This window comes from Phascolarctos cinereus, unplaced genomic scaffold (assembly GCF_003287225.1).
Source record: "Phascolarctos cinereus isolate Bilbo 61053 unplaced genomic scaffold, phaCin_HiC Scaffold_3;HRSCAF=262, whole genome shotgun sequence".
Taxonomy (NCBI): Eukaryota; Metazoa; Chordata; class Mammalia; order Diprotodontia; family Phascolarctidae; genus Phascolarctos; species Phascolarctos cinereus.
Window position 1 is genome coordinate 120,383,131 of NW_027555736.1, and position 70,223 is coordinate 120,453,353.

Genomic DNA, 70,223 nt, shown 5'->3' on the forward strand with positions numbered 1-70,223 from the left:
GAGATTTGAGGGGAGGAGATGTTTGAGGCAACAACAGTGGTTTGGCTTGATGGCAAGTGCCATCTCCTGTCTCTTCCTCAGGGCACTTTCCTGGCTTGATAAATCTATGATTCTATGACAATTGTGGGCTGGGGTGGTTAGAGAAATGGGCAGCTAGGTGGTATGATGGATAGAGTACCAGGCCTATAATCAGGAAGATTCATCTTCTTGAATTCAAATCTGCCCTAAGATTTGACTTACTAGCTGTGTGACCCTGGACAAGTCACTTAACCCTCTTTCCCTCACTTCCCTGATCTGTAAAATGATTTTGAAAAGGAAAATGGCAGACCACTCCAGTGTCTCTGCCAAGACAACCCACAAAGAGTCAGTCACAACTGAAACAACTGAACAACAATAACAACATGGTCAAATAAAGCTATGATGGAGGAAATAGGTTGGAATTGTGCTTCAATGAAGTGGTAGAAGGCAGGGGCTGTTTCATATTCGTCTTTGTATCCATAGCACAAAATAAAGTGATCAGCATATAGTAAGCACTCACTATACCTTTACTAACTGAAAGCAAGCTTGGAATTTGTTTCATGGTGAATGTTTAAAAGCCAGTGAATAGACCATCCAGGCTAAATCTGAAGGTTCTTTCACCTATGAGATCAGTAGACTAAAAGACTGAAGAGCCTGGGGACTAGGAAGGATTCAGCAGATTGGATTTTATTCTAGTAGGCAATGGGTAGCTATTAAATGATGGGTACCTTCAAGTGGTATCTAAAAAGATCCCTCTGGCCAAGAGGAAACTCTTGATCAAATGGATCTGTGATGTCATTGATTTGGAAGTTTCCTTCCACTGTTGAGATTGCAACCCGTTTTGTATGACTGTTGTTCATCACCACAGAGGATCTACCTACAATGCTGGAGGCCTTTCTTTCTAACATTGGGAGGGCAATAATGGACCACTCCAGATACCTAGCCATAATTCCACATGAAACATGGACTAGACCATCTGATTTCCCTGGCATTTTTTTTTTGTGTGAGGCAATGGGGGTTAAGTGAGTTGCCCAGAGTCACACAGCTAGTGAGTGTTATGTGTCTGAGGTTGGACTTGAACTCAGGTCCTCCTAACTTCGGGGCATGCTCTATCCACTGCGTCACCTACTGCCCCCTCTTGGTATCTTTACTCTTGGTCTTTGATATTCTTCTCCATTTCCCTTTGTGTGATTTTAATATTTAACTCTTCAGAGAAAAATATTACAAGAAATATGTTATTACTATGTTTCAAGTCAAACAGACATATCTCAATACCCAGAGGATATTTACAATACTACCTATGAGGTCTGTTCATAAATATGCATACCTGGGACAGATAATACTGACTGACAAGTTGGGCAGAATTGAACAGGAGGACCTTGGGCTGATTTCCTTCAGGAAACTGCAAAGTTACCTTAATGATCCCAAGCTTCCCATGAAAGCCGAAGGCTATTCTTTATTTCTAAAATGTAACATATATTTTAAAATTCATATTTATTTTATTATATATACTTTATTTTGCTTATTATGCATTATTATTTTATTTTATTTTCAGTTCTGAATTCTCTCCCTCTCACCTTCCTTTGCTCCCTACAATTCACCCATCTTTTAAAAATCAGCATGCTCTGGGCGTTGCTATATTGTAGCAAGACATGGAATTCAACAGTCTGAAAAATCAACAATGAGTAACATACAGAGGGTAATGGCTTGTGAGCAGAATGTATTGTGGGAACAGGGGATTAGGGTTGGAATCCTGGCTCTATTAGAAATGTGACTTCACTTCTCTGTGCCTCAGTTTCCTCATCAGTAAAATGATAAGGCTGTAAAATGTTTCAGCTTTGTCCCGTGATCCTCTGTACCCAGGAGCCGCAAACAAGAAAGGAGAAAGACTGCTAGCTATTGAGTCAATTTCAGCAGGCGTGGTCGCTTAGGGCTTAGGCGGCCTCACTTCACCTCCGGACGCCAGGGGGCGCGCTCTCCCTTTCAGGACAGGCGATGGAGCGCTGAACCTTGGACACCTCGCTCTCTCCGCACGCTTCCACCTCCGTGGCCCTCACTTCCGTCGGCTGGCTGAGGGAGGGGGGTTGGGGGGGGAACGGGGCAATCCCGGCCGTTGTCGCCGGGTGCCGGCGTCAGTGGCAACATGGCGGTGGCAGCGGTGGCTGTGGCGGCCGTCGGAGCGCGGCCAACGCAGCCTGGGGATCCCCTCGCCCCGGCCTCATGAGCCCGGCGCGACGGGAGGCGCGGGACGGACGGGTGAGGACGCTCCCCTTCCCCCGCTTCGTCGCCTCTCAGGTCCTTGGGCCTTCCTCCCGGCCGCGGGCTCCTCTCCTGCCGGCCGGGCCACCCGGACCTTGGGCCGCGTTCCTCCCCTGCCCCCCGCCCTCGTGCCCTCGTGCCCCCGTGCCCCGAGGTTTAACAGAGCCCCGGCCCCGATAGTCGTGCTCCCCGCGGGCTCGACGCCCCCTCCTTGTCGAAGGTTCAGGGCTTAGAGCTGGAAGGGGCCTCAGAGGTCACCCAGGTAGTAAGTGGCAGGGCCCGTGGCCCACCCCAGCCTTGCTTCGCTTTCCGCACCCACCACGGTAGTCCTCGACCCCATCCACACCCCGCTCCACCACTTCTTTTCCTCCAGCTCTGCTCCTTTCCTGCTCTTTTCTTGGAGGAAATGGGGAGAAACTGCCCACCCCCTTAGAGAGTTCTTTTCCACCTTAGAATCAAACTCCTACGTGTTTAGATTTGGAAAAGGCCTTAGAAATCATTTACTTCAACCGTCTTTGATGGATGAGAGGGGCAGTGAGGTGTCCTAGAAAGAGAAACAGATTTGGAGGCAGAAGAACCATCCAAGTTCATATCCATGCAAAGTTTCTCAACCGTGGGACCTTAAGTTTTTTGTTGGTTTTTTTTTTCATCTATAAAAGGAAAGGGGACCAGACCATGATTCTCCAGTCTGGGGTGGAGGTACCCCCAAGATATGAGGATCTTGTTGAATGGTTTGAGGAAATAATTGGTAAATAGTTGCGTTTTCTTAATGAAATATTCCAAAAGTAGTAGTGTTAGTGCTTATGATACTAAAAATGTTACCTGCTAAATAAAGTGTTCTTTATGAAAAACGAGTCTCTTTTATTTCTTATATGCTTTTGCATGGTAAACTATAGAATGTTTCCTTTCATGTTGAAACTGAAAGGTTTACTTAGAGCCAAAGATTGAAAAAGGTTGAGAAACTCTGTTCTAGATGATCTGAGGGTTTTGTTTTTTTCTTTTCTTAAACTATCTCTGAATCCTGTGATCCAGTGAAATTGAGTTCCAGAGAGTCTTAGTAATTTAGAAAACCAGCATGGGTGGGAGAGTTTTAATCAGAAGCCAGGGGCTTCTTCCCACCAGTCCAATATCCTTTTTGAGAGTTTGAATGTTGTTGGGAGGAGGGGGAGAGTAGAACATTGCAGAAAAAATGGAAGAGGCATACTCTGAAATCAAGTAAGATGCTTATGAAACTGTTTCTGAACTTTCCTCTTACCTTAATTTTTAGTGATTCTCTTAGAGCAGAAGAACAGCATAAAATGAGGTAAAGTGGGAGTGAAACCAAACTTGTCATTGTCCTTAACTAATATAGTGCTTTGCATGTAATAATTCCTGGTATAGCTCTTCATAAGTAGTAAGTGCTTAATCACCAGCATTTATTAAGCATTTACTGTATTCCAGGTACTGTGCTTAAATTTCTTCAAGTGAAGTTAAATTTGAATTAATGCTTCATAAATCATTTTTTAAAAGAGTCCATGCTCTACACTGGGGCTACTGATAATGTTAAAGCGATAGCAGTATTTTAAAATGACTTCATGTGTTTTAGGTAAGTAATTCATAACTCAATTCTTACTCTGCATTCACTTATTCTAGTGATTCAGATTTTTTTATATAAACACCTTTATAGCTAAGCACACTTGACATTTCTGTGTTAAACTCTTCCCATTGTTCACATGTTGAAGACACAGACTTGAATTTTACTGTTTCCTTGTGACTTAAGGTAAAGGATGTTAGGTAAACCCTGGGATGATGTGTCTGTGGAAGGGGAACTTGGGTTTTTTGTTTGTTGGGTTTTTTTCTTTTAATTTGTGACCCTCTGCTCTTAATCATCCAGAAATAAGATGGTGTGATGATGGATCATGATGTTCCAACAATCAAACCTCGAAGAATCCAGAACCAAAATGTTATCCACCGCTTGGAGCGTCGGCGCATCAGTTCAGGCAAGGCTGGTACCCACTGGCACCAGGTTCGAGTATTCCACCAGAACGTCTTCCCCAACTTTACTGTGGTTAATGTGGAAAAGCCACCTTGCTTCCTTCGAAAATTTTCACCTGATGGGCGCTACTTTATTGCCTTTTCTTCAGACCAGACATCACTGGAGATTTATGAGTACCAGGGCTGCCAAGCAGCAGAGGACCTACTGCAGGGTTATGAGGGTGAAATTTTGGCCAATGGCAATGACCAGAGGTCAGTCAACATCCGAGGCCGACTCTTTGAACGCTTCTTTGTCTTACTGCATATCACCAATGTAGCTGCTAATGGTGAACATCTAAATCGTGAGTGTAGCCTCTTCACAGATGACTGCCGTTGTGTCATTGTGGGTTCAGCTGCCTACCTCCCGGAAGAGCCTCATCCTCCTTTTTATGAAGTATATCGCAACAGTGAGTCAGTGACACCAAATCCCCGCTCCCCTTTGGAGGACTATTCCCTTCATATCATTGATCTTCACACTGGCAGGTTGTGTGACACCCGCACGTTCAAATGTGATAAAGTGATCTTGTCCCACAATCAAGGGCTATACTTATATAAGAACATACTAGCCATTCTTTCAGTACAGCAGCAGACCATTCATGTCTTCCAGGTCACTCCTGAGGGCACCTTTATTGATGTGCGTACCATTGGTCGATTCTGCTATGAGGATGACCTGCTCACCCTTTCAGCTGTCTACCCTGAGGTACAGCGAGACAGCCAAACAGGCATGGCCAACCCCTACAAGGAACCCTTTATTAATTCCCTAAAACACCGACTGTTGGTATACTTGTGGCGCCGGGCAGAGCAGGATGGGAGTGCCATGGCCAAGAGGCGCTTCTTCCAATATTTTGACCAGCTACGACAGTTGCGTATGTGGAAGATGCAGCTTCTAGATGAAAATCACCTCTTTATCAAGTACACTAGTGAAGATGTAGTGACACTACGGGTCACGGACCCATCACAGGTATTTGATGATGTTCAGCCTTATTGAGACACTTAGAGTGAGGGAGCATGCATGTTTGCTGTAAGATCATAGGATCCTAGCTCTAGCACTGGAAAGAACTTGAGAGATGATCTAGTCCAGCCCCTTTTACTTTACAGGTAAAGAAATTAAAGCCTAGGGAAATTAAATGATTTGCCGTAGGTCACATAGGTGATGAGTATCAGAGGTGGGATTTGAATCCAGGTCCTGTGACTGCTGAATGGCCAAAAATTCGATAACATTTAAGCTTCTGCTACCCATGGATAATTTGTCCACCTTGAGTGATTTTGCTCTGCTAATGGGGGGACAGACTATCGAGGCAAAATGAAATGTTCCAATAATTGGAAGTCTCATTTTCACAATTCAGTAATTAAAATGTCAGCTCTCTCACTAGATCTTTCTATAAAGAGATTAATAAACAATTTGATTGATTTGTGTTTCACCTCTTTTTACTGACTTTGTCCCTACACTAAAAGAGGGACTACTGAACACTGAAAAAATCAAAACAAAACAGAAATAATGAACAACTTCCTGATCTACAAGCTCTTTTATTTAGCTTCTGAATAATCTGGACTATATGGCTGTAAAAGAGCTACTATACAGCTAACCTTTTCTCATATTAAATAAAATGTCTGTCCAGCTTCTGTCTATTCAGTTTTTTAAACTATTAATTAACTATTTTAAATGAGCTTATAGGAAGAAGAGAGTTTTCAGAGATCGGTAGGATCAATTAAGTTTTAAGAGCACCCAGGTTTCTTTGAAATTTGATCTTGAAATAGAGTAGACTGCCTGTTTTTTCGGAATTTTTCCTTTTTGAATTTGACAGATGGAGAAATTAATTTGTGTGATGTCTGTGCTGTTCACCTTCCTAGTGCCTTATCTATTGTTTCATAAATAGTTCTGACCCATCTGTCCATAGCAAGCAAAAAACCATATATTTAAACCAATCATCTGGAGTATAAGTTCTTAAGTTTTTTGTGTCATGAACCCCTTTGGCAGGCAGGTGAAGGCTGTGGATCCGTTCTCAGAGTAATGTTTTTAAATGCATGAAATAAAATATACAGAATTATAAAAGAAACCAATTATATTAAAATAGAGCTATCAAAAGTGTATTTAAAATTCATAGACACTAGGTGAAGAACCCCTAGCTCTAGATCCTCTTTCTTGGCCATGTTTCACTACTAGAGGCCTTTGTGTATCTCAAAAAAGCTTATTAGCTAGCTTATGGAAAAATAATTTCAACCTGCTTCCTCTGAGAAGTGGATTATTTGTTCTATAAAAAGATTCAGTTGTTAGTGGAAACTATCATGATCAGCCCAGAAACCTATTTTCTTCCCCATAGTTATCCGATGGTGAGCCCATTAAATCATCATTAGTGAACACCTATCTTTTAGAATACATTGCTTAAGATTTGCCCCACAGTCCTTTGCTTCTCCCCCTGTCCTTTTACTTTCCTGAAAACCTTAGCTGAAGAGAAACCAGTTGCATGTTCATGTAATTCATGTAATAATCATATAACATGCATAGCTAAACTCCCTTTTTTCCTGTAATATCTTTGTAAAACAACAAAATCAAAGAGCTGACCTAGATTTGTAGAAAAGATAAATATAAGACAAAACTTGAAGCAGGAAAATCCATTATTTAGGTTTGGGTGATAATTTTCATTTTGGCAAATAAATTGTCAAATCATTTTCATCACAATTAAGATTATCCTTTGATTGTTAGCTAAAACAACCCATTTTTTTTTTCCTCTGGGCTGATACAGGGTAATTGTGGCTTGAGAAATTAGGCTGCTAGGGTACAATTCTTGTCTTACATAATTTGTGACCTCAGACTGAAACTTTCTTTGCCCACTTCCTGTAAAACCATCACTTTCTATGGGTATTATGAAAGATGAATGAGTAAAAGATACATTTAAATATGAAGCCTTGGGATAGTATTTAGGAAATTGGTCTCAGATTGCCACCCAGTTTCTTTATTATAGGCTGATTAAATATCTCAGCTATACTAAATGCCATACTGTGGCATGAACTGTTTGCATCAGGAATGAGTAATGGAGATTTAGATCCAAACCAGGTCAAAAATACTTAATGTTTGATAACTTCGTTTTCCTCTATGAAACCAACAGATGATTTCAGATTGGCATTTCATTGACCCTGGAAAAATCCTGGGACTTATATTGCTGATGAGAGCAAACTAAAGGCAGTTTGAGAGAATTGGATATCTAGGTGCCCACTCTAAAAAACTCTGAACTCCGAAGTAGCTCTGGGTACTTCCGCCTGTGGCATTTGAATAAACTTCATGTCCTTCTGCTTCTTCCCCCCGTCACTGCCCTGACCTCCCATGGTTCTAATTGCTCAAAATCCCACGTGGATAATACAGATGCTTTTGGCCAATAGAGCATCTGTCAAGAAATAAATAGTAAATGTCTCTCTGGATTTTCATTTGTCCAGCAGCAGGATACTGCTGGGACACAACTTTCTGAGACAGCTTTAAAACACAATGCACTTAAGGCTCCTCTCTGCATGTTGGAAATGTTAAGAGGAAAAATAGATGCCAAAAAATGAACTTTCAACTGTACATACACAGGAGAAAATAATCTGTCAGCAGCCAATACAGGGCTGCAAATCACTTCCCCAGCAGGAAATAAAATTAAATCTGGCACTTTAAAAAAATATATATTTTTATCTTGAGGTGGGGTGGGGAGCAAAGAAAGAAGAAGCAGTTGGAGAGGGAAATTGAAGCACACAGTTTGAAATGAAAGATTGAAAACCTTTTTTTTTTTTAAACTAGCCAACTTGGTAATTTCAGCAACACAATTATATTGGGGAATGTAGCGACGTAGAGGCATTTGACTGATAAAGCCTGTCGAGGCTCCCTGAGGCACCTAAAGCCGTGGGACCTGTTTCCCCATTGACCCATACAGTAGGAACGCTTTCTTGTTTTTCTTGAGTAGCTTGAATTTTTAGCCCAATATGAAGAGTCACCCTAGCCATGGGTTATACTCAGCTGGCTAACAGTTATATTTGTTCCTCCTTTCCAGCCTTCCTTCTTTGTTGTGTACAATATGGTGACGACAGAGGTGATAGCAGTGTTTGAGAATACCTCGGATGAATTGCTGGAGCTCTTTGAGAATTTCTGTGACCTCTTCCGCAATGCCACCCTGCACAGTGAGGCCGTCCAGTTTCCCTGTTCAGCTTCTAGCAACAACTTTGCAAGGCAGATCCAGCGCCGGTGAGCTATCAACATAGGCTTCCAACAAGAATGTCTTACCTGACCTAGATTTGGCCATAGGCCAACAACAGTTACTTAGTGGGTACCTACAAATGAGGCTTTACGGTGTAATAGAAAAAGTGGTAGACCCAAGGGTCAGGAGACTTAGGCACTACTGCTGGCCCTGCCAAGAACTGTTTGACTGTGGGCAAGGCACTTATCCTATCTAGACCCTGGTTCTTCATCCATTATGGTAGGGAAGGAAAGGGAGAAGGGAACAAGGAGGGAAATGTGGTTGACTTTAAAGTCTCCTCTATTTTTGAAATTCTGTGGTTGTTTGATACTCTGTAGGGCACTGTGCTAGGGATACAAAGAGGTAGGAAACATTATTCCTGTTCCTGAGAAGGAGTGCAGTCTAGTCTGGAAAGAAAGCATGTTCAGTCTGACAGACATTTATGTAGTACCTGCTGCATAAAAGATTAATAATATGGGACAGTAAGTGTCAAATGATAAGTGCTTTAGGAAACTGGAAGAGGGAATGATTACTGAGGGCCAGACCAGTTTAAGAAGGCATCATGGAAGATGAAACTTGAGTTAGGCCTTGAAAGAAAGGTAGGACATAGTCAAGTGTTGAGGGAAGGCATTCTACATTGGGAAAACAGTATAAGCAAAGTGGCAGAGATAAGAATGCATTCCATCTCTGAGGAATAATGAATAATGTATGTTAGATGGAATAGAGGATTCTTGTAGAGGAGTAAAAGTACTTAAGGAAGGTAAAGGCCAAGTGGCAGAAGTCGCCTGAAAATTTTGAGCAGAGTGTGAATAGTGTCTAGATGGCCCACTTTTTCTATTATATCAGTGTCTTGGTTTGAGGATGTGCAGAAAGCTATCAGCAAGCATGTGTAATTTTTTTCTTGAAGTCATTTGATGGCATGAGAGAGATGTTAGGAAAGTTGTATTGGGTCTTATTGAATAAAGAGCTGATTCCAAAATCTGGATTGGTTACTCCATTCCAGTAACCCTGGTAATATGGTATGTTGTCCAATGTTTCATAGAAGACAGTAGGGTAATATGTGCAGTCTCAAAGTTTAGTTTGCAGCATATACCAAGACTATGTCAAGCAGAAATAAAAGAAAGTGTTTGGCATTTGTATTCTTCTCCCATCGCAAATTTTATGTAATGGCTATAAGCAGGAATATAGTAAGAATCAGAAATCAAAACGAAGCTGATGAATCTAGGGAAACAGGATGATAATGAGGTTTTCTCCTTGATTTTTAGACCAATAATGTGCTTTGAATTATAGATACTAATGACATACTGATATGTTAAATATTTTTTGAACCTTTGAGAAACTGCCACTCCATTGTTCTTAGCAAAGAGAAGACAAGTATCGAAGCTATTTATTAATTCAACAATACCGTGTTGATCAGAACATAAGGTGTACCATTTCCCAAAACTGCCTTAGACAAAACCCGAGTGTGAGTTATGATTGCATTTGTATTCTCTTCTAGTAATCCTGGGAATGTTGTCTTTAATTCAGAGGTTAATTTTATATTTTACACTTAAGACTGGGAAATTATGTAAGAAGGCAACAAAATAGGACAGAAAAATGAATAAACATCTTTATTTGAATTGAAAGAAATATTAAGTTACTTTCATAGTAAATACATACATGCCTGTTTCTAAGATGGGAGTTTTGTGTAATGATTTGTGAGTGTATACATATATTTTATATATGTATGCATGTATTTATGCATACATACATATTTATATATGTATTTACATGTGTGTACACACAATATCTTCCTCCCCCCTTTCTGTTGTGCTTAGTGCTATCTGTCTCCTGTCCTAGGTACTGGTAACTATAGAAATGCAGACCCTGAAGTAGCAACTTAAGTATTGAACTTTATAAATTGCTGACTTTTTGCTTTTTAAAAATAAATTAGCAATGTCATGTTACAGTGTATGCTGCTGGAAGAGCCCAAGAGAGGCTTTCTCTTTTTCTACTATCTAGGGTTGTTTTTTTAATGAGTTTGAAAGCTATTGATTCAGGAATGAGTTTCCTAAGTTGTCTTTTGTCCTTGGGCTTCACCCATAGCCACAAACACTCACCTTATTTAACAGTAGTTAAAATTTATCTAGCATTTTGAGGTTTGCTTTGCATAACCTTTTCTCATTTGACTGTCCCAACAGCTTTGTGAGATACTTATTCATGACAGGTATTTCCATTTTACGGCTGAGGGAACTGGAGTTGAGAGAGGGAAATGACTTGCCCATGCTCACATAGCTTGTCAGGATGAGCTTTGGTGTTCCTGTCCTTGTGTCAACCTTTGTCTGTAGTCCTTCTGTGGAACCTGTGTTGATTTCCTTAGTCATTTCACATCTCCCCATTTCTAAGCCTTTAATTTGAAGTGAAATATATTTTTAGAAACAGGATCCCCTCTTTTTCTACCATTTTGGCTGGAGAAATGGGTTCCTATAATACTGGAAACAAACAAGCTGAGTTGTATTATTTGCAGTAATATTTTATCTACAAACCCATAAATTTATAGACTTAAACTCTGAACTTTAATGTGCTCTCTGACAATGTCTCCTACATTGCTTTTCTGCTATACTGATTGATTTTCAGATTTAAAGACACTATTGTAAATGCAAAATATGGAGGGCACACGGAGGCAGTACGGAGGCTGCTTGGTCAGCTCCCCATCAGCGCCCAATCATACAGTGGCAGTCCCTACCTCGATCTGTCTCTCTTCAGCTATGACGATAAGTGGGTATCAGTCATGGAGCGGCCCAAGACTTGTGGAGATCACCCGATCAGGTACGAAGGGGCACACTACACCCATCACCATTAAAAAAAAAATAAGGAAGTGAGGAAGCTGACTCTCCATTCAGTTCTCTTGTGCCAGAAGTCACTTTGGTTTGCATGATTTTGCAGTCCTTTCTACTTTTCATGTCTCCCACAGCTTCATATGCTCATTAGAAAGGATAGAAAGTTTATAAAATAATAGAATACATGATCACTCTACTACTTTAATCTAACATAGTGCTAGAATGGATTTCACAAGTGTTCTTCTAATCCTGTCTCTTGTTATCAGGTGAATTATTTAAGACATATAGGTGTGTCTTCTCTTTTTAAAGATATCCAGAAAAGGGTATTCTGTAATTATTCCAATAATCCATTACATAATTATAATTTGTAAAGTCAAGACATGTAGTCTTATATATACTTCCAAATCATCAGATCAGCCCTGGTGACCTGGTAGTTTGCATATGCAGAGGCAGTTTGGGAATTGGGGCAGTTTGTTGAATAGGTAAGATTAGGAGGTCTTTCCTATTTTGGGAAATTTTAGGCTAGGAATTACAATGTACAGAAGTACACTTTGGTACTGATACTGTTCTGTTTAAGGTTCTTCCATACTTAAAGAATCATAGAATATTAGAACTGAAAGGGAGCTAAGAGATAAACTCATTCAACACTTAGTTTTAAGATCCAGAGAGATTGAGCCACGTGCTTATGGTCATACAACTTGTTTGGGCTTAGAGTTAGAACTAAAATCCAGATTTCCTGATCAACTCAGTGCTTTTTCTACTAGACTATGCTGACTTAAGAAAACCTATCACTACATGAGAACGTCCACTCACTGCTTCTTGAAACCAATGAGATTCTTGTGTCCTTATCACTGAGGACACTAGAGGTCCTTGTTCTCTTCAGGTTAATTGCTTGGATATGCTGGGATGGCTACGAAAGTCTTTGGTTTCATTGTGTTTTATTAAAAGGAGAACAAGCTTATAACATTTTACCTTTTTTATGGGATGGAATGTACCAGATTAAATATTTTCAAAGTAACAATTTACCTTTTGTAATGGGCCTAGCTGTTTTAAGATGAATGACTTCTGAAGGTGACTGAGTTGTAACTGGGATCATCATTTGGAGGGAAATAACCCTCAAGGAATGATAGAATTTAAAAGTATTTGTGATTTCATAGTTTGCTTTAGACCTCTTTGTTTTGAAAATCTGGAATAATAATAATAGTTAACTATATAATACTTATACTGTGCTGAGTGCCTTATAAATATTATCTCATTTAATCCTCATAACAACCTTGGGAGAGAGGCGCTATTATTGTTCCCATTTTACACATGAGGAAAGTAAGGTAGAGGTTAAGTGACTTGCTCAGGGTCACACAGCTAGAATGTGTTTAAGGCCAAGTTTGAACTCGGGTCATGTTGACTCCCAAGCATGGCACTCTCTATCCGCTGACACCTCGCTGCCCTTAGAACAGATAAGAGTAGGGAGCATAATGAAGCATATTGGTCATTTGTTAGCCTCCCCACAGTAGAAGGGACCTAAAATGGTCGAGAACATAAATACTATTGTTTTTCCTTCTTTTCGTCTTCCATTCAGGTTCTATGCCCGGGATTCTGGTCTGCTCAAGTTTGAGATCCAGGCAGGCCTGCTGGGCCGCCCCATCAACCACACAGTCCGACGCCTGGTCGCCTTTACCTTCCACCCTTTTGAGCCCTTTGCCATTTCGGTGCAAAGGACTAATGCTGAGTATGTTGTCAACTTCCACATGCGACACAGCTGCACATAGGGTGTTGCCCAAAGGCTGGGGATCCACCAAAGCCAAGTTGTCTTGCCTTTTAAGACTTGTACCCCCTTCCCATCTCTGCAGATTAGAAAGCAGAGTCTTTCAGGTGCCAGCATCATTCCTTTGGAACCAGGGTCTGTGTAGGTCAACCTTGGTTGGTCTATAGTCACTCAAACATGAGCCAGAAGAGAGGAGTTGGACCCAGGATAACTTACTTTAAAAAAAAAAATCTAGCTATGAAATAATTTAAATGTCTCCCACTTTTTCCACAAGAGATTGCCCAGCATTAAGTCCTTTAATTATTTTGAGTGGGGGGAGTTCTGTGTGTATGTATTTTATTGAGGTGTAGATGAGAATTTTCCACTGTTTTTCCTTCTTTCCTCTTTTCTTGACATTGGTATGCAGCCTGAAGCAGAGCAGTTGGTTGCCATTGTGGCCAGACCTAATAACTAATTGAGACCCTGCTCATTCCTTTTCATTTAGCCAAAAATTGAGGCTGTCTTTTTAAGTAAAAATAAAAGGCATATTTTCTTACTTATTTATATCTGCAGTTTGAAGATTATCGTTTGTTCTGATTATTTCAGATTCCTTGCTGTGCTTTTCAAATTCTTGATTTTTAAAAGGTAGTCAGTCACTTCCTGAAAAATAGCCAAGGTAGAGTATTTTAAGCTTTGCGAAACACTTTATGTACATTATCTCATTTGATCTTCACAAAAACCATGTGAGGTAGGCACTTCTGGTTTTGTTATCCCCATTTTACAGATGAGGAAGATAAGGCTCAGACAAATTAAGTATATGTCATCTAGTAAATGGTGGGGGCAGGATTCAAACCCAGGTCTTTCCTGAATCCAGGTCCAGGAATCTTTTTCCATTATACCATGCTGCCTCTCATTGTTAGTTGTTTGTGGTAGTAAGAGCCTAATTCATAGCACCTTAGCCACAAGCAAGCATTGTCAGCCAACTCTGCTAAGTCCAGTGGGAGTGATGAGTGCCTGCCACCTTCAAGAGTTCCTCATTAACAAAACACAGCATTCACCTTGGCTCAGAAATAACACTGTGCAATTCAGTTCAACAAACACTTAGCTCTTACCTTGTGCCAGGTACTGTTCTAGGTACTGAGGACATAAAGAGAAAGCAAAACAGCCTTTTCCTTCAAGGAACTTATATATTCAAGAGAGGGATACAACATTCCTGCAGACAATTACACAGTAGATAGTCATCTCAGTAAGAGGCATGGCCTAAAAATCAGGGTGATCAGGAAAGACCTCATGGTGGAGTAAGTGCCTGAGCTGAGCCTTGCAGGAAACTAGAGATTCTGAGGGGCCAAAGTGAGGAGAGAGAGCCTTCCAGAAAGGGGAGATGTGATGATCCATAGGTGGGAGATGAAAGGCTGTGTATGAGAAGTGACAAGTATCATGCCAAGTTGTGAAGGATTATAAATGCTTAACAGAATAGTTTATGTTTTATTCTAGAGGCAATAGGGAGCCCCTTAAACTTCTTGAACAAAGGAGACATGTCGTATCGATGCTTTAAGACAGTTTGCTGTATGCAGAAGAAGGATTGGAGAATAGACTAGTCAGGAAGACTAGTTAGAAACTACTAGTTAGCCCATTAGTCAAGGCAGAAGGTAATAAGGACCTGAACTAGGGCATTGTCCATGTGAGTGGAGAGGAGCGAAAATGAGAGACAAAGGTTGAAATGACAACTTCAAACAACTGAATAATGAAGTGTGAGAGTGAATAGTGTAGCATGACTGTGAATAGTGTAGCATGACTGAAGTTGTGAACCTGGGTGACTGAAAGCATAGTGGTATCCTTGAACAGCATAGGGATGTTAAGAAAAGGGATGGGCTTAAGGATTATAAGTCCCATTGTGGACGTACTGTGTTTAAGATACGGGTGGTGATGTTCAGTAGGCAACTTGTAATCTAGGACATTGTATTTGAGTGTAAGGTCCTTGCAAGTATGAATCATTTCATCTTTGTATTTGTAGCCTCAGCACCTGGCACAGTGCCTGGCCCATAGTAGAAAATAAATACTTGATTGATTGGACTGGCTTGGCTTGGCTTGGGGGTCAGGAGAGGAGAGAGTCTGGTAATGTTGATTTTATAGTTATCCACCTAAAGCTGATTAAGCCTATAAGAATTTATGGGGTCAGTAAGAGATGAGGTAGAAGAAAAGAGGGCTCGAGACAAAACAGCCTTAGCTTATACCTCAATGCTTAAGGGGTGGGATATGGATTATTATGGCCCAAAGGAGACGAATGGAGAGGGTCGACAGGTAGGAGAACCTGAGACAGCAGTGTCATCAGAGCAAATGAAGTAGCATATATTAAATATACTATATACCAAACACTGAGAATACAAAGGCAAAGGAAGCCCCTGCCCTCAAGGAGCTTGTAATAGTGGAAAATGCCTACGGGGAATGGTGGCCAAGATGGGTATTTTGGTTTAGAAAGTTACGAGGTTGATACGTGGAGCAACAATGGAGTAGATTGACACACCTTTTCTAGTAGCAGTAGTGATTTGATTTTGGTTCTACAACGAGAAAGTTAGAGCACTTTCTAGAGTGTGGGTGGAGTGGAAAAAGGGGCAACACAAAGGACAATACATGTGGCAATAAGGCAAATATGTGGTGAAGAGCTGGTCGGGGAGTAAGGTGAAGCATGACTAGAGCCAATTTGGTTTAATATCATGGGCCAGGTGAGACACTCATCAATCAGGACAATGAGGCTCCAGAGTGGGTGTTCCAGAGATGAAAGGGTTAAGTCCTTCAGGCTATGGTCTCTAGTCTGGCAAGAACATAGCTGAGGGCTAATGTAGGAGTATCAAAGATGAGGCTGTGGTCAACCGTATCAAACTACAGAGAGGTCAGAAAGAATGAGGTCTTAGAAAAGGCCACTGGATTTAGCAATTGTAATATTAGAGAAAACACTTTCAGGAGGGTAGTAGAGTTGTACGGCATATTGTAACATGTTAGGAAGTCGAGGATCTGAAGTAGAAGATTTTCTAGGACTTTGGTTGTGAAAGGAATGGTAACCTATGAGGAGTCAAGTATCCTCTAGATTTAAGAGGTGTACCACTGCTATTTGAGTCAACACACCCTCCTGACCAGATAGGGCTTTGTGTGGAAATGATGGATGCTGTGTCTCCCTGAACCAGCACTGTACCCTTGTTGAATATCCTTTCTGTGCTTTGGCTAAGTAAACTTTTTTTTTTTGTCAATTGTCAAATGATCTCATTTTGTTCCAATCCCAAACCTGAAATACTAGACCAGCCTGAGCCACGACAGTTGGGAATGCAGTCAACAAGATTGGTTCTTGTGGCTGAAGCTGGGGATAGTCCAGTATAGCATGGTACCCTAGGACTGCTGTGGGCAGGCCTTGTCAATAGGACCAAGAGGGGTCCCCCATTGATTGAATGGGATAAGCCTGGTGGGTGCTAAAGAAGGTTGACAGAAGATAAAGATATCCTGAGAGGGAGTATTTCCTAGTGTTTCACAGGTTTTGTTGGGCAGGAGAACACAAGAGGGCTCCTGACACTAACAGGTGTTATAGCACAGGTTCACTTTTGATCCAGTGAGACAGGAAGGCAGCTTCAAAGGGGTTATGTAAGCTTATTTTATTCTAGTCTAGTCTTCTCAAAAGTGTTGCTGATAATGGGAGCACCAACTCCTACAGCATCCCCTAATCACACTTCTTGCAGGGGTGGGAGAGGAGTATAACTCCTCATCCCTTAAACCTCAATGGGGGCCAGTTAATGCAAACACAAATTCCCCCCAAGCCTTGATGGGGGCTGATCAAGGCAGATACATGCATTCCTCTATGCATTACCCAAATCCCAAAATGGGTTCCCCCCCCTTACTGACCAGTCAGTGGCCCACTTGCTTTATAGGGCAACAGACCACGAAGGCATATTGCCAACAATAGCTTCTCAGGTTAACTTTAGCAATATCATCATGATCTAGCACAGCACAGGTGTACCTTATATCACCCCTATATCTCACTGCACAAGTGTGATGGAGATGTTTTCAACAGTAATTCATGGGAATTATCTATTTTGGCCATGGATCCTGCAACTATTATCTAAAAAGGAATAACAAAATCCTCTTTACACACACTAAAATTCACCTTACGCCTGGTTATTGATGGCTCTAGAAAAGCTAGATCATTAGCATAAGGTAAATGAAGGCAAACTCTCCTTGTACGTTCAGCACAAAGGCTCTTATTAATTTTTAAGAATGGTGCTGAAAAGGCAATGGGGTAGCTGATGGACCTATTAACAGCATAAGTAAAAGGAAAAAATGTTGATGGGGGTGGGACTAATAGGTCATGGGCTAGAACCAGCCCAGAAATTCCATTGGAAAATGTGTTAAATCCCACTGAGATCAGGACTACAAAGGCAGAGAATGGAAGTGGGACTGAGGAGAACTGGAAACCGTCACTGATGGTGGGGAAACCCCAGGTTTATTCTATTACTGCTACCCCCTTACACTCCCAGAATGATTTCCTTCACCCAGGTGGTAGAGGGTGGTTAAGGCTTTTACCAGGAAGGAACTAAGGAGGTTTCAGAAGGTTAAATAACCTGGTGAGTTAAGTATAACAGCAAGGAGTGAAAGGGAGGGGATGACTGCAAGCCAAGTGTTAAATAAACTCTTTGAGAAAGGAGGAAAACAGACAAGGAGGCCATCAAGTGATTGCCACAAACATCTGAATAAGGTGATATTTCTGGGTAGAGTTAATTACAAAGGAGAAGTTGCTGCATGATGATGGCAGAAGCATTTCTCCTCCCAAGGCCTCAGTTTTCTGATCTGTAAAATGAGAAGACTGGTTGAGGTGAACTCTAAGGTCCCTTCTGACTCTAAAGTCCCTTCTGACCCTAAGTCCTATGATTCTCAAGTGTGCTGTTTTAATTTTACATATTAAAGCAAGCAACTTGGATCAAAGTACAGGCCCCAGGAAGAAGCAACTCTATAGATCTGTAAGTTAAAAGCAATCCAGACCCACACACACATGAGAAGATTGCTCCTGACAATGATAATCATAGTATGTTATTAGAACAAAAGTTACTTCGGTCATGGGATGCACTTAGTACAATCATTTATGTATGGGACAACTGATTAAGGCCTAAAAGCTTAGAATGGCCCAAGTCATGGAAGGTTTGGGTAGATCATTTGTAACTACACGTGAGCACCTGTTTAAAAAGCACCTCCCTTTAGGTTTCATAGAAACTTGGTTTTATGAACAATCAATTTTACTCTACAATTTAAGAAAATTTTGCTAAGTCTGATGCAACCACAGAAACAAAGCTTCCATTTGAGAGGTTCCTCTTTCCTGGTCAAAGAAATGTGTGTGTGTGTGTGTGTGTGTGTGTGTGTGTGTGTGTGTGTGTGTACACATTTCTGTAAAGCTTTAACTTACTTGTCAATATTCCTAAAAGAGTTCTAGCACATATTTTTGGCAAGGCCATATCAGCTTGGGGAAAATACTATTGCATATCAACAAGGCTTTGGTTTTCTGAATTCATAAGGTAATACGTTTATAGCTAGAAATAACCTTAGAGGCCAACTAGTCTGACTCCCTAATTTAATAGAAGAAGAAACTGAGGCTTAGGAGGAATCAAGTGACTTGCCCCACATGGCTAATAAGCAGCAGAGCTGGAGTTCAAACCTAGGTCTTTGGATTCCAAATCTAACACACTTTCCACTGTACCATTCCACTGTGCCATCTGAATTGTTGAGGTGTTCCTGAATCACTAGACACTTTAATATGGGTTTCTAATAGTTCTGCCTAAAAAATAAGAGTTTGTACATAGAACTGAACTTCTACTCAGGGGACCCAGTTTCCATAGCCCTCTCTGTCACTGCCTCTCTGTGACTTACCTTTACCTCCCAAGTCACTCAACCTCTGAGCTTGTGTCCTCATCTATAAATTAGAGGGTCAGACTAAGTGATCTGCATGACCTCTCTCAGCTCTGAAGACCTATAGGTTTATCTCCTTTTATTATGTGAATGCCCTTTCTGGGGCATAACATTCCAGCATACTCTTTTCACTTTTGTCCTCTTATATACAGAACTTTTTTTCCAGATAGCTATCTTTTCTTTCAAAATGAGAAGGAAAACTTTCCATCCTGTCTCTGTTCACCCATCTGAACCCAACCCCTTCTCACTGTTGACAAGGTTGTGAGTTATCCAATCTTTGCAGTGTGGGTTTAGAAAATAAAAAACATTTCAGTACTCTACCACTTTTTTGGAAGCTCACAGCTCATCTATATATTTCATTAACTCTTTGATGCTTAAGTCTTTTTCCTCTCCTGCAAAGAGAAGTTGAAGCCCACTGCAGACATTGCTTGTTGGTGGTACATGTTAGCTCTTCTGGGTTGCTATCAGGTTCTGAGCTCCAAAGGCTGCATGTGGGAGGGTTGTTCCAGGATGTCATTTCCCTTCTGTTTCTTAGGACTGGAAGTTTCCTGATGTCAAGCTAATTATGCTCCCTTTGGGGCTCATAAATGAAGAAGCTAGGGTTCTCAAAAGGAGAGATTTTTCTGTCAGCTTTGCTGGCATATTTGAACTTCTGAGCCCTTATTTAAAGAATGAAGAATGGGCTATTTTTATTTTTAATGGGGTTATTAAAAGAACAAGAGAAAAAAGTCAACTAAAACTTCATTCCTGATGGAACTATTCTCAGCTTAATCAAATTATTTTATTATTATGAGGGTTATTTGGGGGGTCATACAGTAAAAGACAGGAAATGGAATGCTGAGATGATATGCTGCATTGCTATTCCATGTCTCAAACATTTTGAGATTAAAAAGTGAAAGGTCATCAGAAACTGGTCTTATTTTTGTTGAGGCACCAGCTTCCTTTAGGTCTAGTTACCTGCTAACATGGACTGTGGTAGTTTTGTAAGCTCATTTCAGGGGCTGGTTGGCTCAGGCTGCCTGTAGTCATCCTTCTTCCCATCCACCCTACCATCCAATATCCCAGAGAGCTTACAGAGTTACTACTAAGTACCTTAAGCAAGTTCAATTGTATTCCTCCTCCAAGGGCTTTTTTGCTTGTTTAGTGAGCCTGGAAAAGGTTTGGAGGGTTTTTATTTACCACTTTTACTTTGAACTAGGTTTCTTTCTCCGTCCCACCTGTCTCATTATAGCATATTTCTGTATCTCCTTGATGGAAGGGATGCTGCAGTAACATTTAATTACTGACTGGGAACAAGCTCTTCCAAGGACACAGATTCATTTCTCAACCAGCTGTTGCTTGCTGCTCCTTAGCAACATGCTGAATTTCTCCCTTGAAAGGCCCCATCTTTCCATGAGAAGGCTTCCCAGCCTGTTTGCAAACGTGACATGGAAGGCAGCTATCACTCAGGTTTTATTTTCGGGTTGGGGCAGACAGACAGACAGAGTTGAAAAACTCCATCAACAGCACTAATGCTCTGAACCTAATGCAGTCCTTGAAGGCCTAACCTTACATAATCTCTTGATACTTAAATCAACAGCAAGTTGGGTATTGGTCAGGTCACCCTGAAGGTCTTAGAGTAAAAGATAAGGAGAATGTCACTATTTAATGTACACAAATACAGTTAGAGCAATAAGTTTCAGATGGCCTCTTTAATAGAGGTTTCTTAACCTGGGGTCTGTAAACTTATTTTTTCAAATCAATAGCTATTTCAATATAAGTATTTTCTTTGTAATCTCATGTTATTTTATTTCATGCATTTAAAAGGATTATTCTGATGAGGAGTCCATAGGTTTGTTTCACATTATTTCCTAAGGGGTCCAAGACACAAAAAGGGTTAAGAACCCCTATTGTAGAGTCTAAAGATTCCTGATCTTCAAAGCCACTAAGTGACTGATTAAGAGTATGTAATCTTGCCCTTATGCCTGGTGATGTCTTCTGAATCAAGTCCACTAATATGGATGCAAGGATAATTAGTTTTTAAAAATAATAATCTAATAATAATAATCTAATAATTTTAAAACAATATTTTGAAAATAATAATAATCAATCTCTAATATCTGGGGATATGGGCATCTCTGGGAAATTAGCCCAGTGACTCCATGGATGCACAAGAACCTTCATACCTTGTATCTCAATATCTTCTATGAGCATCAGCCTGAGCTAACAAGAAGGCCCTGGTGCCATACCTAGGTGAGGCAGTTAGAACAAGGCAAGCCAATTTCAGGTGTATTGGAATAAAGTTAAGGCAACTACTTACTTGGCCGTTTCTCCATTCCTAATGGCCTTAGAAATTACAAGGGTGGGTATGGATCAATTTAGGCATGAATCCTACTTGTTGGTTACTCCTTAATGAGGCTTAACATTGGACAAGTCACCTATCTTTTCTGAACCTCAGTTTCCTTCTCAGCAAAATGGTAGGGTGGGATGACCTCTAAGGTTCCTTCCAGCTTGTAGCACCAGCAGTCCAACACCCAAAGCTGCCTCTAGTTGCCCTATGTGTCTGTAACATAGATAGTAAGAGGATTTGATTTTCTATTCTAGTGACTATACCTGAGCAGGCCTATTATACACCTGAAGAGAGAACAACTTGGTTTTCTGGGCTATCTGGCTCACCTTTCCTCGATGCCTGATTGGAGCTGGTGCAGACAAGTGTTTGAGGGGTTAAACTAAGGGTTGGGTTTTTTTTAAAACAAATTTATCCTTCAGTGAGAAAGAATAGATTTTCTTTTCTAGAGAGGCACTAGAGGAGATGGCCAGGCTCTGTTTGGGTTTCACTCCCAGCTGCTTCCTATCGATGGGGTGAAAATAGGGAAACAAAAAGATTCTGCACCTTTCAGAGCTCCAGCTGTTTTAGCTGCTGTTGGCTTGTCTCAGCCTGAAGACACTTTCTGGGCCTGACAGTGTATTTATTTCAGGTCATCTAAACTTAAAACAAGCAGAAAAAAAAAAGGGTCTGAGAGGAGGAAGGGATTGGAAGGTACTCCCTCTCAACTCCTTGTTTTAGGAGTAGAGAGAGAACATCTGAATGGAATGAAGGACGTAGGTCTCCCTTGCTTGGCTCCCCCTAAGAAGCCTGGTGCTTAAATCTTGGCCAAATGTATTCATCTGTACAGCCTTTTTTTAGTTTAGTACCAAACCCTTTGGGGACAATTTGATCATTTCCTCCTTTGTGAAATAAAGGTGTTGGACTAGATCATAGCATTTAGAGTTGGAAAGACCTTAGGGATCATCTAGTCCAACAGGAAACTGAGGCCCAAACAAATAATGTTCCCAAGGATGATGAATAGAATCAGAATTTAAACCCAGGTTTTCTGATTCATATATGCCATGCAACTTCTGTTGACTCATAACCACTCTCTTCCTTCCAAAGACGTTTTCCAAAGCCATTAGGAATGAAGGAACAACCAAGGAAAGGGATGTCTGAAATTCGCTCCAGCCACCTGAAATTCTGAAATTGGCTTCCCATGTAATTGCCTAAATTGGCTTTAGCCAGTCCCTCCTTGCTAATACTGGTTGGTTTTTTGTTTTGTTTTTGCTTACAGAAAGATACTAGTATGTGAAACATTGGATTTTCTGCACATCTGTGGAGACACCAGGTTATTTTCCCAGAAATGTCCACATCTAGACCTGAGAGATCATTTGTAATACTTGGAGTTCTTACCCACTAGTTATCTGTGTCCATGTTAATAGGCTTGATTCAGAAGTCATCCCCAGACTGCATCCACAGTGTTATCTTCAAAGCCAGTTGGTGGTTCTAAAGATCTGATATCTTCATTTTAGATTCTAAAAGGACCAATCTTAAGTTGCTGTTCTATTTGTTTATTTTAGTTCTGAGTTCTATCATCCTTAAAATTATTACCCTCCCCTTTTTCACTACTTCTTTTTGGAGTTTGAAAATTCAAAGTGCTATCCCTTCTACATTATTTTTGATTTGCCCCTTAAATAGGTCTCTCCCAAGAAAGCAGAGGGAGGTGCTCAAGAGATTATCCATCTAAATCTTTGCTAGAGAGAACTTAAGAAATAGGAAAGGGGAAGATATCACTTTTAAGCTGCTAGGATCACATAAGCAGAGGAAACTGAGTGCAGAAAAAAAGTCCTAGAAAAAGTCCATGCTTCATAATTGTTGAGCTGTTTGGAGAATACTCACTTCCCCACTGTACCAGCTGTCTTAGGAGGGTAGGCTAAGGAATGGAGGGTGTGCTGGTATGTTGTACTACATTTTTCCTGTGTGAAATGAGACCATTTCCTGGTACCAGATGAGCTAGTTGGCGCCTTATGATAGATGGGGGAGGTCACTGACAGCTGGCCCTTGCTTCTTCCTCAATCTCCTAATCTCATACCCCAGTGATATAGCGGAAGTCAAACTCAATTTCTGGAAGCTCTAGCTTGAAGAATCTGTATAATGGCTTTTCCTAAAAGAAAAATTCCCAGTTAACTTAAGGGAACCAATCCAGACTAACACAAGAACTATCCTAAAATTACCCTGATTTCAGTTGAGTCACCAGCAGAAGTGTCTGGTATAGGTATATATGCATAGTCAACTGTAAATATGGTGTTTGTCTGGGCAGCTAGGTGGCATAGTAGATAGAGCACTGGCCCTGAAGTCAGGAGGACCTGAGTTCAAATCCAGCATCAGACCAAACACTTGACACTTACTAGCTGTGTGACCCTAGGCAAGTCACTTAACCCTAATTGCCTAAAAAAGAAAAACTAAAAAAAAATAGTTTAAATATGGTCTTTGTCATATTGCAACACATTATGGTGGTAGATGTTGATTACTTGAGATGTACGCGACTTAGTGGTCTTATGAGCAGGTGTATCAAGTGAGGCAAGAAGTGATAAGTGAGTCTAGATACTTCATCTAGGACCCAGCAAGTGGTAGTTAAAAAATCTTGCTGTCCGGATGGAAAATTTTCATTTAAGCTACAGATCCACGTTCCCTAGGAGACAGGGTAAGATGAACTAAAAGATAAGGACCATCTCAAAGACACCTGCCTCATCCCTAGGGAGGATGGGCCAGTAATAACAGATGGAGCACTCTGGCCTGGCCTGAGCCCAGCTGTTGTTTTCAGAGGATGGGTGCAGGCAGTGCGCCCAGGCAGAGGGCACAGTGACAGCAGGATTAGGTGTACCCAGCAACCTTGCCTACCATTTGGTCAAGTAGCACGCTGGGCCTCTCTGCCTCTGCCTTCCTACTGCTTCGACTCAGGGGTCCTTAGTTCTTGCTAATCTCCGTTGCCATGACAACCAGAGATGACAGGGCCATCTCTAAGGCAATGGAATCTCCCTCCTGCTAGTAGCCAGACTGTAATCATTGTAAATGTCACTCTTACTAAAAGAAATTGAGAAACTAAAAAACAACTCAGAAATTTCCTAAACTATCAAGTGGTTCATGTGCACTCATGCTTCTGGAAAGAAAGGCATAAAAGCTAGCCGAATGGAAACAACATGGCTTTGGGGGCTGATGTGACCTCAGAGTACACAGTGTACTCAGACCTTGTTCTTTCCATGCCTATTTATTCTCTATTTTCTAAACTCCTTGATCCAAGTACACTTGCTTTTTGTTTTGTTTTTTTAATAGCCTTGGCATGTGGTGAATGTACTAATGTCAGGAGTTCTTAACCTGGTATCCATGTATGCCCAAAGGTTCTATGAATTTTTCCAATGAATATTTCAGGGGATCCATGAATTTAAAAAAATATATATATTTGTATATATGTGTATATATACATATTTATCGATAATTGTATTTCAATGTGGTTGGTTTCCTTCTATGTATTTTGAGCATTTAAAAACATCATTTTTTATGGGGTCTGTAGGCTTCATCAGACTGCCAAAGGGGTCTGTGACTGAAAAAGGTGAAAAATCCCTGCTTAGATGAATTCCCTGGCCAAAATTGCTTTACCTACCCATATCAAAAGTCTGGTTGGTTAAGCCCTGGAGCTTCTGATTATTTAATTCCTCTGGAACCAAATTTCTTCATCTTTAAAGTAAGTCAGTTGGACTAGAGGACCAACCTCTAAAATCTCTTCTAGTTCCAAATCCACACTCCTATAATCTGCTGTAGGATGAGCAAATCACAAGATATACAAGAAGTCAGTCATCAAGCATTAATTAAGGGCTTATGATGCGCCAAGCACTGCGCTAAGTATTGGGGTTGCAAAGAAAGGCAAAAGCATAGTCCTTTCCCTCAATGGTCTCACATTCTGTTGAGGAAAGCAAAATACAAATAACTATGTACATACAAGATATATACAGAATAGATGGAGTATTTATTTATTTACATGTAGCTTTTCTCTCAAGTAAAATGTTAGCTTTTTGAGAGCAGGAATGGCTTTTCATTTTGTCTTTATATCCCCACAGTGCTTTGCATGTTGTTATTCTTCAGCCATGTCCAACTGTCCATGACCCCATTTTGCAGTTTTGTTGGCAAAGATACTGGAGTGGTTTGCCATTTCCTTCTCCAGCTCATTTTACAGATGAGGAAACTGAGGCAGACTGGGTTAAGTGACTTGTCCAGGGCTACACAGTAAGTGTCTGAGGCCAGATTTGAACTCAGGAAGATGAGTCTTCCCAATTCCAGGCCCAGTGCTGTATCCACTGTGCCAGCTAGTTGCGTGTAGCAGGTATATGTAATAAATGCTTGTTGTACTGGTTCCAGTTTAATCCAAGATCTTTAGGTTCAAAATGGATCCATGCCAATTTCTATGTCATCTTTGAAACTGTTCTGACTTCCTGAGGATGTTCTTTCTATATTAGGGATGATCTAACTTAGAGCTAAATCATGGTAGACCATTTGCCCCTTATTAAGTAGAATTATGGAATTAAAAAACCATGAAAGCTAGAAGATACCTTAGAGATTATCTAGTCCAATCCTCTCATTTTACAAATGAGGAAACTGAGGCTCAGAGAATTGAAGTGACTTGTCTAAGGTCACACAGCTGGTTAATGGCAAGGCCAGTGCTAGATCCTAGGTCTCCTGATCCTCAGTCCATTGGTTTTCCTCATACCACCTTGTATGCCATACAGAAATTTTTTCCTTTGAAATCAACAGTTTGTACATTAGTTGGACTACTGGATGCCTGAAATTACAATTTTGGTGGGGAATTTGTAGAAGCCATGATTCATCAACTCAAAACATCTTTGAAATTAAACAACTATGATGAGATTGTGATTTTGGGCTCCATTCCTCATTCTCCAGACTTTCTCTATCTACTATGCCACAGAAGCCTCCTCACCCTGGAAGTTCAGGCCCTGGGCCCCTTCTCTAATTAATTGGTTCCTCCATTTTAAGGATAATGCCCAGGCCAGCTATGCCTTCATTCCTCTCCAAACTCCATAACTTACTCTTTAGACTTTATCTATATTATATCACAGAAGGGCAGCAAGACAATACAGTGGCTAGAGTGCCAAGCCTGGAGTCAGGAAGACTTAACTTCCTGAGTTCAAATCTGGCCTCAGACACTTACTAGCTTTGTGACCTTGGGTAAGTCACTTAACCCTGATTGCCTCAGTTTCCTCATTTGTAAAATGAGCTGGAGAAGGAAATGGCAAACCACTCCAGTAGCTTTGCCAAGAAAACCCCAAATAGAGTCATGAAGAGTCAGCCATGGCTAAACAACAACAAACAAACATAAAAGCCACCTCAACCTGAAAGTTCATTATAGAGTCCCTGTACTTCTTACATTGAAAATATTCTCCACCTCTGGGTCCCTGCCTCTAACCAGGGATAGAGAATCTGCGGTTTTGAGGCCACATGTGAAGTCAAAGGGCTGTACTTGAGGACCTAGAGGGCTACATGTAGCCTGGAGGCTGCAGTTTCCTTACCCCAACATAAATTCTCCCTGAATCTCCATTTTGAGGATAATGCTTAGGTCAGTCATGTCTTCATTCCTTTCCACTCCTGTGTCTTCAGACTTATTCCATCATACCACAGAAACTTCCTCACCTTGGAAATTGAGTTCATCCTTAGATTTCTCATACTGGAACATTCTATATCCCTGGGGACCCTTCCTTTGACTGATTTCCCCTATAGTACCTCTGTTTGAAGGACAACACCCATGACAGCTAGGAGTTCAACCTCTCCAGGCTCTATAGATTTTCATCTACCATGCCCCTTGCAGGGTACCTGCTCCAGGTATCAACCCCTCATTGGTGGAGGTTTTCAGTTGCCTATTATGTGTTGTCTATCCCCATTAAAATGTAAGCTCTTTGAGGGCAGAGACTGTCTGCTTGTGTTTGTGTTAGCACATGCCTGGCACATAGGAAGTGCTTAATAAATGCTTGCTGACTTGATTTGAAGAAAAACTACGTAGAGGATACTGAAATATATATTGTGTGTGTGTATTTGTAGAAAGAATTTTCTAATGTTTCCCCATGGAACACATCACAGTGGGTTCCAGAATATTGTACGCGGAAGAGTTGAAGAGTAAAAGTATTCAGGTTAAAAAAGCCACTCAGTGCCCAGTTGCCAAAGGAGCAATGGAACCCAGGTTCCTAGATAGCAAGGACTGTGTCATGTGTGTGTAATATACCATAGCCATCAGGTTGGGGCTATTCAAACATAGTAATGTATAATTGTAGGATGATAGGATTTAAAGTAGGAAGAGGTCTTACAGATTTTGTCTAGCTCCCTTATTTTATATATGAGGAAATTGAGGCTGAGACAGGTAAAGTGATTTATTCAATGACATATTATGGAGTATGTTATGAAGGGATGTTTTGAAACTCTAATCTACAGGAGGTTATATATATGCTACTATATCTATAGATAGATAGATATAGATATAATCTACACTCTGAGAGTACTTCAGACTCTAAGAAGGAATTCTGAAATGTTACTAAGAGGAAACCATTGTATAAATGTTTTGAGCATGTTCTGAATCTTTTAAAAGTATAGTAGGGTGTTTAGGTTAATGGGAATGGGAGGATAAGGGAGTGATCCTGGGAGGGGTAAGGCGGGGAGGTGGGAGTGTAGGTTAAGTAATAGGAGTGCAAAGTAGCATGGAGAAGTAACCTAGAGGAGTCAGGAGGGAAAGGAAATAAGAGATACACACAAACAAAGAAAAGGAGTAGAATTTATTAGGGAAAAAAAAGAAGGGGTAGTAATCATGAGCTCAGGCAAAGTTAAAGCTAAAATAGGTTTAATCAAAAGAGAAAATAGGGAAGCTACACTACATGTCAGCCATATTAATTAATGTTGTTTTAGACTAAAATAGCTAGACAGTATAAGGTTGGAATATTGCTGTAGTGCAGGAAATGAGGAGTTGGTGGACTTAGAAAAATACGGAAAGACTCGGACTTGTGAAAGAAGAGGTTATCCACCCTTCAAGAAATAGAGGACAAATATGTATAGTATGGTCTTACATAGATGCATATGAATGTATATGTCTATATGTATATGATTATAGATATCAAAGTATATGTACCAGTAAGTATCTGTATGTTTATATGTATATGTATATAGGTATGTATATCTTTGTATGTGTGTGTATGTATATATGCATGTATATGTGTATGTATACAAATATATCTGCACTTAATTGTAGCCTTCTTGGGGGAGGTAAGGAGGAAGCGGGGAAAAAGAACAAAGTAAAGAGTACACAAAACTTATAAGGAAGCAAAGAAGAGATGGACAGCTCTGAACACAGTGAGTAGTATATATTATATAGGCTTTCTTGGAATGGAAATTTATTGCTGGATATTTTGAATCCTCTCTTAAGTCCTGCTGTGCACATGGCATTGATTTTTTATTTTCTTATTTTGTATTTATTTTAATATTTAAGCTTATATTTCTTTTTCTTATTGTGTATTTAAATTTTAGTATTTAAGTTTAAAATAAATTAATAAAAAAGAATGCAGATGAAACTTTTTTTAAAAAAAGTACAGAAGGAGAAAGAAAGTGATAGGATTAGCAGGAGGAAAAAAACAACCGTTAAAATAAAGGGTTATAGCAGATTATCACACTGTACTGCCAACAGCCAGAAGTCATTCTTTGTAAAAGAAGGGTAGGGGGCTAGAAGAGTGAGTGATTCTGGCCTTGTTGATATGGTGGTTAAACTGTATCTTCACTGGGTGGTGGGTGGGTGGGAACTGTCATGATGCCTTCTGTTCTAAATGTGATGCTTCCATTATTTGGCTGAGAGGATTTTGTAATTTTCCCTCTTGTGTCAGGAGCCATGGGAGAGAGAGGGAGAGATCTCAGAGGCAGCAGCTATACTGAACTATGAGAAATGAAACACTGAGCTATGGGAAGGGGCTGATGATTCCGATTTAATTCAGTGAGCTAAGGTGCTTGCCAATAGAACAAGCCAATAGATAAAGTAGCATAAAAGCTTCTAAAATCAAAGCTTGAAGTGACTTGGACAGGCAGAGAACCACGGAAATTTTTCAGGCTTAAAAGTTCTGTAGTAGAGCCAAGTAAAAGTTTATTCAGAAATAAAAAAACAATTTTGGAGAACGACTTGGATCTATGCCCAAAGGACTACAAAAATGTGCACACCCTTTAATCCAGCAATAGCACTTCTAGTGCTATATCCCAAAGAGATCTAACAAATGGGAAAAGGACCCACATGTACAAAAATATTCATAGCAGCTCTTTTTGTGGTGGCAAAGAATTGGAAATTGAGAGGATGCCCATCAGTTGGGGAATGGCTGAGCAAGTTGTGGTATATGAATGTAATGGAATACTATTGTGCTATAAGAAATGATGAACAGGGTGACTTCAGAAAAAGCTGGAAAGACTTATATGGTCTGATGCTGAGTGAAGTGAGCAAAACCAAGAGGACTTGGTACACAATAACAGCCACGTTATGCAATGACTAAGATTGTTAAACTGAACCCTTCTCAGCATTACGAGGATCTAAGACATCTTCAGAGGCCTCAGGATGGAAAATGCTGTCCACATCCAAAGAAAGAACTATGGAAATTGAATCGCTATCACTTATTTTTACCTTCTGTTGAGTTTTGTTTCCTCTTTCTGATGGTTCCTCCTATTGGTTTTAATTTTTACTTACAACTTCACTAATGTGAAAATATGTTTAATGGGTATGTAAATGTAAAGCCTATGTCAGATTGTGCGCCGTCTTGGGGAGGGTGGGGGGGGGAGAAGGGGGAGAAAAACTTTCAACTCAAAAGCATATGGAAGTGATTGTTGATAAATCAAAATAAATTAATAAAAAAAAAAAAAGAAATAAAAGAAATAAAAAACCAAAGATTTAGCCAAGTGGCAATTGATAACAAATAAAATTATGGGCCATGCTTTACAATTCTGCTAGATATATGTATCCACCTCTTCTAGAGTATAATTAACTAATTAATCTTTATTATTATTGTTTTTAAAAGACTTTATTTGCATAGATATCTAATTATGTTACATTATCATATATGTATATGTGTGTGTGTATATATATATACATACATATATATATATAAAATATAATATACATAATCTCTAAGCTCTCTCATGCTTGGGAATGGATCCTGTTGTATGCTTGCAATCTAACTAGTGCTGCTATCCACTTGGTGTTGGCTGCTTGGATTTGCAGCCCATTTCTTAGAAGCAACAGACTAACCCCAAGCTGGTATGACATCTAGACTCTGTTCTATCTCAGTGTTAACCTATGTCATCATTACCTTGGAAAAAATTTCAAAATGTAATTTTAGGGACTAAGACTAGAGTTATCCTGGAAAGAACATTCTAGACCAGAGGTATCACATATGCATTGGCAGGCCAGTGTACCCTGCAACACTCCTAAGTGTGGGCAGGAAACAGATGAAAATAGAATTGGAAAACATTTAACAAAATAAATACAGGTACTATAGAACACAGATAATGTTAAAATGTGGTTTTCTAAGTCAATATGTGGCCAAATGGGATCCTTATATATGGTTTAGTGGCCCCATTCTAATTGAGTTTGACGCCCTCTGCCCTAGAGCATGTGAGGAGGTAGTCTCTGATAGAAGAATCATTTAGAGAATCAGAGTCTCTTTCTGTGTATTTTTAAAGGAATGGTCACACGGCTAGCATTCTAGATCCTTTCCACTGTCACATTTTAAGACTCTCATGTGAGTGGTATCCCCACATGTTCTAAATATGCAGAGAGGAACTTAGATACTTCCCTAAGGAGAGGTCCTAAATTTGATACAGAAAGCAATTCTAGAACCTGGAACATCACACATTGAAGGATCTCGGAATACCACTAGAAGTATAATTACTAAATGGGAGAAGCTTGACAGATATTTTAGAACCAAGAAAAAAAATCTTTCTGAAATAGGACCCTTGTGAGTTTTTTAAAGTATTATATATGACAGGTTCTCTAATTCTATCAGCAGATCCAAAATATCACATCAGCAGGGATTCCAGAACACCATGTGATAGAGATTTTGAAAATAGAACTTAGCAAATAAATAAGAATTTCTTCCATAGGGAATGTAAATAAGATAGTTAAAATTCTTTAATTGGTAATTTCCTCAGCCCCTGATATAAAAAGAGAGATAGATACACCACAGGAAAAACTGTGGACCTTTGTGGTCTTTAATATTGGGTCTCTGCTTGTCTTCCTTCCTCGATGGTAGGGACCAGAGAGTCTGGAGCAAAGACTCCTGAGAAACCTGGCTAGTCTTTGGGATACCTGAGGTCTTATGTATTCATCCTCTCACCTCCTTAAGCTTAATCTTTACTGTTCTTTCTTGTCCTCCCCACCTTCTGGAGTCTGAAGGTGACTAGTTTATACTTGGCCCCTTGTATCCACTTTAAAGCTAAATATTTGGACAATTAAGATAGCCTAACAGTTCTGGGGAACACAATTTAAGAAGGACATTGATATCAGTCAATAAACATTTATGAAGTGCCTACTGTATTTCAGACACTATGCTAAAAGCTGGGGATACAAAGAAAGGTGAAAGACAGAGTCCCTGCCCTCAAGGAGCTCACATTCTAATGGATAACCTGATGAGCCACCCAAGGAGGGTAACCAGAATGATGAAGGACTTTGAGTTCATGTCACATAAGGATTAGTTGAAGGAATTCAGGAGGTTTCACCTGGAGAAGATGCAGGGGGTACATGGCAAGGGGGTATCTGTGTTTGCTTATCTGAAGGACCCTTGCGAAAGAGGGTCCCAGAGGCTAAAACAAGAAACAGTGGGTGGAAGCAGCAAATTCAAATTCATAACAATTAGAGCTGTCCAAAAGTGGAATGGGTTGCCTTTGGAGGTGGTAAGCTCCTCCTTGAACCTCTTCAAACAGTCTGGTTGACAGCATGTTTGGGATGTTTATGGTGGGAATTCCTTTTGTGTATGGTTTGGACTAGATGCCTATGGAGGTCCCTTCCAATGTTCCAAATTCCTTGATAATGTGGTTCCTCCTGGGTTTTCTTGATACTAATTTCTCCTGGTGATCTTCTTTGATCTGTCTCTCTACTCCTCCTCATTCACTTTTGTGGGATGTGTGAATATGTGTGTGTGTTTTCCTGGGCCTTCTTTTCTCCTATATACTCTCTCCCTCTGTGATCTCATCAGTTCTCATGGGTTCAACTATCATTTCTATGCCAATTAAGGAAATCTTATATTCAGTCCTCATCTTTCTCCTGAGCTCCAGTCCTATATCATCAATTGTCTGTTGGTTGTCTCCATTTTGATGTCCTATAGATATCTCAAACTCAATATGTTCAAAACGGAGCTAATTATCTTTTAAATCCAACCATTTCCCTAACTTCCTATTGAGGGCACCAACATTCTTTCAGTCACCCAGGTTTTGTAAACTCAGTGCCCTCTTTGATTCTTCCCTTTCCTTTACCATCACTATCTAGCCAGGTGCCAAATCATGCTAATTTTACCACTACCACATATCACTCATCTATACTCTTTTCTCTTCACACAGCCACCAGCCTAGTTCAGGCCTTCATTACTATTCGTCTTGAATATTGCAATAGCTTCCTAATTGGTTTTCCTGCTTTATTTAGCATTTTTACTGTGAGTTATTATTTCTTCCTTCCACTCCTCTTTCAAACTGTACTTTTGAGACTTTCTGGTTGGGATATAGAACAAGGGATTATTGTGGAACCGGTAATAGGTACTTGAGTACTTGAAGGGTCCATACGTTCATCATCATTGGGAACATCTGGTGTGGGAGAGCCTTCCATTCAGGAAGATCCTGTTTATTACTTAGCTAGGGTCAAGTGGTGTGTCAGAGATGGAATACAATGCATATGTGTAGCGCTGGAAGGGACCTGAGAGGTGATGTAGTCCAACTCCCTAATTTTTATAGCTGAAGAAGCCAAGGCTCAGAAAATTGGAATGATTTCCTAAGGTCACATAAGTAATATGTAGCAGAGCTAGGATTTGAATCTAGGTCATATGACTATACATCTAGCACTCTTAAACCTTGATCTTCCTGAATTATTCACTGTACCAAGATGTCTCTTCAATATTTGCATGGGTTTGCAATGATACCCTAGAAAAAATTCTAATATCTTATATACAGTTGAGATAACATATATGTGTGGTATCAAGTGGAATAATGTTGGTGAAATCATGGAGCTCTTGAATGGTTCAGTTTGTAGGCTAGGGTAGAGGCTGATACTTGAAACGTGTGGGTTTTAGAATTGTATTCTCAGAAGCTTTCCTTTTCTTCTTTTTGTTTTTGTTCCTCCTTTAGTCTCTTCTCTGATGCTTTGATTTTGACTATCCTTTTTTCATTTCCTTCTTATAGTCTTTTAAAAAGTATTTCTTACTCTCTTGTTCATTCTTTTTTATTATTTTATTATTTCCTCATTTTCTAAATCCTTTGTTCTAGTCCTTTTAATGCTTTCCCAAGCATTTCCTGCTTTCTTAGAAAACAGAACATAGAATTTCTTCTTTCCAGCATGGGTTCCAGCCTTGGCTGGCAAAGATCACCTTCACAACATTTAACACTTAGCTTCGTCTCATCCCTGTTTCCTTCCCCTTCCTTTTTTTTTCCTAACTAGACTTCATTTTCTTCTGCGTCTCCCTTCACATTTCATAAAATGTTCACAATCCTAATTCTGAGGCATTCCATTCCACTCTCTTCATTAAAAAAAAAGGTTTATATTTCTTCATTTTCTCCTTACCCCCATTGTTTCAAACCTTATCTTTCCTACTCCCATTTCCTCTTATGCATCTGCATTTGGCATTTTCTGGGTGGATTTTTGTGACCCAATTTTCTTTGCTTTTCCTTCCTGGCTGAGGGAGGAATGGTCAGCCCCGGCCAGAGTCTGCAGGGAGCTAGATGCACCTTTGGTTCTTCAGAGGGAAGGGGACAGAAAGGAAGAGAAGGAAGAGTGAGCTTTTTATGTTCTGTTTTTCAAGAGCTGGAGGATCCAGATCCCAAGAGGTGACCCAGTTTTCAGCTTCTGTCTGAGCTACCTGGGCTCTGATTATAGAAGAGGTGCGACTAGTCTAAATTACTGCAAAGTACTTTTCAATCAGACACAAAATAGGGTGAGAAATGCATTTCCTTTAATGCCCCAATTATCCCAGTCCCAACAGGATATTTTTTTTCCTTCGTCTGTGCTTAGGACTTGCAGAACAAGACTTGGTTGATCATCATCTCTACAATGGAAGTTTTATGGTTTGAGGCCAGAGTTGGTTGGGAGGATTGAAATAGAGGACTTCAGAATTTATCATGGGATGTAAACTGCCACCCAACTGTTTCCATAATAATAATCATGATGATCCCTTAAAGTATTTTGAATAATATAAAATGCTATACAAATTAACCTAATCTATCTCATTTGATCCTTGTAGTTCACAAGTAAATCGAGACATCCATGATGTCATCGGTCCTCTTAGAAAATGGACAAACAACAGAAACAGGTAATTGCTCTATGAGGTAACCAGAAGAGGTATTATTCTCATTTTGAAGATGAGGACATTGAGGCTCAGAGGCTGTGACATCATGGTCACACAGCTTGTGTCAGAGCTAGAATTCAGAATCAGGTCACCTGGAAAGCAGATCTAGGACTCTTTCCAATATGCCTCATTGCATCTTCCTTCCTACCCCTACTATTTGAGTGCCTGGATTGTAGTTTGTCCTTCCATTCTCAAAGAGGACCAATGACATCAGGAAGGTGATGTCCTGACTTGCAAGTGAACTGGATTTAAGTGAAGAAGGGCTGTGCAAAGTCGCCAGCCTCCCTTTCTCCTCCAAGGTCATCTGAGTCCAGTGGCAAGACGTAGGTTAGGACAACTGGAGATGACCCCAAACGCAGTGGAAGATCTCGGCCTTTTTAAACTAAGATCTTTCCCTGGTCTCAGTTTGAGGCAATACCCATTCAGTGACTTAAGGCTAGGTAACAGATAGTGGATACATAAAGGAGTAAGGATCCTTTTGTATGCAGCGAATGTGGCAAAATATACGATATCATTTCCCCTTCTGCACTAGTTACTTAATTTTCATGTGCCTTATAACTATTTGGGGAAACCCAAATAGTTGGGCAGATAGTCCTAGAAGGGAGTTTAGTGGTGGGAGGAGGCAAGGATGTTGAAGTACTTATTTTCATTGGACAACCTCAATTTAAAAATGGAGAAAAAATTAGGGCAAGAATGTGATCCATATTTGTTAAGCTTCTAATCTTTTGTTTGATGTCAGCGGCTGTTCAATTGGACTGACTCTTCTGGTGATTAAGGAAATTAGAATCTGCCTTGAACTTGGAGCCAAAGCATAATTATATGGTATAATGGAAAATAGCCCAGGATTTGGAGACAGAGGAGCTGAGTTTGAATTTCAATTCTGCTACATATAATTTGTGTAATCTTAGGCCAGTTGCTTTAACCTCTTTGGACTTGTTTCCTTATTTGTGAAATGAGAGGGTTGGACAAGATCAGGGGTTCTTAATTCAAAGTCTGAGAATTTATTAAAAATATTTTGTTAACTGTATTTTTATATGATTCGTTTCCTTTTGCAATCTATATAGTTTGCTTTATGCATTTTTTTTTTGTGAGGCAATCGGGGTTAAGTGTCTTGCCCAGGGTCACACAGCTAGTGCCAAGTGTCTGAGGGCAGATTTGAACTCAGGTCCTCCTGACTCCAGGGCCGGTGCTCTATCCACTTGCTTTATGCATTTTAAAACATTTTGAGAAGCGATTCACAGGTTTCGCCAGATTGCTCAAAGGGTTAATGACACAAGATTAAGAACCCCTGGATTCAGTGGTCTCTGTGGTTTCTTCCTGTTTTTAATTTATGAAACGAATACCTCAGCAGCATAGGGAATCAGGTCTCTTTCTTTGACATCATTCATAGAAGGACAGAAATAGATATCAGTGATAGCAATTAACAAGGAGGCAGTATGGTACAAAGGAAAGAACAGTGATTTGGAGATGTGATCTGGTATCAAATCTTACCTCTTCTACTACTCTCTATGTGAACTTGGACAAATCATATAATCTTTCTGGGCCTCAGTCTTCTCATCTGTAAAATGAAGGCATGGGACTAAATGTCCCCTAAGGTCCCTTCCAGCCCTAAATCTGTGATCGTAAAATTCTATGAGTAAATAAGAAAGCAAGAGCTGTGAAATCAGAGCTTAGATTTCTAGGATCACAAATTCTATCTCCTTGCTTGCTCCCCTGCTGTTTAACTCCCTCATTAAATTTTCTTTCATTCCCTGATGACTCAGAGGATTTTAGAGGCTTACTGCTAGAAACATTAAGCAGAGACTAATTGAAGCCCAGACAAATGAGGTCCCTTACCTAAGGTCACATAAGCCAGCTAATGGCAGAGGAAAGAGCCCAGGTCTCTTGAGCCCAACTCTAGTGTTCTCCGCAGCATACCATGATTACATCACAGAAAGCAAACAATATGTTCTCTAGCTTCTAGTTTTCTACTTCCATGTATACATGCACATGTCATCATCATCATCATCATTTCTCTAAAAGTTTTGCCAGTTATTATTAAAAATTGGAGTCTGGTTTAAAAGAAAATTGGAGTCTGTCCAGTTTCATTTGCATTTAGAGAGGAAGGCACAGCACTGGCCAGGTAAGACAATGGGACTGAGTTTAGACTCTTTTCAGATATAGCAAAAGAAAGGAGTTGCTAGGGAGAGTGAGGAGTCAGGGGAGGGGACTGGTAGTGTGAAGGCCAGGCTGGAGTGTGGCTCCTGATAGGGGAATTCAATTGGTAAGTGGAGAGGTCAGCTAATGGCTCTGACTTTCTGGCTGCTCAGATTAAACTCAGTGTTTATATTTAATACAACCTACTTTTTGCTCCTAGTGAAACCCAACCTATGAGTTTATCTTTCAAAAAAAGAAAATTAGTAGGAAAAACAGATCAGGAAAAGAAAGATCAAAAGAATCAGGAAGTAAAAGGGGCATAGGAAGTCTCAGGTAGTCTTCTAGAGGTTTACTAGAAGACTGGTTTCCCCTAAAAATCCTGAGCCAATGCTCAGGTGCTTTGGTGACAAATAGGTTTCTTTTAACAGGTCCCATTCATTGCTAGGCTGAAACACAGAGAAATGTCTAGCCTTTGCAGAAAGAAAAGACGGCTTTTGTCACCTTGGCTAGGTAGTGGGGTGAACTTCTTTGATCTCTTCCAACACTAGCTCTCTAGCTTCCAGCTGGTGGAAGCATACATGAAAATGCAAGAGCTAAAGCAACACAAATATTTCCCTTTTTCTTTTAAATAGCATACGGGGTGCCATATGTGCTGATGTCAATAGACTAGGTAATGCTATATTTTTGTATATGTGGGTTCTTTCCCTCTTGCTTTTTAGGCCAGTAATGGTATTACTGGGAGAAAGAGTATGTATAGTTTAACAACTTTTGGGTATATTTCCAAATTGTTTTCTAGAATGGTTGGTTTAGCACCCTGTATGTGAGAACTGACTTGGGTTATGCTTTGCATCTGTCTTTAGAGAAAGAAAAAGAAGCAAAGAAACTAGCTCATCAGGTACATCTGTCATTTGTCACTTAAAACCTGTTGGAAAGAACCATCATAATCTATGATCGCATATATATATATATATATATATATATATGTGTGTGTATATATCTATATCTATCTTGCAGGAAGTGACCTCAGATACCTAGACCAATCCTTTCATTTTACAGTTGAGGAACTGAGGCTCAAAAAATATGGCCTGGGGTCACATGGTTAATGTAACAGAAGAGACTGGAACCCAGGTCTTTCTGACTCCAAGTTTAGTACTATCTCCCATTGGATTGGGTGGTCAGAGGAGCAGGGACCCCTTTTTTGGAAGTAGGGACAGTCCAATTTTAGGGGCATAATAACAACGGCTTAAATAAGCCGATTTTTGTAATGAAGTCATTACTGTGTGAAAAAAAAAACCCAGGGTAAACCCTAAAACAGAATTCTCCAGCTGGTTGTCTAGTCACAAGCCTCCTAGTATGAGTAGCCAAAGATAAAAAAGGGAAGATTTCTTCTTTGAAGACCAAGCCCATGAAATCAGTTTTCCTTCCCCTCCTCCCCCATTTTTTTTCTTCTCCATACAATTGTCAGCTCAAATGCAAAAGTACAGCTCTTTCTTATAGTGTGAAGTAAATTTAGGACAGAAAGACAGTTGGAAGTGATATCAACAATGTAGTTGAAGTTAGCAAAGGTTCTCTCCCTTTTTCAGTTTCAAGTCATTATCTTAAGTTCTAGTTCTTGCAAACTGGTGGCATTTCCAAAGGGGTAGTGCTTGTGGTACGTGATCTTTTCTACATGGTCCCTGACTGACCCTTCAGCTTGCAGCTGAAACTGTTGCTGGGGCAGGAATTTGTCTCATGAATTTGGGGAAGATTCTCCCCGGATCTGCCCACAGGAAACTGATTTTTTTCTTCTGGTTATGGCAACTTTGGTAATGGTGTTGTATATAAACACTGAACTTATGTCAGAACTGGGAATTGGACCCAACTATCTTATCAGTTTCCTCTTCTATTAAATGGGGACACTTGTGCTACCTACAAATCTTTTTATCTTAACGAAGGTCTTCTGGTACTAAGTGGATCTTATTCCTTCCAGCTGCCTGTTCAAAGAGCCAGTAGAGGCAGGGCAGTTTCTTCTGCTCTGAATGGCTCATCCTGCCTTCACTCATCACTCCCCTACCTTTCCTTTCTAGTTCTCCCCACAACTCCACAGCATCCCCTCAGAGATCAATCTATTTGGCTCAGCCAGGCAATTCCTTCTCCTTTGTTTGGATGCCCTGATCCTGGTAACTAACAATTTAATGTGCAAGGCAAATTCTGCCCTAGTAAGTCCCTTGGTGTCCTATCTTAAAAGGAAATAAATATATCCACTGTAAACATAATTCATATGCTGAATTCTAAAGATTCTCCACAAACAGCAAAATCTTCCAAAACTGAACCACATGTGTGGTGAGTGGAGACAAGTTGTCTTAGGAACTAAACAAAAAGGTCACTGATTATGGGCTGTACTACTGCAGTACTGCTACCTACAGCACTGGACGGGCAAACCCCAAAATGATTATAAGACATTCTAACATTTGTATTTTACACACATCCTCCTAGGGTAATCCCTCCAACCACAATCACTTTTAGGGAGAAGGGTGTATTTTGGCAACACCCAGAAGGCCACACACACCAAATAATGACAGATGACAAAGAATATGGTGAGATATATTCTATTTTGTCAGGACTGTGGAAAGAAGACAAGCTGTTGACACTTGCCAGACGTGTACCTGTAGCACCCCCTCCTGTCCAAAAGAGGCACTGCTTCACAGTGATGAGCACTGGCAGAGTTTCTGCATACATTCAAAAGATGTACTTGTATATATAACTATACACAGGAGGAAATCATCTCATTTTTGCTCATCAATCGAGTCTTGACTCATCTTTACTGAGTTCTGCATTGTTCTGAAGTCATGAAAACTGAAACTAGATCTCAAAGACAGTCCACTGTTTCCTTCACAGTCTCCGGGCCTTTCTTGGGCGGCAACCATTATGTGGGATGGGGGTATTGTCTGTGATTGAGATGACCTCCAGGCCCCCCATGGTCAACCCCTTGATGGCAGACTGTGAAAGCACAAAAAAGACGGTCTGAGTAGAGTGGAATAAGATAGAGAGTTATATCTTATATTTTGAAAGAGCTATGAGGGCTTAAACATTAAATAGGATTATTGGCAAGGACTGGAAGATGGCATGTCCCTTTGGATTCTATTAAGATCTCTTTACCCTCAAACCCACTGCCATCAGTATTTTGCCTCTAAGTCTACAATTTAAGCACTGCTGAAGGGCAGCCCTGCTTAGAAGAGCTGAGCAGCTCACAGGAGAAAACAGCTAGGCTTAGAAAATGAACTTTCCATGAAGGCTTAGTTTTAGGTTTCTCCTCATGCTCCTGCTCTTGGCTCTGGAAAGCAAATCCTATTACCAATAATAGGAATAAAAAATGAATACAACCAGATACTTACTAAACGCCCGGGTCCCAGGCCTTTTACCACCACTCTGACATGGATCACTCCCTTTGCTGTGGCTTTCTAGAGAAGAAACAAGTGGTCAGATCTCCTACAATTAACTTACATCTGTCACTGTAGATTATGCATAGCTGGTATCACTGCCACTTATGGAAACAAGGACAGAAGCTGCAGGTAGATGGAGAACGCTATGATTCTAGACCAGGGGAACCTATGGTACTGTAGAGGGTAACCTGAGCACTCAATGTGATATGCAGAGAGTTAAGGTAGGGAAGGGATGAATGAGGACGTAACCGTGGATAGATACTGAGAGGAAGAGAACTTAGGATGCCAGAGAAGAACTCAAGTTAACAAGCTTCCCTTGCCCATGGATGATGCTGATACTTCCTAAGAAATAATAGCACTGCCACCCAGTGGAGATCTCTAAAGAGCCCTCAGACTTCCTCTGAGGGAGAAAACATTGGGTTCTGGACCATGAAGCCAAATGCTCAGCTTTAAGGATTGTCACAGATAGTCCCTGGCTTTTGAATAGAGGAAACTTTTAAAATCCATGATGGCCTAAACCTCTCCTATCACGTTGTGTGAAGAAGTATGTTTTTGTCTCCCTAGACTTCATTAGAAGTGAAAAGCAGAAGGCATTTCTTGCACTAAATAAACCACCAGCTTCCTCCTAACCACCTCCATGCTAGGGAATATTATCTGGGTACTGACAGATACTATATCATTTTTTGATTCTTGGCTAAGTGGGAATTCTCCATAACGGTAAGACAGTTATAAGCTAGAAGAAACGACAAGGAGCCCAACCAGAAAAAGTTCTTACCGCTGCTGCAGCAATGCCTGCAGTTTGTGCTGCAATCCCTGTGGCCTTTTTTGCATTTCTGAACCCTTCAGTGCCACAAGAAGTTCGGGCAAGTGGCACATTGGTGGAAGAGACCACCTGGATGTGTGTGCTGGAAAAAGCAGATGACAGGCAGAGGTCAAAACCGTGTCTTCTAATAAGCTCATCTAAAATCAAAATAATAGCTATCATTTATATAGTGCTTTAAGGTTTGCAAAGTGCTTCACAAATAGGATCTCATCTTATCCTCACAGCAACCCTGGGAATTAGGTCTATTTTGTCCATTTTACAGAAAGAGACTTAAGGCAGGTGACTTTCCCAGGGTCATAAAGCAAGGAAGTTTCCTAGACTTGATGTGAGTTCAGGTTTTCCTGACTCCAGGCCCAGTGCTCTATTTACTGCAATAATTTACCTCAACTTACCTAGCAATAATTGCTAATGCCAAAGTTTCACTTTTTTTAGTCAACAGAGTCACAGTCCCAATAGCAGGAGTGTTCAATTAGAACTTGGACAGACATATGGCAGAAGCAGCACATTATTTTCTCTCACAGCTTCCATTTGGCCAATGATTCAAGAATACTTATTTTCTTTTTATTCATTCAATAAATACTTATGATTTATTAGCACAAAGTGCTAAACAGGACACAAAAGATGAATTAAGACATAGTCCTTGTGACCCTAATGGCACTTACAATATAGTATGAAATAAGATATGCACACAGAATGTAAAACAAAGGTTTTCTGGTCCAGATCTGCGATTTCATCAGTGTATAGAAACTTTTCATTAATGAAAATCAGCAATGATCTGTCCCTTAAAATCTTAAGAAAATTAAGTGATTTTCCCATGGCCCCACAGTTACAACGTACAATCAGAAATAGCCCATCTACCTAGGTCTTCTTGACTCCAAGGCTGGCCTTCTTTCTATTATGCCATGCTTCCTCTCAAAAGTTTGAAGTAACAAAAAATCATGTGAGTTTTAAGTAGGGAGAAATAATTTCTAGTTGAAGGTTTCAGGGAAATTTTCATGAAGAAAATGATATTTAAGCTGGACTGTTAAAAACAGAATTTCAACAGGTGATGAGAGGTGAGTGGCATTCCAGGCATAAGGTAATGGTGTGGGCAAAGGCACTAAGGTGGAAAAGCATGTTTGAGGAATGACAAATAATTCCATTTTATTGAAGCATATAAGATGTTTTACATTAAATAACTAAACTTATGGTACCCATTTACATGCTGACAAATAGTGTAATGCAGAACCTTATTTTGCCATTTAGGTAGTACGGCCCTTTAAGCCATGGAAAGCAAAAGCTGGTGCTTAATCTTGCCCCAGACCTCTTTCCTCCCAAATCTAAACAATAGTGAATCTTGCATAGCTCAGCATAGCCCATACCTCCAACGCAAATGGATAAGAAAGCTTGCAATATAATTGCTTTAGATAATTATGTTTGTACCAGAGACCAGGACACCTGGTCTGGTTTGTGTGATCTCTGACCCATAATAATGGGGTGCTTGTGCTTGTACTTGTGCCCCAATTTCTCCCTAGTCTCAGAAACACTGTCTCTAAAAACCATTCCCCAGCCCAAGGACACTGTGCCTAGCAGTTATTCATGCATGGGCCTCAGCATGACCCTTATCTCTCTCCCTGGTACAGCTACACAGAGCTGGGCTGCTCAGGCCCCAGCCCTCAGATCATGTCTCTGGAAGCCTCCCAATTCCTTAGTAAGTTCCTGTGTTGTGAGAAAGCTTTCCCTTGTTGCAGAGCATTCTTTCATCAAGAAAGAGGGAGAGGGGTGTCCTTGGCCAGCCCAAGGACTCTTCCTCCTGCCAGACTCCAAAGATCCATCCCCCTCCCTGTCCTGTACACTCCCTGTACTTTTCCATCCATAGCCCCCAAAGACACCTGCACCTTTGGATTACCTCATCAGTGTCCCTGGCATTTCTTTCCCATGCTCTTTTCCATATAAACCCCAGCTCGACCCCTGATTGGGCTGCTTGATTTGGATGTGCACACCCCTTGCAGCCGCGCACTAATAAATCCACATTTTAAATTACATCTGAGTCTTGCTCGCTGATTTCTCGGTACAACAATAGCAGCTAATATTGTAAAGTACTTTACAGACATCTTATTTGAACCTTACACCGAGTTAAATAACAGTTTCAAAGAGGGTGACATGCCTTTGACCACAGAGTTCGTTCAGAAGGATATGAACCCAGATCTTCCTGACTCCAAGTCTACAACAGCATGCAGTGTCAAATATGTGGCTCACTCCCCAGTGCAGTAGAACCAGATCAAAATGTAATTGGGAAATACTTAAAAATAAATAAAAATACAATAAAACATAGATAATATTAACATGTGGTTTTCTAACTCAACAGGAGGACCACAGGACCACGTATGGTTTAGTGGCTTCTATTTCTATTTAAGACCACTGGACTACAGTATGCTGGAAAAAAAGAAAACAGAGAAAGGAAGAAATGAGAGAAAGAAAAAGAGAAGGAAAGAAAGAAAGCCAAGGAGAATTTAGGCATAACTCTAGTAACTGCAGCTTTAAGAAAAAAAGTCAGTCAAATCTATTCTCCATTTCACTTCTGCTGTCATCTTGCTATTATTATCATTGAGAAATCATAAATAGTAGCCTGCAGGGGGGAAAAAAGATGAAGTAAAGGTATGTATCAGTGAGTACAGACAGCTTGCTGGAATGGGTAAGTGGTTAGAGGCCATCACTCTTGTGCTGTTAGTGCTGATATTTTCCCTACAAACAGTCTTTAGCTGCCTACACTGACCAAATTCAACAGGAACTCGTTTATCCCTCTGTTTCACTGACTATGCATACATTCTAAGTGACTTTTTTGGGGATTTAGTTTAGAGCTCGAAGGATTAGAAACTCTCTAGTTAAGATGCCTCATTTTATAGATGAAGAAACCCAAGCCCAGAGAGGGGAAGAGACTGGCTCACAGTCACAAAGCAAGGAATAAATGTCACTCCAAAGCACGTGCCCAGGGGGCGGAGCCAAGATGGCGGAGTGAAAGCAGTGACTTGCTTGAGCTCTCCCCCAAACCCCTCCAAATACTCATAAAAAATGGCTCTAAACAAATTCTGAAGCAGCAGAACCCACAAAAGGACAGAGTGAAACAAATTTCCAGCCCAAGACAACCTGGATGATTGATCAGAAAGGTGTATCGCGCCGGGCTGGGAGCACAGCGCAGCGCGGTGTGGGCATTCAGCAAACCTGGAGCAGGCCTCAGAAGACTGAATCTCGGGCAGCTGTGGAGGTTTCCAGACTCCTCAATCCACCAATGCCAAAGACAACTTGGAAGGTCAGTGGGAAAAGTCTGTTTCTGTCGGTGGTCAGAGAGGAAGGCGGGGTCTCAACTCCATTCCCCAAGAGCCTGGGGGGGGGGCAGCTGCTTCCTGAGCTTCCGGCCCACAGACTGAGGGGGAATCCAGTGGCTGATCAGAGAGGGACTGCAGGGATCTCTTTGCCAGTGCTGAGGCAGGAATCTCTTGCTTTGCCCGTGTCTGGATCTGGGTCACAGTTCTGGGCAGCGGTGCCGGGGTGAGGAGGAATGCTGGCGTGGTGGAGCTTGCACTGGCTGTGGACAAGAAACCCTCCTCACAGTTACAGGACAGAAAGGAATACTTGTGGTCACAGGACAGGAAAGGAGTAAACACCTTGCCGCTTATCATACCACCTTGGAAGAACTGAAAATTTACAGGTCCCTACAAGTATCTCTGAAAACAGCTACACAAACCCCTGAAGCTTGGGACAGTACACTCTCCACACTGGAAGTAGACTCTTACCTTAACAAGGAGTTTAAAACTCAAGTAATTGGCTGGGATCATGAGCAAGCAGTGCAAAAAGAGTCAGACTATATTATCTTACTTTGGTGAAAAAGAAGATCAAAATATACAACCAGAAGAAGACAACAAAATCAAAGCTCCTACATCCAAAGCCTCCAAGAAAAATATGAATCAGTCCCAGGCCTTGGAAGAGCTCAAAAGGGATTTTGAGAAGCAAGTAAGGGAAGTAGAGGAAAAACTGGGAAGAGAAATGAGAGTGATGCAAGAAAATCATGAAAAACAAGTCAACAGCTTGCTAAAGGAGACCCAAAAAAATACTGAAGAAAATAACACCTTAAAAAACAGCCTAACCCAAATGGCAAAAGAGGTCCAAAAAGCCAATGAGGAGAAAAATGCCCTAAAAAGAAAAATTGGCCAAATGGAAAAGGAAGTCCAAAAGCTTACTGAAGAAAATACTTCCTTAAAAATTAGAATAGAGCAATTGGAAGCTAGTGACTTTATGAGAAATCAAGACACTGTAAAACAAATCCAAAAGAATGAAAAATTAGAAAACAATGTGAAATATCTCATTGGAAAAACAACTGACCTGGAAAATAGATCCAGGAGAGAGAATTTAAAAATTATTGGACTATCTGAAAGCCATGATAAAAAAAGAGCCTAGACATCATCTTTCAAGAAATTATCAAGGAAAACTGCCCTGATATAGTAGAACCAGAGGGCAAAATAGAAATTGAAAGAATCCACAGATCTCCTCCTGAAAGAGATCCCCAAAGGAAAACTCCTAGGAATATTGTAGCCAAATTCCAGAGTTCCCAGGTCAAGGAGAAAATATTACAAGCTGCCAGAAGGAAACATTCAAGTACTGTGTGGAAACACAATCAGGATAACACAAGATTTAGCAGCTTCTACATTAAAGGACCGCAGGGCATGGAATATAATATTCTGGAGGGCAAAGGAGATAGGATTACAACCAAGAATCACCTACCCAGCAAAACTGAGTATAATCCTTCAGGGGAAAAAATGGTCATTCAGTGAAATAGAGGACTTTCAAGCATTCCTGATGAAAAGACCAGAGCTAAACAGAAAATTTGACTTTCAAATACAGGACTCAAGTGGAACATGAAGAGGTAAACAGGAAAGAGAAATCATAAGAGACTTATTAAGATTGAACTGTTTACATTCCTGCATGGAAAGATGATATTTGTAACTCATGAGAACTTTGTCAGTATTAGGGTAGTTGAAGGAAAAAAATTGTATGTATGTATATAAGATAATAGATAGAGGGCACAGGGTGAGTTGAAGATTAAGGGTCATATCTGGAGAATAAAATTAAGGGATGAGAGAGGATGATACTCGGAGAAGAAAGGGAGAGGTAGAATGGGGTAAATTATCTCACAAAAAAAAACAGAAAAGAAAAGTCTCTCACAGTGGAGGGGAAACAGGGGAAGGTGAGAGGGAATGAGGGAATCTTATTCTCATAGGATTTGGCTTAAGGAGAGAATAACATACACATTCAATTGGGTATGGAAATCTGTCTTACCCTACAGGAAAATAGGGGGAGAAGGGGACAAGAGAGCAGGGGGAGTGATAGAGAGGAGGGCAGATTGAGAAAGAGGGTAATCAGAAGCAAATACTTCTGAGGAGGGACAGGGTCAAAAGAAAGAATAGAATAAATGGGAGGGCAGGATAGGATTAAGGAAATAGAGTTAGTTTTTCACAACATGTCTACTAAGGAAGTGTTTTGCATAACTGCACATGTACAACCTATATTGAGTTGCTTGCCTTTTCAATGAGGGTGGGTGGGGAGGGAGGAAGGGAGAAAATTTGGAACTCAAAGTTTTAAAAACACATGTTTTTAAAAAAATATTTTCACATGCAACTGGGAAATAAGAAATACAGGAAATGGGGTACAGAAGTCTATCCTGCTCTACAGGAAAATAGAAGGGGAAGGGGATAAGAGAAGGGAGGGGGGAGAGACAGAAGAGAAGGCAGACCAGGGGAAGGGGTATTCAGAATGTATGCCATCTTGGGGTGGGGGAGGGGTGAGAAATTTGGAACTCAAAAACTTGTGGAAGTGAATATTGAAAACTAAAATAAATAAATTTATATCAAAGCACATGCCCTATTCCCTCCAACACAGATCCTCTTCTCAATCTCCAATTTTTCTCTATCAAGGGGTTCCTTCCCTGATGCCTTCAAATATATCCAAGCCCCTCCCTCACCTCAAAAACCTTTACCAAACCCTAATATCCCTTCAAGCTATCATCTGATGCATTCCTCTTTTTCTCTTGAAAAGCTATCTACACTTGCTATTTCTACTTCCTTTTTCATTTACTTAACTGTCTGCCGTGTTGCTTTTGAACTCACCACTCAACTGAAACTGCTCTCTTTAAAGTTCCCAGTGATCTTAATCCCCAAATCTGATGGTCTTTTCTCAATCCTAACCCTTCCTGCTGCACCTGGCACTGCTGACCACACTCTTCAAATGGATATTCTCTCCTTTCTGGGATTTCATGACATTTCTCTCCTGGTTCACCTCCTACATATCTAACCACTCTTCAGTCTCTCTTACCGGCTCATGTTCCACATCACACTCCTAACTGTGGGTATTTCTCAAAGTTTTGTCCCAAGCCTGAGTCTCCTCTCCTTCCATACTCTCTGTAACCTCATTAGTTTTCTCAAGTTTAACGATCATTTCTCTGTAGATGACTCCCAGATCTATGCTATCTAGCTCCAGTCTCTCCCCTGAGCTTCAGTCCCAATGTCACTCACTGCCTACTGGATATTTCAAACTGAATGCAAGGCAGGATGTGGGAAAAGAGGTACATCGATACATTGCTGGAGTTATGAAACGGTCTAACCATTCTGGACAAATACTGACAATTTGGATTATGGCCTAAAAACTATAAAACTGTGTATGTTCTTTGATCTAGAGATAGAACTACTAGGGCTATACTACAGAGATGAAATAAGGAGGAAAAATAAGCACAAAAATTTTTACAGCAGCTCTTTTTGTGACTGTAAAGAGTTGAAAACTGAGGGAATGCCTATGACCTGGGGAACAGCTAAACAAATTATAGTATATAAATGTGATACAATACTACTGTGCTGTAAGAAATGATGAAGGAGAGGGGATGGTTTCAGAGAAATCTGAGAAGACTTGTATGGAACTGATATAAAGTGAAGTTATCAGAACTAGGAGATTAATTTACACTATAAAAACGATATTGTAAAGACAAACAACCCTGAAAGACTTACAAATTGTGTTAACTAGCTACAATTCCAGAGGACTTACAACGAAACATGCTATGAACCTCCCGATAGAGATGGCAAACTCAAGAGTGTAGATTGAAAAAAAAAATATATATATGTATTATGTCTAAATAGAGATATATTTTTCAGATATACCCAATGTGGGGATTTATGTAACAGATTTTGTTTTTCTTTCTTTTTTCAATAGGGGCTGGGGAAGGTGAGAGGGAGAGAATGTAGACTTGAAAATGAAATAAAACTGAATTAAAAACAAACAAACCCTAAATGTCCTGAAGACATCTTTTCAATATGTTTAGATTAAACTCAAGATGTCTAAAATAGAACCTTTCCCCCTAATCTTCCTCTCTTCCACAAATCTGTCAAAGGCACAGTCATCTTTCTACTGCCTGAGGTTCGTAATCCTGGCATCATCCTGAACTTGTCACTCTCCCTCATATCTAATCAGTTATCAAATCTTGTCTTTTCTACTTTTACAATACTTCTCACATCTTACCCTTTTTCTCTACTCACAAAGCTAACATTTTAGTTAGGGCCCTCATCACCTCTTGCCTAAATTACTCAAACAACCTCCACATTGGTCTCTTGACTTGTTTCTCACCACTCTAGTGGTGCCCAAGTAATTTTCCTTAAGCACCGATAACAGCATGTAACTCCCTTATTTAACCAACTCCAGAAGCTTTCTATTGTCTCCAGAATAAAAAAAAATTAACTTTACATTTATGACATGTATTTATAACTTGTGTAGCCCCAGTAAAATGTAAGCAGACTGCAAGCAGGCATTGTTTCATATTCTGTATCTCCAATACCTAAGTAAATATTTGTTGATTGATCTCAAAATTACTTACTATGAAGGAGAGGTAAGAATTTAACTTTGAAAAACGCTCAAAGAATTTAGAGCTGTGAAAGACTTTAGAGATAATCTAGTTCAAGACTTTCATTTTATAGACAAAGATACTGAAAGACCCTGAAGAGGTTAAGTAACTTAACCAAGTTTACAAAGGTAGTTTAAGTGAACCTAATTCGAATCTATGGCATCTGACTGAATTCAGTGCTCTTTCTATTATACTGTCTTCTGCAAAGCATTTCCTTTCCCACCTCATTCTACAACTGAGAAAACTAAATCCCAGAGAGGTTAAATGACTTGCCCAGGCTCACAACAGTTAGTGAGTGTTTGAGGTTGGATTTGAACTCAGGTCTTCTGGACTCCAAGTGAATCTTTTCATCAATCATTCTGCCACTGCTCAAAAACACTTCTGGAACTTCTTAAGTTTTTTACATGGCTTGTAAACTGATGCTTATGAGAGTCCAGTCATATTACTATTTTTTCCTCCTAATGGTATTACCCAACTTAATTATCCTGCTCATCACCAGACTTCGTACTAAGTAACTTTTGGTTATTAAAAAAAAAGCAATCCCAAAGGATACAGGTGTGGTGACAGGGAGTCTATTCAAGACAATATATAGGCTCTCAAGCTACATGCTCTGAAGTAATTCCAAAAGCACACTGAACAATAGCATCACTTATAATAAAGGTTTGGCCTCTCAAGATGACTTCTTTGAATGTATTTGGATGTGTAAGTTAGAATCTATCTTAAAAAACAACCAACCAACCAACATATATGACAGTTGCAGTACTTCATATATGCATGCAAACACATCTGTGTGCCTTATTTTCCAAACTACATAAGCTCTCTGGTGGCAAGAGTCTTGTCTGTTTCTATCATACTTTTCACAATACTTAATGCAATACTGAACATATAGTAAACACTCAACAAATACTTACTAATCATGGCAGTACCACCTGACTCTAAACCATCTCCCTTTAGTAGACTATACACTAAAAATTATCATTCTGATGAAAAGCAGATATATATAATAACAAATTTATCTCTTCTTGAGACATACTAGCAGCATTTGAAAGAGAAAATTAGAAAATTTTCAACTTTCACATTATTTGCAATGCACTATAATGAAGTAATTTTGTAATGACATACAGTGGTTCTCTTAAAATAAGATGAGAAAAGACATAAGGGGTAACAGTGTGAAGAAACTCTATTGAATCTTTAGTGATGGGCAAGACACTAACATTAATCCTTCCCAATAACAGCTTACTGACAGTAGTAGGGTTTTCAGACCCAGGCTACAAAGGCACACTCTAGTTTGGAGTGTTTCTTCCTTACTTGTTATATGTTGCTTTAATGTGAGCTATTGGGATTTCTTCATATTTCTTGCCTCCCCATGTCAAGGAGCTCTCCTGGCCCGGAACTGGAGGAAAAATGCTATAAAAAAAGCAGAAATATATTTAAAGTACTCTTACCTACAAAAACATGAATAAGTCTGTTACTGAATACTTGCAGATACTTTAAAAACTTATTGCTACTATCTGATTCACTTTCCCTTTGCCCCACTGGGAGACAGATAATAAACGTTACATCATGAAAAACTGAGACACAGAAAAACAACTTTCTTGATCAAAGTCACATAGTAAACTAACAGGGAAACCATGAGACATAGGATCATAGTTAGATTCTTGTTTGTAGGGTAGAAGTAGGAGAGGGAGGCCTCTATTTTGAGGTTTTCATGACATTACTCTCTCCTGGCTCTCTTACCTATCTGACTAATCCTGCTCAGTCTCCTCTGCTGTCTCTTCAACCAGGTCACATCCATTAACCTGGATATTCCAGAGGTGTGTCCTGGACCCTCTTCTCTTCTCCCTCTGTGCTACTTCACTTGGCAATCTCATCAGTTATTGTCTCTATGCCGATGATTTTCAAATGTACTTACCCAGCCCTAACCTCTCCGCTGACGTCTAATATCCCAACTCCAATGGCCTATTGGACATCTCAAAATGCATGTCCCGTGAATATCTTAAACTCAACATGTCCAAAACTGAACTCTTTATCTTTTCTCCCAAACTCTAAATTCTTCTTAACTTCCATATTACTGTTGAGGGCACTACCATTCTCCAAGTCAACCAGGCTCACAACAGAGGTGTTGTCCTCAACTTACTCCTCACTCTCTCAGTACCCCAATCCAATCTGTTGCCAAGGTCTATTGATTTTACCTTCATAATACCTCTTTAATACTCCTCACCCTCCCTTTCCCCTACTTTCTTCTTTCCTTTGACACCACTACCATCCCTGGCACAGGTCCTCATCACCGCATGACTGAATAATAGCCTGCTGGTTGGTTTACCTGCCCACTCCAGTCCATCCGCCATTCAGGTGTCAGTGATTTTTCTTTCTTTTTTTTTTTTTTAGTGAGGCAGTTGGGGTTAAGTGACTTGCCCATAGTCACACAGCTAGTGAGTGTTATGTGTCTAAGGTCAAATTTGAACTCAGGTCCTCCTGACTCTAGGGCCAGTGTCTATCTGCCCCTAGTGATTTTTCTAAAGCACAAGTTTGACCATGTCATTTCCCTCCCCTACTCAAACTGCTTCCCTACCTATCTCCATCAGAATAACAAAAAATCCTGTTTGGCATTCAAAGCACTCTATACCTGCCCCCTCCTTTCCAGTCTTCTTACACCTTACCTCTCCCTCCCCCAAAACACTTTTTGATCCAGTGACTCTGGGCTCCTTGCCCTTCTTTCCAAAAAGATACTATTTCCTGTGGGTGTTTCCCTCTTCATCTCTTGGCTTCCTTCATTTCCCAACTAAAATTCCATCTTCTACAAGAAGTCTTTCCCAATCCCCCTCAATTCTAGTGCCTTCTCTGTTATTTCTAATTTAACCTGTATATGTCCTGTTTGTACATAGGTGTTTGCATGTTGCCTCCCTCATTAAGCTGTAAGGTCCCTGAAAGCAGGCGAGGTCTTTTCACCTTTCTTTGTAATGCCAGCGCTTAGCTCCATGACCGGCACATAGCAGGCACTTTACTGACCATCTGATTCTGAAGCCTGAAGCTGGAAGGACCCTAGAGATCTCTTAGTGACTGTTCCAAGGTCGAAAGGGCAGTTAGTAAGTGGAAGAACCAGAGTCTGGTGCCCTTTCCACTGTAGTCCCGGACCTGACCCTCTGGCTCTCTTCAGCCTGACACCTTTCACTTATACAGACACAATTGGTCAGTCTGGACCTGAGAAAGTTCTTGGTCCGAAACCTGCTTTTTCCCTTACTCAATGAAGCCAGGCACCGTCCTCTTCAGCAAGGAGGGGCTGGGCTTGGGCCTGCAGCTGGGGAAAGTGAACAGGAGCACTCCCGAGGGCACTCAGAGCAGGACAAGTGGGGCTAGGAAAGGGCTTTTTTTTTTTAAAGGGTCACTTTGGGTCGGCCTCACCTGAACCTGCTGGGTTTCTGGGCAGCCCCAGGCTCTGCTTCTGTTTCCGCCTCCGTCTTCTCCACTGCTCCCTGGGGCCTCCGCGCGCCTGTGTGGAGACCACCGCCCGGAGCATCGTCCTGGGCGCTGCGGAGAAGGCAAGGTCCGGTGAGATCTGGGCTCCCACCCCCATTGCTCCCCCCCACCCCGGCTCCCTGGCCCCCTGACCCCCGACCCTGGGGAGAAGTGAGAACACGCCTTAGGCGCTGGACAAAGATCTGGGGTCTGAGGCGTGGGCAGGGGCTGTTCTTACCCCAGACTGTGGATGCAGGTCCGCAGGGGTAAGAGGCGCCGGCCCGCGGTCCTCAAGACTTGCATGGCCGGACTGGAGCTCCGGGCTGTCGGCGCAGAGATTCCCGGTGTGGGCGGAGCCCGGCCAGCACCACGTGCAGGGGGGAAAGAGGAAAAATGAGAAACTAAATTATTGTTTTTCCATCTTCTGGCTGCTAGATATAGGTACTTGATGTTTAATAAAATTGAAAGAACTATGAGTAAAATCACTCCCGAAGTTCTGTGCTCTTTTATAAAAGGCCAGACACACAAAGAACCGCTCTCCCCTCCCTCCTCATTGAAATAGTTTGTCCTAAGAGAAAAGGTAAAACTTTTCGCGTCTTCACACACGCGGTGTCTTGTGGGAAAAACGCGACCCCAAAGAGGGCACTCGGTTGGAAAGCGCGGTGCATTATGGGGAGGCTGGGAAGATGGCGGTCCCCGTGAGGAAGGCGCTGTTGTACGGCGCGGCGCGGGGCTGGGGGCGGCCGTGGCGTCTGCGGACCCTTTGTGCTGCAGCCGCAGGGGCCTCCGGCGGGAGCGCGGCCTCCCCGAGCGGCGGGTCTCCGTGGCGCCTGCTGGGAGCGTTGTGCCTGCAGAGGCCTGCGATTGTCTCGCAGCCTCTGACCCCTCTGCAGGTGGAGATGGCCGAGCTGCTGCAGCAGGTAGGGCCTGGCTGTCCCGGGGGCGCCTCTGCTCCTGCGCCCAAATGGCCCCGCACGTAGCATCTGGAGGCCTTGGCTCAGAGACGCTGGAGCCGTGTGACCTTGGGCAAGTCACTTAGACTCTCCTTCTGGGCCTCAGTTTCGTCTTCTGCAAAGTAGGCACTTGGAAAGCAAGGTAGTGCAATGTATAAGACAATTTGGAGTCTGGAAGACCTGAGTTCGACTGACTCCAGACACTTCCTAACTGTGGTCCTGGGCAACTCACTCGACCTTATCTAGCCTCGGTTTCCTGATCTGTAAAATGGGGATAATAACATCATTCACCTCTTAGGGTTAAAACAGCTATCTAGCTATTGTGGGACCTTGTGGACTCCCAAGGCCCTTTCTAATTCTCAGTCTAGGATACCTGCGGAAGAATGATGAATTCTTTCTTTTTTTTATGTGAGGCAGTTGGGGTTAAGTGATTTGCCCAGAGTCACACAGCTAACGAGTATTATATGTGTCTGAGGCTGGATTTGAACTCAGGTCCTCCTGACTCCAGGGCCAGTGTCTATCCACTGTACCACCTAGCTGCCCCAAGAACGACAGATTCTTGAAAAGCATTCCCATATTTAGATTGTCCTCCCCCTTCACCTTTGCCTAATAGAATCCCAAGCTTCCTTCAAAGTACAGCTCAGGTGCTGCCTCCTACATATAAAGGCTTTTACTAATTCTACGTCTCCTCCCCTTCCCCCCCCCTTTTAGGCTTTCTCCCTCCTAAAATAACTGTGTATAATTTGTATAACTTTGTATATAATTTGCATTTGCCAAGTTGTATACATTTGTATGTGTTTACTTAGTGGGAGTTTAGGCAAGTCACTTAAGTGTAAAATCACTCTATTGTAAAAGGAAACTTTTGGAGAATGATTACTTCTAACAGCTCCTTCCAGTTATAAGTTCTTGATTCTGTGTAGTATTTTTCATTTAAACATTAAGCTCTTGCTGTGTGCAGGGAGTACCCTCCCAAATGCATTAAAGTGTAAATTTCTTAGGCGATTGTTTCTTTTTAGTGTACCCCCTGGCTTTGGAGTACAGAATTTTAGACTTAGTAGGTACTTAATAAATGTGGAAATAAATTTAGTGTCCCTGGTGCTGTGGAAAGATCCCTCTTAACAAGCAGTGAGCCAAGAGACATGGATTTAGAACTGGAAGTCACTTTAGAGACCAACTAGTTCAATACCCTCATTTGATGTCTGTGAAATGAAAGTAAACACCTACCCTACCTAGCTATACACTTGGCTCACATTTAAAAAAAAATCTTTTTTTGTAGGCAGTTGGGGTTAAGTGACTTGCCCAGGGTCACACAGCTAGTGTCAAGTATTTGGTCTGAGGCTGGATTTGAACTCAGGTCCTCCTGACTTCAGGATGGGTGCTCTATCTACTGCTCCACCTAGCTGACCCGCTTGGCTTAGCATTTTAAAAGGCTTTAAGGTATACAATGTGCTTTCCTTGAAACTCTGGAATATGAGGTCAAGTATCATCATCGTCTTTTATAGCTGAAAGAATTGAGGTTACAAGAGAATGGGTGACATTGCCAAGTCCATATAACTAGTATTAGTTAGACATAGAATTCAAACCCATGTTTCCAGATTTCAAGTCTGTTGGTCTTTCTTCCGTGTAGTGTTGTTGTGAAGCTCAAATGTGATGATGATTTACAGAAAATAAAGTCCTGTCAGCTCTAAAATGTTTAGTAAATGGAATAACAATTTGTAGACTGCTTTAGAATTTGTAAAGCTCTTTTTCCTTACTGTAACTCTTTGGGTTAGGTATTCTAAGAACTGTTCCTGTTTTATAGAGGAGGAAGAGTAGGCTAAAAGAGGTGAAAAGTTTTATGCCCAGTTAGTGTCAGAGCTGGGTTTGGAACCCCAGTCTCACATGACTCCTAGTGTAGTACTTTGTACTATGCCAGACTGCCTTTGAGATATTGTTGTGACCCCAAGACCCTGGAAGTTTGCCTTTCAGGGCCCATAATCTACATTCCTGGGGCTGTTTCATTTTATGTCAGACCTGTTTATATGATCCCCATATCAAAGCAATTTTTCGCTAAAATTCTTCAAAAGATTTTGATTACACTTAACTTTTTCTACCTTGTATCACAGTTACATATGTGTCTTCATTTGCCCATCTCATTAGACCGTAAACTCTTTGAGAGCAGTATCTTTGTATACCTGTTGTCTAGCACAAGCTGACATTTGATAAATGAATGAATAAAAAGACATTTATTAAGTGCTTACTGTGAGCCAAGCACTGTACTAAGAATTGAGGCTGTAGATATGAAACTGAGATAGTACCTTCTCTCAAAGGGTTTACATTTTAGTGGACACAGCACACACAGAAGCATTCAGCCACAGGGATGTATGGAAAGGCCCAGGGGAATTTGAGTATAGTAGCAAGTCTAATGGTAATGTATCCTCTTTAGTATTATTTCCATTATTGAAACCATTGGACTCTCCATGTCAATCTATCCTCCACATCCTCAGTGAATGAATGGATGAATCAATGAAACTTAGCTCTTAACCAGAAGAAAAGTGGTATCTATTTGACAGAGAGAACTGGGACAGGTACAGTGATGAATATACTTGACCTTTGTAGGTACAGCAGCATGTTAAATTGTCTCAGTTATCACATGCCAGGCATAGGCATAAAAGATATTGGCTTAGTCAACAACCATTTTAAAGAATCTATTGTGTGTTAGGTACTGCTAAAAACTGAGAGTACAAAGGCAAAAAATGAAACAATCCCTGTTCTCAAGGCCAGGAACTTATTTCTTGTTGAGAAAGACAACATGTACAAGTATTGGTATATACAGAAAAAATACAGTAAATAAAAAGTAGTTCAGGAGGGAGAGCATTAGCAGTTGGGATCAGGAAAGGCTTTGTGTAGAAGGTGGTGCTTGAGCTATGTTTGGAAGGAAGAGAGATTCATTGAGGGGGAGGTGAGTAAAGTACATTCTAGGTATGGAGGATGGTCAATACAAAGATGGAATGCCTTGTGAGGGAAATAGAGGCTAGTTGGGCTATACCACGGAGTGCAGGAAGGGGAGTAATGTGTAATGATATTGGAAAGATAGATTTGGGGCCCAAGTTATGAAAGGCTTTAAAAACCAAACAGAAGAGTTTATATTTGAAACTAGTGAAGTGAAACTAGTGGAGCCACTGGAATTTATTGAAGAGAAGAGTGATATGGTCATATCTGCATAGAGGAAAATTGCTTTGACAGCTATATGGAGTATGGATTAAAGTAGGGAGGGACTTGAAGCAGGCAGACCAATTAGGAGGCCATTGCAATAGACCAGGCAAGAAGTGTTGAGGGTTAGATTTAGGTAATGGCTAAGGTGATGGTTGTGTGAATAGGGAGAAGGTTGTATGTAAGAATTATGAAGGTAAAAATGGCAGGATTTGTTAACTCATTGGATATATGGCATGAGGTAGAATGAAGATTTGAGGATAATACCAAGGTTCTGAACCTGGAAGAATAGTGGCAGAAATAGGATTCATATAATCCAATATGTTGTTGCTGCAGTTTTTGAATTGAGGAAATGCTTAACCTACCCAGAATTCCTCATTTCCTTTCCCCGACATACAATTTGTGGTCATTATCCTGTCCCAGACATTGAGTATAATGTAATTCCTGATCACATCATAGGGTAATATTTCCATATTTGAGCATAGCCATCTTTCAAATATCTTCCTTTATTTCTGTGAAACACTTTGGTAATTTTCTTGGCTCAAGTGTATTCATCTGACCTTGGAAGTAAACTTTTGGTCCTGTGGGATGTTCCATAGTTCTGTTTTTTTTTTCCTTGTCCATCCTTTCCAGATTGAGGTGGAGAAAAGCCGATATTCAGACCATGAGATTCGTGCTTTGGAAGAAACACGGAGACTGGAGAGGAGGAAAGCTGACATTTATGACTCTGATGATGATTATGATGATGATGAAAAAGACATTTTGTTGGCACAAGATTTGGAAGACACATGGGAGCAGACATTCTTGCAATTCAAACCTCAACCTAGGGTAACAGGTTTGTGTTTTTTTTTTTAGGGGGGGTGTTAATGTCAAGAAAGGGATGCATTATGATTCCTGAATTAAGAATTATGTTTAAATCTGTCTTATTTCAAGTACTGTTATCATTATCTGATTATAGGCTATATTCTTCCTCAAATACAGCTTGTATAAAAAACCTTGGTGCAGTCTATAATAGATGTTACCTTTCACTGCATATATACCTATATGTTTTTTTTTTTAGAGAGATCTCATTTTAGGTGTAGAGCCTGTATTTAGACTAATATAGCAAATGCCATAAGCATGAAGTGAAAGTATGTGTGGGAATCAATTGATAAGTTATCGTTAATGCTTTCTGTTTCTCCTGAAATCCATGTTTAAATAAAGAGAGGATGATTCATGCTGTTCTTATTTTTGTGGACCAAGAATTTGAAAAAGACAGAAAAGTTCTGTCGTGTCTGAGATCAGTGATGTTATCTAGAATGTTAAAATAGTAATATTTTAAAGTGCTGCCAATACCTGTCTTCCAAAGAGATCAAAGTACTTGATTTAACTACCTGAAAGTGGGAGGCCTAGCGGTTTGTTTGTTGCTCTTATTTCTGGTGTCCCTGAGTGACTGAGCAGATCTGTGAAAGAAGGATAGTCAGAGGGAAGGGCTGATAATGTAAATTTGATTGTAAGATCCCTTAGCCCTGTTCCTCTTAAGTGTCTAGTGCAGGTATGAGAACATACATTCTAGAAATTATTTTTGAGCATCATTCATCTCTTTATTTTCTCTCTGTCCTGGCAACCACACTTCTGTTTCCTCCTCTGACTCATTTTTTGCCATGTCAGAAGCTGATCAAAAAAATGATCGAACCTCATTGCACAGGAAGTTAGACCAAAACTTGGTACTGGTAGTCAAGGAAAAATTGGGAGATCAGGAAACGTGGATACTACCACATGCAGAATGGCAGGCTGGGGAGACCCTCCGTGGAACTGCTGAGCGGGTCCTTGCTACTCTGTCAGGTGAGTAACCCCCTATAAATATGGTTCTGAGTGTCTTCTCTCTGGCTTCCAGTTATAGAGTTAAATCCCTCTCTTAAGGGCTGGTTGTGGGTTGTGTTTTATTAAAAAGTATTGACTAAGAAAGCCTAGGGAAAGATTAACTGGATGGAATGATATCCTTCTCTTTACCTTCTTCCCTGCCCAAGTGATTGGATGACAAAGGTTCCTTTCCATTCTCATATTCTTTGATTCCAGCCAGCATTAGTCCAGTACCTTGTTCATTTCTGTCTCTCAGTCTTAGTGCTCAGATCATTGAGGTGCTAATTTTTTTTATTCTTCTTACATTCCATGGAATGCATCCACAGGACTATTAATCACTAGCTCACCATGGTTACCACCTTGTTTTTCCCCAGGGACAATGTCACATAATCCAGTCTGTAACTTTGCAGATACAGTCACATAGCCACAAAGACACTGCCCACTTTTTCTTTTATGTAAGGGTTAGCAACTCTTGGCACATGTTCCAGAGAAGTCATGGAGGCTAATTTTCTTTGTCAAGAGGGCTAGTTGCTAATAACATAGTCCGTTCTTAATTTCAGCTTCAATGCCTGATGCCTTTGAGAATCAGACTTTCCTTTCTATTTGAGAGATAGTGTCTTCCATGAAGGAACTAAACTTACAATGAAATTTCATGCCTACTAGTTATTCAGCTTCTTGTTCCCCAAACTCTAAAAGGAAAGGGTCAATACATTTAGCATACCTATTTTATAAAAATTTTAACCTCTAATCTATAGCTACTAGATATTGGTAATAATATACTGTAAGTGGTTTTCCCTGTATTGGTAACAATCAAATTTAAAACCTAGGTCTACTGATTCCTTAGCCTAGTGCTCTTTTCAGTTACACTGCTGGCTTTTAGTACTGATAGTCGTGGCTCGTAACATTAAATAGAGTAATTCAGTGAGAAGTAGCATGCTTTCAGACATTTGTAGTAAGAGTCATGGAAACTAATTTCCATATTGACCTGAGCATTTACCCACAGTGAGATTGCCTTGATTACAACTTTATAGAAAAAAATAAGAGGCGTCTTAGAACTATTGAAACAACACACATAACCTGTTTGCAGGGGGAACACATTCCTTACTTTTTGTATAGTCTCTGTCATTTTCTGTGGCTAAATTGAGTCCTGTGAGGAAATTGCCTGGAGCCTTGGGGCATCCATGGAGACAACTCTCTCCTGTTTCCATGTGGTATTGGTTCTGAGATCCAGTAAGGGGAAACTTAACTCTAATTTCTGTTTTGTCTCCTTTCAGAAAATAGCGTGGAAGCCAAATTCCTAGGAAATGCTCCCTGTGGCTATTACAAGTTTAAGTTTCCTCAGGCTTTTCAGACAGAGAACAACATAGGAGCCAAAGTGTTCTTTTTCAAAGCTTTACTCCAAAGTGGAAATCTCTCCCAAGTGAGGAAGAAGGATGACCATGCTTGGGTCAGCAAGGAAGAGCTGAGTGACTACTTGAAACCCAAATACCTGGCACAGGTTAGGAGATTTTTTATGGACATCTGATGGACACTGTTGTCCTTGGGACAGGCCTTTGGACTGAGGGCAAAAGGACATGTGACTATATTGACATTTGTGGATCATCATGAAAAAAGCTTAGCATTGACAAATAAATGAGTTTCTTACCTTTGTCTCAGCTTATTTGGAATTTGGGTACTACCGGGCTTTATAACCTACTATTTTATAAGGCAACTCCCCCGTTTCTCAGCTGGTAACTAGCTGTGAGTTATACACGATGTTCCACATAAAGTCATTTAACTTGCTGGGCACAAGAAGGGAAGGATAGAAGACTATCTAAAACAATTACTTGTAGGTGTTAGATATTTGTTAATTTAATTTATTACTCTACCATTCATAAGCTAGATAAAACAGGTTTCACTTCTGTGAAAGATCCTCGACCAGTGAGGAATCTAGGACTAAATGCAGCTTCTTAGATGTCCTTGGTGTAGAAGTGTTAAACAGCTTAGTGCCATTTGGTAGAGGCATTACCATTTGTTTAGAACTTTGTATTGGCCAAGTGCCTTCCTGGCTCGTTTAATATGGATAAACAAGGACCAAAACCAAGGCCTTTAGACTTCTAGTCTGGCATACTTGATGGTATACGATGTGATTTGGAATAGAGAGAGCACTCCAAAGAGTGCTCTATAGGAAAATAAGGTAAATTCTTTTCTTTATATTTATCCCATTGAAATTAGTCCTTAGTCTCAGAATTCATAGATTATAGCAGGACTTAATTGCTTGGTGCTTAATAGATCCATTATCTCATTGATGAAGAGTATGATCTTCAAACTATGGATTGCAGCCTGTCCATGCCTTATTCTATGTAATTCTTTTCCATTTTCCTCCATGGAAAATAAATAATTGGTCATTCATTTGTTCATTCATAGATCTGTGCAATGTGCTGGAGGCCTTCCTTTCAGCCTTCTTAGATTTTGTAAATACTGTCCTTATCCTTCACTCTTACCCTCATGACTAGCCTTCTTCCTTCTTTTTTTTCTTATCAGACATTTCCTGAATAATGTACCTTATGACATTTCTTGCATGTTGGTGTCCATTGAAGATATAGTGAAGCACACCCTCTGTGTGTCTTTCTATTGAATTTTGGGTCCCCTGCAATTTTAATTCTTTAGCTAGTGTGGCATTCCAAGATAGCATTACTAGGAGAATATTTGTGTTGAAAAGGTGGGTTTTTGTGCTGAGGAGCAGCTTGGAATTTATTAAAAACACTGCGATTTCTATTTTTAAAAAATTTCCTTTAAGACGGAGTCTCCCTGTCTTGCCCAGGCTTGAAATGTAAGGTCCATTCACAGACCCAGTCTCACTACTTATTGGCACAGGAGTTTGGACCTGCTTTGTTTCTGACCTGTTTCTGACTTGTTTGTTCCTCATTTGGTAACCCAGTGTCCCCCTGCTTCTGGAGGTTCACTTTATTAATACTAGACTTAATGTGTACACCCAATCAGCATAGCCTACTGCAGCTTAGAACTCAGAGTTAAAGAGAGCTGCCAGCTTTAGCGTCCTGGTAGCCGTGATTGCAGGTGCACTCCACTACACCAGGCCACAGCAATTTCCGAAATGCTGTCCAGCTCACTGTCTTCCTTCTAGTTAATTCTAGGCCCACCTATTTTTTCCTCTGCAGCTCGTCACAGATATACATGTTAATATCGATAAATTACATCAGTGTCACTCAATTGACATTCCAACAGCATGTCACACATAGTCTGAAAAATAGATTTTTAATGCATTTAGTTTTTCTTTCATGAGTTTTTTTTTTTAATGCAAGTAGCTTGAGTAATCATGGATCTCAATGAGTTGACCTTGTAATATCCTGAGGCTTGGTGTAGTCAGCACAGTAATATCTGAAGAACCTTACTATCTGTAGGGAATCCTCTCTTTCATTTGGACTCTGCATATGATGTCCTCTGTGACAGTTGTGAATAAATTATAACACAGCTACAAGCATCATTATCACCCTGTCTGAATCCTTTTCCATGCCACCTTCCTCAGTGACTTCAGCACCTGGCATATAGTCTTTCAACCCTTGCCATATCCTCAGTGACTTCAGTATTCTTACATTAACCTCACCTTCCATAACTTTCATATCCATTTAACTTCAGCTACCCGTAGGGAGGACCATACCTTAAAACCTCACTGTTATGGAAAATGATTCCTTCTCTAAGATTCTGATAAACTAATACTGCCTCTCTGGTCATAATCTTGCTTTCCACCTTCTTACCTGTTTCATTCTCCAGTGTTCTCTTCCTCCTTCTTCCACTTCATTGCTCCTTTTTTGGCTTTACTCCTCTTCAATTGAGGCTATTGCCACAATTCACTATCCTCACCCTTGAAATACTTGCCTTCTTGTCGTTCTGTTGTTCCTGCCCTGCTAATTTCCAGTCTTCTGTTACAGCTCTATCATTCATTTATCTACTTGGTTCTCATTCCTGAGCTGCTGAAGTTCGAAAACTGCTGAGTCTACTACAAATTCATGCTCTAATCTAACCTGTACTCTCACCACTGTAATGCAATCTTTTAATTCAGCTCTGATTGACTCCCTGTTACATTATTTATAGTAGTAATTCCAAACCTCTCAGCAAGCCCCTAATTCTACTTTCAAACCCTTCCTTGTAGCATGTGATCTTGTATTCCAGAAATTAAGGATGCTTTGTCTCCAACGTTCCATATCTTAAAACCTCATGTTTTTACCCATCTTCTTCCTTCCCTTTGATTTCAAGGGATGAGGTATCCTTATTTGTTAAGGCTAATCTTTTCTGTTTATGCTCTCCCATTTTCTCTAGGACTTTTCCCTGTTAATATTTCCTTCTCATCTTCCCTCTTTTCTCCCTCTCCTAGCTTCTTTGCCTTTGTCCCTGGGGAGGCTGAAAACCTCTTCTTGACCTTAGGATCTCCTCAAGCTACCATCCTTTATCTCTTCTCTTTGTAGCTGTTTCAAGAAACTGCTTTCTGTCTCCATTTCTTTTTGACCCAGAAACTCCTCAATTCCCTAAAATTGGCTTCTGTCCCCACTGCTCTACTGAAATTACTCTTTCCTAATATCACCATGACTTCTTTATGCCAAGTCCAAATGGCTTTTTCTCAGACTTCATTCTCCTTGACACTAATTCCGCATTTGACACTGACCACTCTCATCCTTGATGTTACTTCTTTCCTTGTCTTCTCTCCTATTTCTCCCATCTGTCTTATTTATTCTTGGTCTTGTCAGGTTCATCTTTTTGTCATCCCCCGTGTCCCCCAAAGCTATGTTCTTAACCATCTTATTTTTCTGTGCGTTCTTCTTTTTAATTCAGTAAGTACTAAGTAAAATACTGGGAATACAAAGACAAAAATGAAAATTGGTCCCTGCCCTCAAGGATCTTACATTCTGCTGGGGAGAGGGAATAAAACATACAAAGTAATTTCAGGAGGTGTGGAATACTAATAATGGAGAAAGGAAGTCAGGGAAAGGCCTCATGTAAAAAGCTGCCCTTTACAGCCTTTAAAGGAGTTAGGATGATCATTCCTAATGTGGGAGACAGCCTGTACTAATTCACCAAAGGAGAAGATCGAATGTCATGTATAGGGACTACCTAGTAGGCCAGTTTGCCTGGAACATAGAAAGTCTGAAGGGGCAATTGATGTGAAGCAATTATTTCTTAATGATCTTATACTTTGCTAGGACTTCAATTATTCCTTCCAAGCAAATGATTACCAAATTTGTATATTCAGCCCCAGTGTGTCCCCAGAATTACACTTCTGTATTTCTGATAGCCTACTAGACATCCCCTAGCTATCTTTAAAATCAGCATGTCAAAAACCGAATGTTTTATGCAGTTCCGACTTCTTCATTTCAGTTGATAGTACTACCATCTTCCTAGTCACCTAGACTTGAAACCTTAAAGCCAATTTTAACTTTTCCCTCTCCCTCACTACCTATATTCAATCAGTTGCTAAGTCCTGTGGATTACACTTCCAAAATAAACTCTCATGTTTGTCCTTCTGCATTCACACTAGCACTGTATCCTAGTCCAGGCCCTCATTACATTTTGTCTGAATTATTGAAATAGCCTTTAATTGGTCTTTTTGCCTTTACTCTGCCTTTCTTTGGTCTGTTCTTCACATAATTGGCAAAATAATCTTGGTAATGTGTAGGTCTGACCACATCCCTCCCCTACCTGCTTAAAAATGCACTGTAATGGAAAGAATTAACTCTGGATTTGGTTTGAAAGGACCTGGTTTCTAATCTCAGCTCTGCCACATAGTCCCTGTCTGACTTTGGGCAATTCACTTAAGGTCCCTAGGCCTTAGTTATCTCACCTATAAAATGAAGGAGTTGGATTACATGGCTTCAGAGGTCTCTTCTATCTCTAAATCTTTGACTCTTCAATGGCTGCTCATTGCCTAAAGTATTAAAAATGCAAACTTTTTAGCTTGACATTTGAAGCTCTCCACAAAATGGCTTCAGCCTGCTTCATGAACCTTATTACATACTTGTTGAGTTGTTTTTTAAGTCGTGTATGACTCGTCATGACTCCATTTGGGGTTTTCTTGGCAAAGATACTGGAGTGGTTTGCCTTTTTCTCATTTTGCAGATGAAGAGACTGAGGCAAGCAGGGTTAAGTGACTTCCCCAGGGTCACACAGCTATTAAATGTCTGAGGCCAGATTTAAACTCACAAAGATGAGTCTTCCTGGCTGTAGGTCCAGCACTCTACCCACTGTACCACCTCGCTGCCTATTGCGTGCTACTCCCCTGTATTTGCTCTATATTCCAGTCAGACTGGGCTTCTGGTTATTTTTCCATCTTGCCTTGCCTTTCTCCTTATCTCTTTGTGTTTGCACAGTGTTCCATTTGTCCAGTACTCCTTCCACATCTCTCCCAGTTGAACTTCTTCTCTTCAAGGCTCAGCTCAAATGCCACCTCCTCCATGGAACTTTCACCAAATTGAAAATTGCAGAATCTCAGTATTGGAAGGGACCTCAGAGCCCAAAAAGCACCTTACCAAGAACTTCTATAAAAAGTGGACACCTCCTTAAGGCCTCCATTGTTGGAGAACTCAGCCATGATTCCTCATTTGTATAGCTTTAATTGTAATGAAGTTTTTCCTTCTGTTTCTGCTTCTCTAGAATTTGCTGTTGTTCTTTCTGGTTCTGACTTCTCATACCATACAACTGTTTAAATACTAGAGTGACATAGGGTCATCTGATCATACATTTAGAGCTAGAAGGAGCCTTAGTTTAATTTAACCTCCCTCATTTTACAAATGAGGAAACACATTCAGAAAGACTTGCCAAGATCACACAAGAAGGAAGTAGCAGAGTTGGGAACTGAGTCCAGATCCTTTGACTGCAAATCTCTTTCTTCCTCATCATTTAAAAAAATAAATCATTTTGCCTTTCTCCTTTGTCCCTGTTACATTCTGCCTTGAAACATACCTATCCATGTACATACTATGTTCCCCTGTTAAGTTGTTATCATCATGGTGGCAGAGAAGAGAAAGAGAGAGTGAGAGAGGGAGATACACACAGACAGCTTGGTGTAATGGTTAGACAACTGGCCTTGAAGGCAGAAACATTTAGGTTCAGTTTCTGTCTCTGATATACAGTCTTTGTGACCCTGTGCAAGTCACAAGCGTTTAGTGCTCTCAGTTCTTGTAAGAGTGCAAGCTGCAGAGAAGGTGTAGGTCTGTATTGGTAGAGAGAGTTTCCTTAGCTGGAAGTTTCCTAGACCAATGAAATCATAGGCCTAGTCCCCATCCTATTATTATTTGCTATGATCTAAGTGCAAGAAATGACATGTGCTACCCTGAAGTCCTTGGTTGTCCCTCTCTTATTAAGGGAGGGATGCCCCTTACCTGTAACTTCCTCCCTGTTCCTTCCAAAAGCAGAGGTAGCTGCTTTGGGTATTGATTGAGAATAATCAGCAAAAAGAACAAGATCTTTCTTATCCTGAGTAAGAGCGACTGACAATTACATAGCATCTGAAAGCTTAGAAAGTGCTTTACATACATTAGGCCATTGAGTCCTCACCACAACCCTGTGAGGTAAGTGTTACAGGTATTATTCTTATTCTGCCCAAGGCAACTGAAATATTGAGAGGTTTAGTGACTTGGTCAGGTCATGCAGGTAATAAATATCTGAGGTACAATTCAAACGCAGGTCTTCCTGATTCCATAGATAGCACTCTGTCCACTATACCATGAACAAGATTTCTTATGGTCCTATAGTGTACCTAGGAAAGAAATGCAGGAATATATATTTATATAGGAGCTCTGTCCATTTTCTCTCCTTGGAATCTCTAGCCAGAATAGAAAATTATCCATGTCAGATTCTCAATGGTTTTATTTTTTCTTAAGTCCTTTTATAAGTACTAAGATGTAAAATAATGTAGTAGCTCATGATTGGAGACTTGGCTCCAACACGTGATACAAGTTACTCTGTGAACCTCAGGCACCTCTGCTCCTGCAAGTTAGTGGTCAGGTTGTTTTCTGTGTTAGCAACTAGCTGAGTATGACCTATAAAGAAATGCTTCAGTCAGGAAGGGGGTCAGCGCTGGCAGTTCAACCCCTAGACCCTGATGTACTGAAATGATCCTTATTTTCTAATAGGCCCATACCCCAGAATGTTAGAGGACCAGCTTCTCTTTCTCTCTGCATCCAGTCCTTGGCTGGTCATCAAGACAGTCCACTTCCTTAGATCTCCTGGCCTGGGTGGACAAGTCTCTTCTTCCATTTAGTTCCCTTGAGGCCTTTGCTAGATTTTTAAGAAATGACTTCATTAGTAATAAAGAGTACTAGTAATTAGTAATAAAAAGTACTACTGTGATGTTTCATTGATATCCTGGAGATGACTGGGTTTTTGAGGGCTACTTGGGGAAGGCATAAACTCTGGCAGGTGCTATCAAGCTGGAAAGTCTTCCATCTCCACCTCACTGATGTATATCTGACATCTGAGGACCAGTCTAACTAGGAGAGACAACGTGAAATGATGAAAATGATACTGGATTTGGGTTCACAATATCCAAATTGAATTCTTAGCTCTGTGACTTACTACCTGTGTGACCCTGGCCAAATCACTTGAGTTCTTTCAGCCTCAGTTTCTTCATCTGTAAAATGAAGAGGTTGGACTACATGGCCTCTGGGAACTCTTCTAGCTCTGAATCTGATTCTGTGATCCTAAATTTGAAGAGATTTATCATTAGGTTGGCCCCAAGATGTTCTTATAGCCTCTCTCAAAGACAATTTGCTATTTCAGGGAGAATTTGCAGCCTATATATTTGTGAAATCACAGATTCTTGACTGTCAAAGTATAAGGGAGAAAAAATTAAAATAAAACAAATTACGAATAAAATATTGGGAGGTTCATGGATTACAGAAATGTTTATCTTAAAGTATCCGTTATCAGTCTCTAGGGCCAACTGGCTTCTGATCCTGTCTTCATTTCATTATCTTGTTGTTCAGGCTGGCATTCCAAGACCCCTTCTACTTTTGCTCTGACTAGCATTTGAGCCTGGCCTGACCACATGAGATTATCTGCCCATAACCAACGACCTTTCTCTTCTAGTTTCAAAATTCTTCCCCTTCAGACATTTCCCATCAAACTCTGGTTTTCAGAGTATTTTCAGCTCACATTAGTTCTTAGCTCCTTTGCAAAGCTAGAAAAAGACTGATACCCCTTAGGTCCAGTTAACACTTCATGCTTGTCCATCGCAGCTGATGGCTCTACTCACTTCCCTATGTTTTTTAAGGGACTGGTGACTTAATGTTGGCTCTGATCTTCAGGGAAGTGGACACCTCAAAGCCTACCTTATAATTTATATAATTTAACAGCAGTAAGGCTAATGGTAGCTAGCATTTATATAGCACTCTAAATTTGCAAAGTGCTTTACCTATTATATCATTTGAACTTTATAACAACCTTGTGAAATTGGTCCTATTATTATCATCCTCATTTTACAGATGAAGAAATCGAGGCACAGAGAAGTTAAGTTATTTACTCAGGATCAGCTAGTAAGTGTCTGAGGCAGGATTCAAACCCAGGTCTTCCTGACTCTGAGTTTAGAGCTCTATCCATGACATCACAATTTCTCAAATGCTTTACATACATAGTAGTAATAGTACACAATTTCCACTAACATTTAGGGGAGGGTCATTTTATTATACTGCCTTTCCCTTCAGGTAGGAAACTCCCACTGGTTCTGCTTTCTGCTTACTCTATCTTGCTATACAAGATAATAAAAGAAAGAGTCTTCATCTATCATAGTGGGGAAAGGGAGGTGGAGGACTATAGCTCCTTGACGGCATGGAGAATACTAAAGGTATATATTCCCAACTCTCCTGGGGATCTTTGAGCTGCAAGGTTCACATTGCAACTCTTTGTAATCACCTTGAAATTCCATTGTGGTGTTTGTTCTATTTTCTAAAGCCTGGGTGGTTTGGAGTTGCTGGGCTAGTAATAAATATATACATATATGCATATATCTATATATATATCTATATCTATATAAACTTTTCTCTTTCAGATTTGTCCTAGAAGCCCTAGGGCATCACATGGGAAGCTGTTTCAGGGGGTTGGGGAGAAGATAAAGGAATAGGATTTTAAAGTGGAAAAAAATGCTAGAGGGAGGGAAGGCAAAGGTGTATGTTGGATGGGGATTAGGATGTGTCTTTTCTTTGTTGAAAATAAACTTCCCACCACTTAGTCTGTTGGTTCCCTGCTTAGCTGGTGTTTGTTTTTCACAGTGCTTTTTCTCTTGGGTCTGGAGCAGGCATAGTGTTGTGGAAGCTTGGCCCAGGCAGAACCTGAGGCAATGAAATTTTTCAAAAATCAATAGTGTGCTTGTAATCCCAGATCCCCTTTGACAAAGCTGTGTTCTCTTTGTTGGATATTCCAGTCTGCTGGGAGATGTTGGGGATAGGGTACCCTCACGATTTTCTCATTTGTGTTTTATGAACGAATCCTGTTTTCTTGCCAGGAGCTCATGAGAAATAACCCCCAAGACTTGTCTTTGGTTCTAATTGCTCCCCCACCAGACTATTGAAAACAGCCTTGCTGTTCCTCAAACTAAATTCCAGCAACTTCTCTTCCTGTGCCTTTCCTATTGGTACAAAAACACACACCTTTCCTCCTTTATTTTAAGTTTTCCTGAGCACTAAAATTCTGAGAAGGGTGAGAGGTGAACGATCACCTGAAGTGACCAACTATAATCCAGGCTTGATGGGCTGTTAGAAAATATAACAGTGAAGTTATCGGTACTTAGGGCTATGCCCTGTGATTTCAGGCAAACAAGACTTTCTCTTGCTGTGGGTATGCAGCTTAGTGATCTGTGAGTTCTTAATAATTGCTTTACTGACCTTTTTGGCTGTGCTCCTTTCTCTCCCTGCTGGAGTAATAGAATGGGTCAGCAATTACATTCTGCTTTGAGTGTGGGAGTAATCTTGTGCTTAATGGCAGCTCTCGATTTCCTGCCCCAGAATGTTGTGGAGCTGGTACTAAGTTGAAGGCTAATCGGGCCAAACAGCTGCATATGGTTGTGAATAGCTGACCTGCTCCTGTCCATCGTGAGATGGGCTGGTGGATTCCATTAGAGCCCAAATGTAAAGACCCCTTCCTGAAGAGGTTAGGAATTCTTTGTCCTCATAATTGATGTCTTCACCTGGAAAAGGTGAAGACTGAGGATGGCATTAAGAGTTGTGAAAGCTAAAGGTGATAAGACTGTACTCAAGGTCGGATTTTTAGTGTGTAAGGATATTTAAATAGGTACAACTCGGGTTATTGGTTAGGGTCTCAGGGCATGTGTGCCTCTTAGAGTAGCTACTAAGAGTGATACTGTCTTTTCTGTAAAGTATATGATCGAGGTGGATGAAAAAATTATTTTAAAACACATGAGTTGTTGTTTGTCCTTTGTTCTCGAAGAGGACCATGACATCTGGGAGATCATTGGTCAAGGAGGACTAAAACCGATGGGGCAATTTGGTGGTGCAGTGGATGGAATGCTGGGCCTGGACTCACGAAGACTCATCTTCCTGAGTTCAAATCTGGCCTTAGACATTTACTAGC

The 70,223-nt window shown here is 40.6% G+C and overlaps 3 protein-coding genes across 9 annotated transcripts; 2 read left to right on the forward strand and 1 right to left on the reverse strand.

Moving 5' to 3' along the window:
* Positions 1-2,099: 2,099 nt before the first annotated feature.
* On the forward strand, positions 2,100-13,619 carry DET1 (DET1 partner of COP1 E3 ubiquitin ligase). 7 transcript variants are annotated; one of them, XM_020964730.2, is made up of 7 exons: positions 2,100-2,274; positions 3,545-3,580; positions 3,718-3,862; positions 4,151-5,251; positions 8,313-8,503; positions 11,112-11,303; positions 12,891-13,619. In XM_020964730.2, exons 4-7 carry the CDS (start codon positions 4,166-4,168, stop codon positions 13,078-13,080), a joined length of 1,659 nt encoding a protein of 552 aa, XP_020820389.1. In that variant the 5' UTR covers positions 2,100-2,274; positions 3,545-3,580; positions 3,718-3,862; positions 4,151-4,165; the 3' UTR covers positions 13,081-13,619. The 7 variants fall into 7 exon arrangements, with proteins under 7 accessions (XP_020820389.1, XP_020820419.1, XP_020820397.1 ...); XM_020964760.2 differs by lacking the exon at positions 3,718-3,862; XM_020964738.2 differs by lacking the exon at positions 3,545-3,580.
* Positions 13,620-39,615: 25,996 nt separating this feature from the next.
* Positions 39,616-53,173, reverse strand: MRPS11 (mitochondrial ribosomal protein S11). Its single transcript, XM_020964716.2, has 6 exons — positions 52,901-53,173; positions 52,609-52,734; positions 50,515-50,613; positions 41,241-41,370; positions 40,418-40,483; positions 39,616-40,022 (listed from the first exon to the last, which is right to left on the reverse strand). The coding sequence occupies exons 1-6, from the start codon at positions 52,963-52,965 to the stop codon at positions 39,915-39,917; spliced, it is 594 nt and encodes a 197-aa protein (XP_020820375.1). The 5' UTR covers positions 52,966-53,173; the 3' UTR covers positions 39,616-39,914.
* Positions 53,174-53,301: 128 nt separating this feature from the next.
* Positions 53,302-60,294, forward strand: MRPL46 (mitochondrial ribosomal protein L46). The gene is made up of 4 exons (XM_020964711.2): positions 53,302-53,582; positions 57,441-57,642; positions 58,458-58,631; positions 59,924-60,294. The coding sequence occupies exons 1-4, from the start codon at positions 53,349-53,351 to the stop codon at positions 60,172-60,174; spliced, it is 861 nt and encodes a 286-aa protein (XP_020820370.1). The 5' UTR covers positions 53,302-53,348; the 3' UTR covers positions 60,175-60,294.
* The last annotated feature ends 9,929 nt before the right edge of the window (positions 60,295-70,223 follow it).

Excerpts from the sequence above, each read along its gene's own strand:
- DET1 (XM_020964730.2), top strand. The coding sequence starts at position 4,166 with ATGATGGATCATGATGTTCCAACAATCAAACCTCGAAGAATCCAGAAC. Across the intron at positions 8,504-11,111 it reads GCAAGGCAGATCCAGCGCCG|ATTTAAAGACACTATTGTAA; the intron begins GTGAGCTATCAA and ends ATTGATTTTCAG. Across the intron at positions 11,304-12,890 it reads TGTGGAGATCACCCGATCAG|GTTCTATGCCCGGGATTCTG; the intron begins GTACGAAGGGGC and ends TCTTCCATTCAG.
- MRPS11 (XM_020964716.2), bottom strand. The coding sequence starts at position 52,965 with ATGCAAGTCTTGAGGACCGCGGGCCGGCGCCTCTTACCCCTGCGGACC. Across the intron at positions 52,735-52,900 it reads ACCTGCATCCACAGTCTGGG|CGCCCAGGACGATGCTCCGG; the intron begins GTAAGAACAGCC and ends CCTTCTCCGCAG. Across the intron at positions 40,484-41,240 it reads CAGGCATTGCTGCAGCAGCG|AAAGCCACAGCAAAGGGAGT; the intron begins GTAAGAACTTTT and ends TTTCTTCTCTAG.
- MRPL46 (XM_020964711.2), top strand. The coding sequence starts at position 53,349 with ATGGCGGTCCCCGTGAGGAAGGCGCTGTTGTACGGCGCGGCGCGGGGC. Across the intron at positions 53,583-57,440 it reads TGGCCGAGCTGCTGCAGCAG|ATTGAGGTGGAGAAAAGCCG; the intron begins GTAGGGCCTGGC and ends CATCCTTTCCAG. Across the intron at positions 58,632-59,923 it reads GGTCCTTGCTACTCTGTCAG|AAAATAGCGTGGAAGCCAAA; the intron begins GTGAGTAACCCC and ends GTCTCCTTTCAG.